This window comes from Cydia splendana, chromosome 4 (assembly GCF_910591565.1).
Source record: "Cydia splendana chromosome 4, ilCydSple1.2, whole genome shotgun sequence".
In the NCBI taxonomy this organism is placed as follows: domain Eukaryota; kingdom Metazoa; phylum Arthropoda; class Insecta; order Lepidoptera; family Tortricidae; genus Cydia; species Cydia splendana.
In genome coordinates this window covers 7,471,868-7,543,956 of record NC_085963.1, presented here as the reverse complement: position 1 = coordinate 7,543,956, position 72,089 = coordinate 7,471,868, and the positions used below count along the sequence as shown (strand labels likewise).

The 72,089-nt window shown below is 37.0% G+C and overlaps 3 protein-coding genes across 4 annotated transcripts in view; 1 reads left to right on the top strand and 2 right to left on the bottom strand.

The window, feature by feature from the left end:
- The first annotated feature begins 20,709 nt into the window (after positions 1-20,709).
- Positions 20,710-22,578, top strand: LOC134789759 (fork head domain-containing protein FD4-like). The gene has a single exon (XM_063760391.1). The coding sequence runs from the start codon at positions 20,990-20,992 to the stop codon at positions 21,734-21,736; it is 747 nt and encodes a 248-aa protein (XP_063616461.1). The 5' UTR covers positions 20,710-20,989; the 3' UTR covers positions 21,737-22,578.
- A 21,652-nt stretch (positions 22,579-44,230) lies between these two features.
- On the bottom strand, positions 44,231-45,587 carry LOC134789681 (vacuolar protein sorting-associated protein 16 homolog). Its single transcript, XM_063760278.1, has 3 exons — positions 45,386-45,587; positions 44,634-44,780; positions 44,231-44,284 (listed from the first exon to the last, which is right to left on the bottom strand). The coding sequence occupies exons 1-3, from the start codon at positions 45,554-45,556 to the stop codon at positions 44,231-44,233; spliced, it is 372 nt and encodes a 123-aa protein (XP_063616348.1). The 5' UTR covers positions 45,557-45,587.
- A 26,182-nt stretch (positions 45,588-71,769) lies between these two features.
- LOC134789779 (fork head domain-containing protein FD4-like) overlaps positions 71,770-72,089 on the bottom strand; it is a 5,378-nt gene continuing 5,058 nt past the window's right edge. For both annotated transcript variants that reach the window (XM_063760426.1, XM_063760425.1), the window contains exon 2: positions 71,770-71,985. The gene's annotated coding sequence lies outside the window, so the exon portion shown is untranslated. The remainder of the gene's footprint in view (positions 71,986-72,089) is intronic.

Genomic DNA, 72,089 nt, shown 5'->3' with positions numbered 1-72,089 from the left:
GTTGTATGGGCTAATAAAGTCAAATATAAATATTAAGGTCAGACTGTCGAGAGGTGCGCCGACTTAAGCATGCTTTTGTGCTTTGATTTGTTACTAGTTCGCCTAGTAGTCTAAATAGGATTATAGAATAAGAAAATATTCAAATTGATATTACATTCCAAGAACAAACATTGGTGGTAAAATAATGGCCTTTCCGGATTTAGAACACAGAGTGCCTCCAGTTTTGTTGGCTGGGCCACTGCCGACTAAGCTAAGAAAACTTTTGAAAAACCAAATCAAGCTTATGACGATTCCACCGAACTGTAAAATTTAAAAATAAATATTTGATGAAAGCATGGAAGATAGGCAAAAAAGTTACATTTTAATTGTTTGAAAAACCCCAGTAGTATGTGCGGGCTACGGCGCGCTTCATAAAAAATAAAATAATATTACAGCAGTAGGAAGCTTCTAACAGACTTCACACGCTATAAACAGAACAAAATAAAACACACCGACAATCGTAAGTTAATATTTAATTCAATTTATTCCCACCAAATTGAATTTGATCTACCCGTCTTCACAATAGTTTATACTACGTTAACAATGAAGGAATACCGATGTCCGGTAGCCGGCCAGGCGGCCACACAGCGCGCGGCCGGTCACGTCTCCAATGAGATCGGTGCCGCGATGACACCCTTGAAATGTTTTTAATGGCGTGATTCATAGAGCAAATTAAACATTTGACTTGCCGTGAATGCGACGCTGAGTGGATCCGTCACGCACGGACAGTGCAGCGCGGTAGGTACAGATAAGCGCAGCTCTCTATCGTAACTTTCAGTAGCTTTTCGTCGAGCTGATGCTGGAAATGGGTGAGAGTTATAGGTAGGTACTCTGACAAGCCCTTTTAGTCAGTAGAAGAAGACGGCTAATTTGATAAATGTAGGTATGACAAATTTATCTTCCATATATATTTTGAATTTCGCGCCTTTTTCTACTCACAATGTTGGCTTGCCAGAGTATATGTAGATCCAATTACAATTTATTTGTATCAACTTTTCCCTGTTCGTTCTCGCCAATGACTGCTTCAACTTATCATTAAGCTTTAGAGTTTAACAAAAACATAATTAAGCTTTAGAGTTTAACAAAAACATAAAGTTCGAAATAATAATTTTTCATAGGCCACTAGGCAAGGCCAAGCATTCAGACAAGGACTGCCATAGCCACAAACCTGGAAGTGCAGACGTTAGCCTAATTTTGGCTTAACACAGGGTAGAATGAAGAATACTTCACCTACAGAGGTGAGTCACTAGACCCATTTTAATATTGTAGATGATATGTGTCATTTCATTAGGTATACCTAGAAGGTCCCAGTGTCTGCTTGTCTCTCCGCCTGTACACATCGCGCACTCCGCGGTCGCATCTGGTTAATGCGCCGCTACCGTATTCGACTGTAGGTTTTTTACGCGGACGACACCGCGCGTGTCCGTGAGAACCGATTTACTCAGCTCTGCTTAGAAAGTTTTGTATCTAGAAATAACTTTTTTGGTGAGATATAGCGGGTTTTCCTATTTTTGAATTCGAATCGGTTAAAATTGTAGTTTCCATGGGTCAGGTGTCAGGTACCTTACTGTGGAAGATCATAATGGTTTACGCCGTTTACGAATTTTACGATGAAAAAATATCATACATATATGTAAAATTTTGCATATTTTCCCACAGTAGGTACAAGCTTTGCTTAGTTTGGGGCTAGGACGATCTATGTAACACTGTCCACAAATAAATACTTATTAAGTTATTATTTTTTTGACAGCTGGTGCAATCGCATCTTGAAATTGCTACATTGCTTCTTTTCATGACTTAGCACCACTTGCACCATCCCACTAACCCGGGCTTGACCGGTTAAACCGTCAACCCAGTGTCAAATTGTACTGGTAACCATGATAACTCCAGGTTTAACCCATTAACCCCGGGTTAGTAGGATGGTGCAAGTGGCCCTTAGTGTGTAACTGTAACACATGATAGAAGACAGCTAAAAGTTTGAATAAATCGGTAAAACTATTATTCTCAATCCTTAGTCACTGCGAGCTTGTCGAGATCTTACAGTTTGCTGTACATAATTCATGGCTTTAAGCTAATTTATGATTCACGTATTTTAGTCACTCGTGGGACATGTTTCGGAGAGCCTAGATCTCCATTTTCAAGCACTAACAGTGCCTGAATGAATGAGTGAGAAGTGAATACGTGAGCGAAACCGTAAATTAGCTTTATTTTTATTATTATTTATTTATTAACATAAAAATACACAGCTTATACAAGTACAGTGTCCCACAAAACAGTTTACACGGTTAAATTAAAGTCAGTATGTCTCATGATAGGTTAAATACGAATATTTCATAGCTGTTCAAAATTGGTGTTTATGATCGGTTTTTCAACTCATATTTCCAATATCCCTACCGAATTTTTGAAGCCACAATCGTTCTGAAACAGCCGCTCTGAAAAATTAGTCGATCGCCACGTAATTGCATGTAATACGAGGGTTGCACTGAAAATGTCGGGAATAGAGAAAACTGTCGCATCTAGACGGTCAATCTTTATTTTAATACATACTTAAACTCAAACTGACCACGCATATAAATTTTCTTTTGAAAGTAATCATTCTGTAATGCACACGGCTCATAATCCCAAAGTCCTTTTTGTATGGCGATTTTGGGGCCTTAGTGGTTTTGTATGAAATTCGTGGAGTAGCCAACGGAATTGAAGTTTTTTTTACATATATATATATATAAAAGATTTTTTTACTGTTGTCATATGAATATTTAGGAATGTCGAAATCTGCCGATATGCAACTTTTTTGGCAGTCTTTTTAATTAACAGCACAAATGCGATTTTAATTTTTGACGTCGCTTTGGAATGACATGCTTCTTTAAGATCACCCATGGGATAAAATGAAAGTGACTTTCATATTTAATTTTAACTGCAAACGAGCGTACGATGAACTCTAGTTCATAAAAAAATAACAGAAGCCCATTGTAACTTTTATTTGTTCGCTGAGGGCATATTGAAAACCGTTTAAAAATATGATCCGAAAAATCACTTGGCCAAAAATTCAAATAATGTTCGACATACAATTTTCAAATTGCCAGTAATTCTTAAATACAAATGACAACCAAATGGAATATACCTTAAAAGTTTTATAAAGAGTTACATTTTTATAAATTATATGCATGTTTCTATTATGTTATTTCTAAGTGTCCCATTCCCGAATATTTCAGTGCGACCCTCGTAGCATCGCGTGACTTTACGAAAACGTTCCAAGGAAGCTCGGCCCAAATTAAATTAGATTAAATTGATTTATTGGAAGAGCGTGTCCCGCGGTCCTGTTCTCTTATTCATAAGTGCATCGCAACGCAAGAACCAGCATACGTTTAACTACCGTTAATGCGTAGTAAAACGAATCAAGGGATCAAATTATTCTAGGGATGAGTTCAGAATTGGGTAGAAAATGTATTGTGAAAAGATAGGCTGGAGGCTACGCCACGGCTCCGCTCTGTTGCGCGTCACAGTGTAATTAATGCTATTAGATTCGGAATCTATCGTCTAAATGACCTACCGCGGGTACTGTATCATCCAAGAACGATCTTTAAACATTTGCAGATTGATAAGATATGGGAGCGTAATTATCGTGTTCAGATCTCATGCTTCACAACAAATTCGTAGGTACATATAGTCAGCTTCAATAGTAGCGAATTGTTTTGCATATCTTCTTGTACATAAAGCTTTTAGAAAATGGTAGATATTTTTGATGCAATACGCTTAGTCTATGGATACGGATGCTGCTGTACTTACATTCGAATAACTAAGTAAATAAATAAACAAAGTATCCGTCGAGGTTTGATGTAAGTAATTACATATTTTAGATATTTAGAGATCTTATATCCTAAGTGGATAAGAAATAAAGAGCATTTGGTTCCAATATGATACGGAACGAGCTACAGTGCAGGCATTGACGATGTTTCACATGCAAGGACGAGTTTTCAATGAATGCCAATAATGTTGATCAATATTAACATTGATATTCATTGAAGATAGGTATGTCGTTTATGATATAATTCGTTCCTTATATGGATCAGATAAATTTCGCTGCTTTGATTAGCCCACAATCAGTGCAATTTAGTTAGTAGGTAATGTCTGTAATCCGTCTCTTTTCCCTAACTTTCAAAAGTATATCTGGCATGCATGTAGCTTATGTAGGTAAGAAAAAAAAAATAGAAGAGGAAGCAGCTTGTCAAGTAAATGCTTCCCCACCTTTACTCACTTATGTGAAGGTAATTTTCTAGCTATACTTAATTGTTTTTAGAAAAATGGTTAAAGTTACTACAAAATATTTTCCATAAAATTTTCTACAATATTTGATGTCCAAATGTGTGGCCAAAATTTTGGCTAGATATGTTTTTCGGCGTACGACACTATATAAAGATGCTTTATTCAATGTGTAATTTTGTTGTACCTAAATTAAATTCTGTACGTATGTAGGTAAGTATAGTTACATATAATACATACCTCTAATTAATATGCAGCTGCTTGAATGAAAAAGCTGAAGTTAAATTAAACAAAATGTGAATATTTCGCTGCTTATATTGTTCGTGCTGGATAATACACATTCTGTGGGTAAGCATAAGCTTTTAAACATTCAATGTATGCTTTTACAACTCTTGAGAAACATTTTAGTCGGCTGTTTTAATTAATTTATACAAACAATGTAATTAAATCTGAGATGTCGCTGATAAAGTGCCTCCAATTATGTTAAGACATAGGTAGGCCGTTCTGGATAATAACTTTGGTACGGTTTGTTGACCAAATTGTGTATGTGGTTAAAATAGGCGAGACGTATTACATACCGTCTGGCTGGATTACTAACGGAAAGATCTGTTTATGATGTCAGGTTCAATGAAATGTCTTCACGTAGTTACTAAAATTGAATAGATTTATAATATGTATTAAATGCATTTATTAATAAACATTTTAATTAAATGTGTTTAAAATGTAAATCTTCTAATCCAATATAGGTAATTATTTTGTTAAATTTCTGGTCAAAACACGTTTTACTCGAGATTAAGGTAGCGAGCGGTATACATGTTAAGTGGCCGGTCGGTAGAGAAGCTACTTTGAATGAGGTTGTGTGGGAGTCCCCGAAATAAAATGTTGGTACAAAACTACCTCGTTACTAAATAGTTTAATCTACATTAATGGAGAAAAGCAGGAATGATATTCGTGTAATCTGACGATACAATCTGACAAACTGATGTTCATAACAGCTATCAGGCGGCTAGCTAAAGATAAATTAACGTCAAATTAATATGGCTATTCTAGCAGTGTCAGACCAGCAAAGCTATAACAAACTCGATCAACAAAAAATCCTATTAGTCGGACGAACGCGCCCAAACATTAGACAAAAACGAACCGATATCTTCTACATAAATACGCCCGCGTACACTACCAGCGGATAATTACCACACATTATAAAGGGTGAAATAAAGCGCATTCCAAACAAACGCTTCGGCTTCGGCCGTAGGCAACACGTAGATTCGGTAGTGCGTGTCACAGGTCGTGTCTAAACTCATCAATCTTGTCTCCATTTCATTGGAGAATAGAATGGTGCGAGGCGGTAAGAAGAAACAAAAACACTCGCGTGCACAATGAACGAGCCGCGCAAATGGAATAAGCCCCGAACGCCATTGTCGATCCACAAAAGAAAGGCAATCATTCGACATGAATAAATATCTTTGAATAATGGGACCTCGCTTATAATGAAATGTTTTATGCGGCGGAATTATCGCGTATAAATCGCTTTAAACGTCGTTACACTTTTATGTAAGTAAAAACATTACTTTTCCTTGATGGCGTGTATTATGGCTGCAACGGTAGCATACCTATATGTGCTTAATCATGTTTATGTCTGTGTAATTATTTACGCCTGATGTTTTGTATTCTTTTTTTACTATACACTTTTTAATTATATATTGTAGAATTTTAGATGTAGATAAATTTAAGAGATTGCGTTATAGACAAAACTAGCTACAGCTCTTCACACCAAAACCAAATGAGGAGTCAGTTACGTCGTCTGACTTTACTATAATGAAATAAATAATTTGCTGTAAGTAGTTATACCCAGGGTACAGGTAGCTTTTACTGTAGCTCGATTATAGCAACAATACGCCGTCCAAATAGACAAACGCGTGCTATAATATGGTCATTATTCTAATTGGAATGTTTGGGCAAGAGCGGCGCGTGGAATTAGGGCAAGCGCGGATCGTAGGCCTGTCATTACCGTGCCGCCAGACGAGCTTCTCTGAAATGAACTAGCCAGAGGCGCCATTCACAAAGCTTACCGGTTCTTTCCTTCAGATAGACTGGTATAAGTGGTTATGAATCGTGGATTTAAGTTACTCTAGGGACAACCTCGCAGTCGAGTAAACAATGTTTTGTGAATAGATATGCGGCTCTATTTACACTGCGCTTTAGGCCGTGTACGCACTTGCCAGCGCATTTTTGCAGCTTTTTCTTAACCTAACCTAAAAAGTAATTTTAAAGGGAAGGGCAATATTGCTGTTAAAGGATCTAGCAGGATAAGGAAGTGGCCCCAGAGATAAGCCACAGAGATAATCAGGCCAATTCGAACTTACACTGACATCAGAATGATATTTGAATCATGTTATTTAGTTGCATAGTGCATTTCGCTCGTACTTGTCCGTACATGTATTAGCGCGGGTGAGACATACGATAACTAAATAACATGATTCAAATGACATTCTGATTTCAGTATAGTACGTACGTGTAGTGTACGTTCGAATTGGCCTAAATGTCAGTTTGCATTTTTTTTCAATCTCGTTTTTTTCTTAACTAGGTACCTATTATAGTTTCATTTAAACAAATAAAACGTCAAGTGAATGTCCCCAACACAAAAAATGTGGCTCAATGTAATACGTTACCGTGTATAGGTAATATAAATACGTTATTGTTGCTTTTATGGTTAGGTTCTTATTTATGTAATGCACGTTACTGACGGCAAGGAAGCACAGACGAGAAATATATAGATTTCGCTGGTCTGTCCTCAACTTTAAAACAAATAAATAAAATAAACATAGAAGGACAATCGTAAACCGTATATTCCAATTTGCCTCTTAGCTTCTACTTGCCAATAAAAACAGTATTTATTTAAAAGCACCTTGGTTTTAATAATATAACGTAATAAAACTCTAGTAAAGCTAGGATGCAATATTCTCAAACGAAAATGGTCGTATATTTAATTTTGTATTCAATTGTTTTATGCTCGTAGAAAAATTAAAAGTTAACAGTTATTCAGACAAACAGGCGGCGTTATTAAAAACTGTAATAAAAGTGTGTTTTGTAGAGTTAGAACTTAGAAGGGATGGTAATTAGATGGTCCGAGAAGCGTTCAGTTTTAGATACTAAACTAACTACTAAGCTAAAAGGGCAAAAGCGTCATTTCAGCAGTTACCTACATATGTCTGTTTATTGGAGCTGAGTAACCAAGAGCCGGGGCTCATGGGTTCCGTACCCCGATTTTTATCTCAAACGGTGAGCCGACGTTTCCATCCGCGTAATTACAGAGTTTAAGTCCTAGAGTGAATTATTAGGCCCGCGATGCCGTAATCAACACAATAATTGTTATCCACCGCTGTTTGGAGAGCGTTTTTGTGGTCACTCTACTCGCGGCCACAAATTGAATTTCGTGCAATTGCCGGCTAACGGTCGCTCCTTTGTTGTGATTTAGCTTTGATCAGAATCAGATTTAGCTTTGTCTGTCGAAGTAGCGGTTCTTAATTAAATTGGCGCCTTCTATATCTACATGAACCGATTTAGATAACGCGATAAGATCCGCAAACATTTTATTTACTATAGAAATAATTTTCTTCTTGTTCACTGTTCAAGGAGCAAATTGCAATTAGTTTTGTTTTGTGTGACTACCTAAAGTAATGGTAAGAAAAGAACCATTGCTCAAGCGACTTAAACAAAGGATCATTAATGTATAACCCTTTTATTAATACTCGTAAAATATTGCAAATCTCTGATTAACTAATGCTTATTAATAGTTCAGTAATAGAAATCTATAAACTGTTTCTATTTATAAATGGCCTTTTCAAAGTCCACTGTCCGTCTTGACAGGAAGGTTGAAAAAATTACGAGTATTAATGATTCAATTCTTTTGAATATTTTATTCTTATGTCGTATTACAAAGGAAGTTGCTAGTTTGCTTCGATCGGTTGATATTTAGGTATAAATATTGTATGTTAGAAGTTACTCGAAATGTATGTTTGGCCTTTAAATATTATTAATAAGTGAGGAATAAATTTATCGTGTTATTGAAGTCTTATAACATTTGTCATAGTTTTCTAATACATATTTTGTATCAAGGTTAAATATTCTGTTAATTAAATAGGTATACATTTATGGACTAACATGATTAGGTTAAGACCGGGTGGGGTGAGAGAAACATAGTTTATTTACTCGGGGCAAGAGAAACAGTAGATATAAGGATTCCCTACAAGTGTTTTTCTCTCTTACCCCAAATTACCCTTTATAAATAAAACTTTTGTCTCAATAAATGAAACCGCACAATATTATCAAACAAAGATTAAATCACGTTTAAACATTTGTCGCAGAAAAATAATACAAGATCTGAATAAAGGAGAATTCGTAACAAAATGTGAAGTAAGCTCACACGACTACTGAACCATTTTACCCACTAACCCACAAGTTGTTCAAGTCAAACTAAAGCTTTTAAAGCAAAACAAGGAAACTACAGCGCAATTTATTTTCCTAGGGCGGCGCCCGCCCTCGCAAATTCATTACCAGCACAACCTGGCGCTTCCGTTTCCGTAGCTAAACACGTATTTTACTAATCAAAGTGTTGGATTGTTCAAACTCCGTTGCTTGTTTAGATTCTACACTCATGCACCTGGCAATACAATGCTTTCAATGGATGCTGTGCATGATTGAAGTATCATTTTTAAAGAGACTTTTGGTACAAGTTCGGTAGTGGAGCGTTATCGTGATTTCGCCTGGCTGACGTGACTTCGTTTGCTCAGGCGCTTTGAGGAAAACTAACATAAACATCGATGCTTGCTTTCTATTACTTACGTGTGCTATGCTACTATGTCTTTTTAAGCTTCCGTGCTTAGTGAAATTTATGCGAATGGAAGTCAGGAAGGGTGAGTTTAATACGTTGCATACTTAGGTTATACGTGGATGTACATACCTAGTTGTATTTTTATGAATTGAAGCGCCTTACTAAAATAATATATGTCTTTCCCATCACGGAACAATGGTGTTCCGGACCTTTGGGAGGCGTGCGCGGAGCCGAAGCCAACACGTAGAGACCCTTTTGACACTTTAATGAAATGTAAGGGGTACACCGAGCGGATGCTGCCCTTACCCGTGTCATGGGACGCACGCAGAAGCAGCACCCACCAGGGTGTAAGGGCTATTGAGAGTTGATGGAATCTAAAATGAACTAGGTTATTGGGTGAAAGCGATGGACTAAATACTGAGCTATGGGGTAAAAAACCGGACGCCTGCCTAATAAAACGGTATGCAATTTTATTTCCGGCAGACGGTGACTCGCCCTCACAAGATGGGCCCCCATAAAAAGCGACATCTAGGATGGCTCAAGGGCAACACCGGTGTGAGCGGCTCAGGGGTGTCGAGAGGTGTGCGCCGCTTTCTACCCAGTGGCTGTTAACAGCCACTGTGCCAACTCGCGTCTTATGCATATTTCACTTCTACCCCTGGAGCTTATAGCTCTAACGACTCCACTCTGGCCGGCCGGCTAAGGCAAGCCAGAGGCAGAGAATCCTGTCCCACCCACCCTCCTTGCGGGTAACAGAACTCCCCAGGAGCACTCGGGTACGTGAGGTCGCTAATCCCCAACAGCTCGCCACAAGCTGCCCTGCGTTGACTGATTGCACTGGTAAAACCAGCGGGCGATGGGGTCGTCACATCCCTACGCCTTATTATTAAAATAGTATAAATTATACTTTTATTAAGTATGTGTAAGATATGAATTTAATGTAGTCAATCCTTTTTTAAAGGTCCCGTAGCCAACTAGGAACATTAAAGTTCCGCCAAGTCCGTTTGTCTGTTTCTCTGTTCTTCCACGGTTTAGTTACCAGAAAACTGAAATATGAGCATAATCAACTACGCTAACAAAATATAAAAAAGCGGTCTTTTAATAATTATTTTTATCAAGTGAATATTTTAAGAAATTTAGTCGCTCCGACAGTCCAAAAATAAGTCCCGACTCTCTCTAACTAAAATAGGTATGGAAATATCAGTCGCAAAGAAATATACGGCCCACCTGACAAAAATACGTTTAGTATAAAAATTTACTATGTCGTGTAAGTAAGTTATACCAAGTTACCCTGTATATTAAATTATTATTGCCAAAGTTATACAGTATGTAAACTTACCAAAACCATTTACTCAAGCCCGTTAATGAATGGGTCACACTGAGCTACCTTTACTATGGCACCGATGGTGGTTTGATGAATGGTTTTAGTAAGTTTACATACTGTATATATGTAGTATCACTTTGCGAAAGCTTTCGCTACGACCCAGTGTCTCGCTCTCCAGTCACGACTGCTTGATATGTAATTCAATAACAATAATCGGATTCTCTTTAACATCGGTCCGCTAACTATAATAAACATTCAGTCAAAACATACTTCACAAATATAATCTTTAATTTAAAGAGAATAAGGTCTAGTTTCGTAATACGGGTAGGCATAAAGTTCGAAAAGCGGTTTGTCCGTAATAGGTTGGCGGGTTTGAGGCCACAAATTACGAGACGCTATTACTAGGTACGTGGTACGTGAGCCGTTCGATACTCCCATTGTCTTATTCGTATTTTAAGAAAGTTTGGATTTGGTGGACTAGTAAAAAACGGCGGTATTCGAACAATGATTATAAGATGTCATAGCGATGCCGCTGTGACATCTTATAAGCATTTTTCGAATACGGTTGTTTGACGCTACGGTGGAACACAACATGAAACTTTCCCACTCACCAACATTCGTAGGTATTTAAAATCCGCACATAGACCTAACTAAAACAATAACGTACTTACATATATTATTTCAACTCCAATATATTTCGTTTCTAAGTATTTATACGTATTTATCATCTTTTACTTACCATAGTTCTTCTAAACCAACATTGATTCTTCTTATGACGGCCTTTAACTCCAAGTACTTATGGACTTAAGTAAGGCATGAAAGGACAGTTCAATAAATAAGTACACGGTAGCATGATGTACGATTTTCTCGTGAGAAAACAAGATCAAGTCTTATAAGAATTGATTTTATCTGCTACATATAAATCTTGATTTGTTTTTAATATATGTAGGTATAATCTACAAATGTATAAAAATATACTTTCAAAATAATATGTCTGGTAGTGATACTGGTAATAAGTTAAAACCAAACATATGTAATAAAGTATGTAATGAACAGGCAATTGGTTCGCGATATCTGCCCCTGTTTATACTGAAGTTGTGATCTCGTCGATTGCCAGATCCCAGATAAGAAGCAATTAAGCGCGCCGGCGCACATACATAACCATTAACCACTTTTCCGAGCCCGGTTAATAAATAAAATCTCGTATTTGCGCTCGCCCACTGGCCAGTGATATATAAACGTTTGTTAATTAGGTTATCTCCCAGCGGCATCTTCAAAGGGCTCAGTTTAAAAGGCTCGTTGATATTAAAAATGCCGCTTATAACTTTTGTCATAAATCACCCTCTGGCTCGGCGAGGGCGCGAAAAAATGCGATCTACTTCCAACAAAAAATATGCAAGTAATGACTAACGCACTCTGAGAGCTTTTTTAAGTCACCCCGGACGGTGATGGAATTAATAATCTTGGCCAATAAGTAGTTAATAGCGGAGTGCTGTCACCGCTCCACCGAAAAACGGTAAAAGCTTCGTCATTGTTTTTCTTATTCCGTCTACTAGCGGAATATTGTGCACGTCAGAAATTACAATTCAATATTATAGATACCTACGGAAAATTTAATGCTTAACCTTTTCGACGCCGTGTCAAATACAAAAGCGGTCACTCGGACGCCACGTCACCGAAGTGTCAAAACTGAAATTGAACTTTATGCATATGCACGTAGGTCTGATGTTGCTCTGTGCTCTGTGACCGATTAATCGGTCTTTGGCGTTGAACCTGCGGTGCGGATATATCGGTCATTGGCGTCCAAAAGGTTCAATGCTGTGGGCAGTTACAAAAAGATGCACTAAATGTCTATAAAAATGTGAATGGCTATCTATTTGACCAATTTAGATGAGCAAAATCACGTAAGAATAAAATTATTCTTTTGTGATTATGAGATTATTTTTGCTGGATTAATGCAATACTAGCTCTTTGTTCTGCACAAATGCATCGTTGCGCTTATCAAATGTCACAATACAATAAATATGTACATGTTATAGTTAGTTATAAATATATGTTTTGTGTATCAAATATTGGTATAAGTTTCAATAACATAGAGTCATATATATGGACTAAGTAAATATTGTTTATAGTGTTTCCACGCCTTACGTGGCCTTTCATTACAACATAATAAAAATATTATTGCTGCTTGCTACTTGCAACAAAAAATACAAGACAATTTCCGAATGTGTATAATAGTTGGAATAGTGATAGAAAGTACCGATTATAAGCTAAACAAACACTTTAGTAAAATTAAATAACCCTATCCTTACATAAAAAATATGCTGAAAATATATGTACCTTCAAAAACAAAAAAAATAACATTTGTCGAGTAAATATTAGCTTGTTTGAAACGTAACCATACTTATTTGCTCAGCTAACGCTAAAATGTAGTTGCAGTGTGCAGTGGTCACGCTACACGACTTGTAATCGAGATACGTCAGGCAGATAGCGCTCATAACTTTGATATCAAATGAAATTGTACCTAACTGGTGTGTCATTATCATTATACTCATTATGTGCGTGGTGTCTTCATTTAGCCCAACGTTAGTGGTCTAGGACAGCGATCGGCAACCTTTTAGGAGCCAAGGGCCACATAGCAGTTAACGAAGTGGACGCGGGCCGCACTTTGTTAATATTTATGACTTTATCAGACATTGTCATTTGTTAATATTACATACAAAATAGCCTGGGAGGCTCGCGGGCAGCAAGAGGGAGGTTCGCGGGCCGCTGGTTGCCGACCGCTGGTCTAGGAGGTGGCGAACGAAAAAACACATCAGAAAATCTTGTATTTATAAATTAGAGTGTATGTGTGTAACTAGTGTTCACGTTTACATACGGTACAGAAACATGGAAAATCGCTTAACTTGGCCGGTTGAACGAGGATAGCATCAGTATACTTACCTACAATCAGTGTCATCAGTGTCAAATAATCATATGATATGGTTGGGAACAGAAATGAACAATTCGTCGATTACCCCTTTTTAAATTATTTGTCATTCCTTTGTACTCATTCGATTTCTAAATTATTATTGTAGAGATGCAGTTTTATTTTAAGTATGATGGCAAGTACGTTGTCGCTATTAACTTACCCCCATATAGTTACATAAAACTTTACGGGCCTGATTTAGTTAAATTTAAGTTTTATCCCTTTCCTACAAACACATAAGTCAAAAAGATAGATAATGACAAATAATTCAGGCCAGTAACGCGTTTATGAATAACGTCAGGGTTAAGTCAGTTTATACTTAAGTTTCGGCAGCTTTCTGAAATATTTGATAGAGTTGGAATCTACAGACAAAGTAAAATTTAATTTTATCAATAGTAATAAATAGTATAACAAATTAATTGATTTGAGCTCCTGGTGTATAATGTTGTTTAAACAAGAGCATGTACAAGGCGCATTAACATGCTACGTAACATCCATCTGGCGCAATTAATGCATGTTATGAATACAAATAGGGTTCAATGGCTTAGGCTTTTTGTGCTAACTATTGCAATAAACAATTAGTTTAAAATGTTCACGGCCTATATATTTATCAAGTACTTAGTCTACTTATTGTGTTATTAAAATACGACACATTTGAGGAAATAATCATAGGGTAGTAATTTATGGGAATAATATCAAAAAACTATGTTTTGACTATACATATTACTCTTTTTAGGATTCTGTAGGTAAAAGAAGGGTTCCTTTTGATGGTTGGTGTCTCAGTCTGTCTGTCACATCGCTCAATATCTCGGGAACTACTAACGCGATCGATTTAAAAATTGGAATAGGTATAACCAAGACTAACTCAGACGCATTGAAAGTGTTTCTTTTTAAGAGAGAAAATATAGCTTAGCTTAAACAAAATCCATAAAATGTTCAAATTTATTCCAAGCTAAAGATGCATGGTTGAAGGCCTATTTCCAGATTTAGAAGGAATGGACCCTTAGTAGATATTTTACGAACTGGCTACCCTTATGCTACGAAAAGTTTTGTATTACCATTAACATGTTACGATAGGCATGTAGGTAAGTTAAGCTTTAATGAGTTAGGCGGCTATCATATATTTGCTAGCAAAGCGTACACATATTAAAATATCAATATGGCGTTTAATGAGTGTTGGGATCGGCCCTCGTCGAAAGCAGAGCGTCGGTTTATGATTACCCGTCCCCTGTAATAATAAAATATCGACAAGCCGCCTTTATCGACTGCCTGCTCGATAAGCATCCGTGACGAATTCGCACCATCGGACTATGCATGCTGCTCCAACCAACCAACTGAAAAACGACTTATCACACATAATGACCAACCAAAAATAACACCTTCACACCAATTGAGAAAGTTCAAAATTAAACAATATCTAATTACCTTTGAACGTTTAACTTTTCCTCGTAAGAAAATGACCGAGATATTCGTATCGATATAAATTTATTTCCAATTATAATGCTCGTCGTCTCACAGTTTATTTCGGCTTTTTGGGAGCGAATAAAGGTGGTACAAGAAGACTAATAAACTTAAGACGATAGTAGACGACCGCTCCTCCATACAAACGTAATCCGTCCTTTCCTTCCTGGATATTGACTTTATAGAAAATATTTACTGACACTGATCGTGTGTTGGTGATAGGAGAGCTTCTCCAGTTTGAATCCCGCGCTAGAATCGAGTTATTCAATAACAAATAGAGCTATTAACCTAGATATGGAGATCACGCTACTCGTAAAAAATGCAAATAAATTAATTAGTAAGTACACGTAACATTTGCAAATACTTAATTAGAACAAACATTTTGTTAAGAACCATTAAAACACGTTGACTATAATATAACCTAATCACATCCCGCTCTACTTTCCACGCTGATTGCCCACCTGTCTCTCAAACGCTAATCCTAACATGATTTCTAAATCTTGGTTCTACTTCTACCTACTAATTGCTATTAATCGACCACCTGTTTCTTAAATGCTCATTTAAAGAATGATTCATAAAGTGCCATTATTGAGTGTGAATGCTTAATATAATGTTTTATTTGAAATTCACATTTAATTTGTTTCTGTATTAGAGCGTTTTCCAAAAAAATTTACATTTCATTCATGTCTTCAAAATATTGACTTCTTGGGCTCATTTTACTCAGAATCATTTGTACATTCACGCCTCATACATGAAAAAATGTGTTCCAAAGCAAGTGTGCTTTTTGTGTTACCCTTCTTCAGAGATTTACAGTTTTTAAGTACTGTACCGCTTCTATGGTTAAGGTGGTAAAATCCTCCACTTTCCCATGGTATTTGGTTAGAGGACAGTCAAATACCGTGTGGTGTACGGTCTGCTCGGCTGCTCCACACCGACATGTCGGGGTCGATGTTGCTCCACGTCCGTAGGAATTACCTTAGATATCCCTACACGTGATCCCCCGGTGGTGCTAAGAGCGCAACAACTTTGGCAGCTGCACTGTCTCTTCAAGGTCTCGCAGCTTACTCTACTTCAACAACTAATACTCAAATAATATAATAAACGTACCAAACATACCATTGTATTTCGTGCTCTTCTTAGATAGGTCTGGAAAAGTACCTACCTACTAACAGGCCAATTCGAACGTACAATGATATCGGAATGTTACTTGAATCATGTTATTTAGTGATCTGTGCATTTAGCTCCCTACTTGTTCGTACATTTATTGGAGCGACGATAGCTAAATAACATGATTCAAATATAATTCTGATGTCCGTGTTCTTTAGTTCGAATTGGCCTGTAAGATGATATATCTATGAAACCTCTTGGTATGGGATATCAACAGAGCTGGGCACCGTTAATCAAAAAGTTAACTTCGTTAATCGTTAATCCGTTAAATAAAAAGTTAACTTCGTTAAACGTTAAAACGTTACTTTTCAAAAGTTTTAACGGAAGTTAAAGTTAATCGTTAATCTTTAACTCGAAATCGTAAATATTCGCAATAAGAAATAAAACTAGGAGAAATAATCATAAATTTTGATTTTTATTAAAGACTAATCTACTAATTAACATGGTAATCATTACTAATTAATAATAGCATAGCCAATAAAAATATCATTCGCTAGCATCTGCCATAAGGTGCATGTTCCCCTTCATGAACATGAGCATATTAAAATTGTCGTCTGATAGCGACGCCCGCTTTGGAGAAAAAATATCTTTTCCCGCCGAAAACAGGCGTTTCACAGCAGCACTCGAAGGTATACTAGTGTTATATTTGAGGCAGCGCGCCGCCTTGGTGTGAGTAGGTACTTAGGTATTAACGATTAACGGACTTAAGAAAAGTTAACGGAAGTTAACAAGTCCGTTACAGGTTTTTAAAGTTAACTTAAAAGTTAATCCGTTACTCGAAATCTTAACTTCGTTAATTAACGATTAACGGATTAACGAGTTAATGCCCAGCTATGGATATCAACCAGCATTCCTCATCTTAAAAGTGCTTTCCCTGTAGATGCAACTAGGTAATCACTATTAAGATGAGGAATAAGAAGGAAGCCATTTAAAAATTTGACCTAAGTAGCTAGTTATTCGCATTGACCAATTAGTGTAGTAAATAAAGGTAGTGGACCCCGCAGTAATTCCTCAGCCAGAAAAAACTTTACAGTATGATAAAGTATCAATAAATAAAAAGTATTGTATAAATTTCCAAAGAATAATAATAATAGAATTAAAGTAAATACCTAAAGTCTTAAATCGTTAATATCTTTTTACGGAAAAATGCTCCGTTCAAACTTTCTTCACCAGACATATTCATGTAACGTATTGCAACAATATATGAAATATCAAAAAAATATCCCAGCAGAAATACCAGTATTAATAAAATAAAATTTTCACTGGAATGCCATTTTATTGCCGTTTTATACCTACAAAATGAAACTCTAAAAATTTTTCACTCTCAGTTTTTAATAGTTCTATAATACATACATTTCGATACGCATTTTTTTTGGATTTATTTTACCCACTGCGCCATATTATATTCTACGATCATATAAGAAGAAAAAAATGACAGAGCAATTTTCCGATGAAAATGAGCGTCAAAAAAAGGAAGTATCATAAAAAAATATTCTCATGTTTGACAAAACTTTTAGATTATTTTCTAGTATCACATACTGATACAAATAACTTATTTTGTAAAATAATTTTGGACTGAGGAATTACTCGGTTCAATATATAATCATATTTGTGTTATTACCTAACTTAGGAGTGTTTTTTTTTTGGATATTTATATGTTAGTCTCGGCTCATACTATACAATAACCAAGCTAAATTTCATCGACTGAGAAATTAATGCATGGGTCTCCATACAACAACTTGCTTCATTTACTACACTAAATTAAATATAGAACAATTAAAAATTATAAACCGATATATACAATGTCATATATGAAGAGAAAAATGACCAAAACCTCCAGTGTTCAGAGCTGAAAACGAACCAGCGTCCCCCGTGAACCAGACAGGTGCCTGAACTACTCGGCTATCCGGTCACGGTGGCATGGGTCGAAATTTCCAAGTATATGACAATTTCCTGAAGGCTTGTGTCTATAGTTTAAATTGTAGCGTGTCTACTAGAAAATACACAAATTAAAATATTTTCATAGAAAGTAATTTAATTCGTTCTAATATTAATTAGATTAATTACGGACAGATGTAAAATAGCAGCGGTGAAAAGGCACGAAAAATAGTATTATCAAGGCGTTTTTGGTTTATTTAGTTACCTTATATAATTAAACATTCTGCACCTTTTTGAAAAACGTAACATTTCTTGTGATTTGTGCAGTGTTTTCAACATCAGCAATGTCTAAATAAAATAGGCATTGTCTAATTTTTTTTTAATAGTCTTTTACAGTGTTCCACTGCAGGGCAAAGGCCTCTCCCCTTGATTTCCACGAATCCTGTTGTTGGGCTTTTTCCGGCCAGTTATTAATGAAAGTGTCTAAGTCATCCCGCCATCTCCGTCTGGGCCCTTCCAACTTAATATAAAGTCAATTGTTGGTTGTCAAGCAAAAATAAAATTAGAGTAAGTAGATTAACTTATCGGTCACGATTCGTTATTTTTTACCGGATACCGTTTCTCGAATTCGTGAATGACGGCAGGGTAAACGAACTTCGGCAAAAACTACTGTGACAAACTCTGGTGCGGCTCTATTAGTGCGTAAAACCGACATTTTGTTTGATCCGTTAGCACTGCTGTTGTTATTGATAAAGATTCTCCAATGCTTCATCAAGCTACCCAGTATCAGTGTGATCTGCAATTAAGCATACTTTTCATGGATCTCAGGCTCATGCTACGTAGGTATATGGCAGAGGTAAAAGCCAGAAAAAAGTATTGTGAATTGGGCGGGTTCGGTTTCTCGAATTGTATTATAGGTATCGACACTTTTTCCTACAGATAAAAATAAATGATTGTCTCTCACCGTTCAGAAACATTAGTTCCAATGCCTGCAACGGTAGTTTTTAAACTTACTAACAGCTATTCAATTAGTGTAGAACGATACCAATTCCATTCATGAAATACCTGCCTATTTAAGTCAGCCATTTGTATTCAGAAGTTTTTTTTAATGAATTTCCTCTTCGGTAATAATTTTTTTGAGGTTCCGTAGCCACAATAACAAAAACGGAACCCTTCCAGTTTTGTCATCATATTTGACTGTCCGACTGTCTGTCTGCATGTGCGTCTCTGCCCTTTGTCTGTGGCATGTAGGTATGTAAATGAGTGTTTACAGAAAAAATATTGTAAACCTAAATTCTTACAAGACTGGACGAGTGGACATTCTTGGGCTCATTCTACTCAGAATTGTGAGCATTCTCTATCCTACCATTAAAAACCATGTCCTAAAATGTCCATCCCATTACGTGACGTTTTAGTGTGAAGTTATTTTAACTTGTATCTAGTGCGTGGCGTAGTGGAAACTTAAATTTTCATACAAATATTTTGAAATAAATTTTAGCATTAGGATTGATAGTGATTTTGGAAAATTTATCAAATTTAATGAAACCAACCAATAAGTAGATACTAGCAGTATTAATCTGAGTAGGTATAAAGACCGTATCGTTAAGTATAGGGACAGATAAAACCTGGTCTAACTGTTGGCATGTGTATTATTTTGTATTACTATGTTCTTAGAGTATGATCTGAGGGTATTTTTAAGCTATATCTGAATTAAGAAGGTTTGAGATTTTGTTTATTTTAGGGACTATATGATGTTTTTAATACCGTATAGCAAATATAGTCCGGACAAGTCTATCGAGCTAGTTTGATACTATTTCACCGACTCTTTGGTACGATTTAAAGTAACAAAAGGTTAATAGGCTGCCAAAACATGTTACCTAAGTGTCTTCTTCATGATTGCTCAATTGGGCAGCTGCGGAATAAATGTGGTGATTTTTAATTTTTACATAAAAACGATTTTTCACCCCACGTTTTGGAATCCCTTCAATTTCTGATGCAAGCGAAATGACGGGAACAGCTAGAAGAATAAGCTAAAAATCAAAGCCTAACAGACATTCATGGCGTTGATCCATCGCTAGAGCGGGTCGATAGAAACGCTCCATGATAGTTATATTAGATGTCAAAGTCAGAGTTGTCTTAAGTAACATGCCATATTCTCTAAAAGGCCACCATGCACAGATTCAAAACTTTTTTTTAACGAAAAGAAATGGTTAGTCTATGTCCAGATGTTTCGCTATACGCATCATGTGTAATTGCTGTTTACATAGTACGATTTTTTTTTTATGTGATATTGTCTTGTTCGCAAACCGCAAATTTTCTTGTAGTATTTGTCAAGAGTCGTTATTGTTACTCGAGAGGATTGGGTAAATTTCGTCCAAACCATATGCTTTACGTCGAGCTCCCAGGACGAAATGTGTACCTTATTAAAGCACTAATTAAACACATGTGTAATTTTGAAATATAAATATAATACAAAAAAAACGGCTAAGTAAAGTTGTCCCCATACCTAATTAACGATACGGTCTTTAGGTGCAAAATCCTACCAAATGAAATAATAGAGCTTAATGCATTTCAACCTTTATTCGATGATTCGATAAAATTCAACGGCACCTTTTAATCTTCAGGGAGATATTATAATACTTACTCAAAATTTTAATTTGCTCATTCATCGTCGGATTGGTGTATAATTCAAATCTCTTTTTCTGTATCACCGTAATTTACATACGCTAAATAAAAAGCGGTGTCATCACAAAAGATATTTGGAGGCAATATAAACATAATATCAATTTAAATTCCTTGTTAGTGGAGCGAAAGCCGACATTATACCTGAAAGTGGAGGCGTGCGATTGGTCGTCAGATCAACCAATGAGGGCCGGGGTATGGGTACCGGTCGGGGCGCTCCGCCGCGCCGCGACAGCGGGCGGGTCGAGTGCGGACCGAGCTCTCCGCGCCTCAGTTCCTTTACACACCTCGCTACGAAGTGACGTGAGCGCACATTCGTGTTTTAGTTATTCTCAAATTTTGAAAATTTTCGAACTGTTCCAAGTCTGTGGTGGTGACAATGCCGCGACCTTCTCGAGAATCGTACGGGGACCAAAAGCCGCCCTACTCGTACATTTCATTGACGGCGATGGCGATATGGAGTTCCCCGGAGCGCATGCTGCCGCTTTCAGAGATCTACCGCTTCATCACGGACCGCTTTCCGTACTACCGGCGCAACACGCAGCGCTGGCAGAACTCGCTGCGGCACAACCTCTCCTTCAACGACTGCTTCGTGAAAGTGCCGCGCCGACCGGACCGGCCTGGCAAGGGAGCCTACTGGACATTGCACCCGCAGGCCTTCGACATGTTCGAAAACGGCTCGTTACTCAGGAGACGCAAACGTTTTAAGTTGCAAAAAGGAGAGAAAGACAACCTTAACGCGGAGCTTGCTGCACTGGCCAGTTTTAATCGTGCATTTTTGGCTCGTCAAGCGGGTGCGCCACCGCCGCCTCCAGCTTTGCCGAGTGCGAGTCTCTACACTCCTCCTCTGTGTCCTCAACTCAGTCCAGAGCCAGCAGAATTACCTGAAGTAGCAACAGTGACGATGTTACCTCCACAAAGACCACGACGAGCGTTCACGATAGAGGCGTTGCTGGAGCCGGAGCCGGCGCAGTCACCGCCACAGCTGGCGATGCCGCGCCTGGAGTTAGCGATGCCAGCGCCGTACATCCTGGCAGCGCAGCGCTACCACGCCGAGCTGCTGCAGGCAGCGGCGCACGCGCTGCGCCCCTGCTACCTGCCGCCGCCGCCGCTGCCCGTCGCGTGACACACCGCTCACTCGACCTGCCACAACATATCGTGCAATGCTAGATTGTAAGTACTCGAGATGCGAACAATATTTGTGCAGATTTCAAAGTGCTCGTCGATGAAAATTTCAAGTCAGAAACATACTTAAATACTCATACTCCGTATATTTAAAATAAAACACTACGATTCATCTACTTAGTTAAGTCAAATTTACCAAATAAGTTACATTTTGTGGCATTTACGTCTGGTATACTTATAACTCTTATAAGTATATTTGTTATAAACATAACCGTCGCTAACCCAAGGAGTCGCGCAGCAGTGAGGCCTAAATGGTTGTAATTGGCCGACCGAGCGCGGCGAGAAACCCGGCAACCGTGGCTAAACGAATAACCCGATTAAAAATATCTGTTGTTATTTTAGTGATCTCACATATAGAAATGTAGGTGTATAATTAGTTTATGTGTACATTAGAGTTAAGGAACACCTATTTATTTAATCAGTAGGTAGGTAGATTTGAAGACTTCGATGGTCCTGTTATAATACCTATATCCTAAAACACAATTTGACACTTCATATGAAGTTCTCGTACAATGTTTGCAACGAACAATTTTATAGTCATCATCTGGACAGAATAGATTAAATGTTGATGTACTGAACCTAAATATTATCTTAGTTTTCTTGTCTAAAAACGCAAGAATACCTACGAAGTGCTAAATTTCGTAAGAACTGTTATTTATTTTAGTTGTTTAAAGAAATAACTTTATTGTTTACCTGTTTTATAAAAAACAGTTAGATAAGTATTATATCTGTAAATATTGTTTAAATTGTTAAAAATTATGTATAGGAATATTAAATGAAAATTTTCTTATTAGTACAAATTTTGTTTCATTTTATTCAAAAATGAATTTCTTAAATTAGAAATCACAGTTTAGAATTATGTGGGAGATTTTAGTACTTATATCGTCGTGGGGGGCGGGCCAAAGGGATAAAAAGCGTTTCTGTAAAAAAGGTTCTAGTTCGGTGGTCCGTTTCACGCGTAACGCGGCGAAACGCGCGCGTTTTGTCGACTAATAACGACTGATATTGGCTCGAGCTGGTGCCGAGTCATCCACCCTCTTGTTAGACATACCCTCTTCTTCAGAAGTGGAACCAACGCTTTAATAGGCAGATAATTCTTTGAGCGAAGAGCGCTGCTCCTTCACCTTCAAGCACCGTTGACTCTTGACGGATTAAAAAAGAGATTTGAAATCAAATCGAGAATTGATTTCATAAGATTTGCTTAATTAAATTTATTGGAGAGAGCAAACACGATCTTTTACTTAATTGATACCTATTAGCAGCAAAAACGTTCCAGAACAACAACTAAACATTTAACTAACTAGCGCAACTACTTCCGTTGGTACATAATACCAACGATATAGAAATATTCGTAACTATATAGAAATCTAAATTTAAATATAGGTACAGTCAGCAACGAATTGATAGTGACGGCTAAAGTGGCCAAACATATCGAGACACATCCTTATTCCTATGGTAACAAGTAACAAAGGTATGTTACGATATATTTGCCCAAGTCACTATCTTTTTGATGCTGTCTGTACTTTGGTACTATCTAAATTATTTAAAAGAGTTTATCATTCACCTTAAAGAATAGGTAATAAATGAAAATAATACTAGGTAGCTTTGAACTGCAGTACAAATCGTGCAATATTTAATATTGTGACGTTGCGTCGTTCAAGGAATAGATTAATGTAGGAAAAGGAAGAGTACAACCAGAATTAAATTGACATTGGTATAATTAAAAATAAACTAATAAGTTTTTGGCAAAAATTTTAATCTCGGTACAAGCTTTTATCTCGGACTGCACTTTTCTTTCCACAGTCAGGTAACTATGTAATACTCATCGAGACAATTCTGAAAACTCCAAACTCAATTAGGTTGCGTTGTTTTATCACAGAGTTCCTATGGCCACCACCTGTCTCCATGAACAGATCAGCTCTATGGTACCATAATATTACATTGTCACCCGACTTCGTACATACATACATTACGTACATTTTTCAGCTTCATCGGATATCAGGAAGTGGTTGAAAAATGGTTTGCAAGTTTAAAAAAAAGTTAAGTTTCGTACGAACATGTCAAGTTAAATAAAAGCTTGTAATAATACATAGACCGTAAGTCCGTAGCTTACTGAGCATTCTCAACTAAAAAAGGTCTTTTAAATGTTAACTGAAGCACACTGGGAGCTCTTGGTTCTTGGTAGGATAATTATATGCGTGCAGGATAGGATTTCCAGCCAGGAATATCAATCAGGACACGTGTGGAAGCGTTAGGATCTGGATACACGTGCTCTCCTACACGCGCCGTGGGATAAGGAAGTTTGATCGGCACTCCAGACTTGGTTCCTGGATCAGGGTCTTGCCAAATAACTTATTATCAACATGAAGAATTATTTAAATTTCGTCCTTACCTTAGGAGTAAGAATTACGAAGAACTTTGGCCCTGTCTAAATGTGTGATTACTTATTTTACCAGTGAGTTATAATTATCTACATACATTTAAAATTAACTTAAACATTAGTATCGCCTAAAATAAGACCCATCCCATATAAGTGGCATTGATTGACAAGTTATTAACTTGGCTCCTTGTGGGACTTTCCACAGAACAATTACAATAACAAATAGTATAATGAAGATATTTGTACAGGTGGGGGGTGGGGCCGAGTTTTGCGTCATTCATTAGTATGTAAGTATGCGGCATACTAAATCGGTATTTTACCGAATTAACTTTACATACAAAAAGTAAAGGTAAAAATAAGTTTTTACAATCAACGACACAATGTGGAAAATTCTGGAACCAACTGTAACATAAGTTTTCATGTGAGCGGATGGATCTCAAAGAGGGCTAAGAAAGGCTGCAATACCCTATATATTCACGGGGGGGCGCATAGTTTATGAACTCATGACGTCATGACCTATTTAGTCTTAATTATTGAAAAATTCGTATATACATTGGTGGGTTATTTTGAACTAAATTTGAAATAATATAATATACGTATACTTAACTACTGAGTATAGACTTGCCAAGAAATATTTTACCAATCAATCATATGGTCGAAGAACTGCGTCTATTTGGGTACATGAATGATTTAAAAAAATTACCAAGGAAGAATTTAGGTATGGTTAATATTATAAATGATAATAAAATAAAGTTAACATATATGCAATATTTTACATTTAGAATAAAATAATGCTTCTAAGGATAAGAAGAATCTTTTTTTAGAGATATTTTATGGTCCTTGTACTTACAGTTAACACGCAAATGTACTTTTTTTTATAACGGGCAACAACAAGTTTATTTAAACTGAAATAACGAAATACAAAATACATAATTATATAAAGCGAGTTGGTTGGTAGTGGTGCGTTAGGGCTAGGGCTGCGGTAGGGCTGCCCCTTCGTCAAAGCCTACAATTTTTTTTGTGGATTGAAATCTGTGCCGTGTACCGCGCATGCACATGCTTGTGGCTCTCGGCCCGATTCTAACTTTACGATACGTCAATTAATAGATCTAGAAACGATATGGATTAGATATGTCAGTGTCAAATGTGACGTTTCTTCATACAAATACGTCACTTTTGACACTGACACATCTAATCCATATCGTTTCTAGATCTATTAATTGACGTAATCTTAAAGTTCGAATCCGGCAGTCTGATTATCGAAATTGTGATTTTTGATCTAAGCCAGCCCATTACGTCACTTAGGGATCTGTACTTTACAAAAACATTATCTACTAAGGTACTTACTATAAATTAATAAATTGTTCAGACCTAAAGTAGATACCATTGTATTGCAATTATTAAAATATATTGACTCTTTAAAATAAATTATATTACTAAGTTGTAGTAGTTTACATTAAGACTACAGAACGAAGTAATAAAACAAACATCTGCTGTTGAACAATGTTCTTTTATTAATAATTTTCCATGCACATAAATGACGTGTATGTATGTATACTTATCTATATGTACCTATGTATGTAGGTACGTAGGTACCTGCTTGTATGCTTGTATTTATTTCTTAGAAACTTAATAGGTACCTAGTTGTTTTTAAAGACCTATCAAAATATATGTCACTCGTCCATTTTTAGGGTTCCGTACCCAAAGGGTAAAACGGGACCCTATTACTAAGACTTCGCTGTCCGTCCGTCCGTCCGTCCGTCCGTCTGTCACCAGGCTGTATCTCACGAACCGTGATAGCTAGACAGTTGAAATTTTCACAGATGATGTATTTCTGTTGCCGCTATAACAACAAATACTAAAAACAGAATAAAATAAAGATTTAAATGGGGCTCCCATACAACAAACGTGATTTTTGACCAAAGTTAAGCAACGTCGGGAGTGGTCAGTACTTGGATGGGTGACCGTTTTTTTTTTTTGCTTTTTTTTCGTTTTTTTTTTGTATTATGGTACGGAACCCTTCGTGCGCGAGTCCGACTCGCACTTGCCCGGTTTTTTTGTTGTCTTTTCTAGTTAGGTAAGGTAAGGTGTGAATAATAATGAGTAAAAATCGTGAAAGTTTAAATCAGTGAATGAAATAAACTATCTATCAGTTTTTACACTCACCTATGTGTAGCTATAACAGTGAAGTAGGTATTACCTACTATTTCTAAAACAAAAGAATTTGTATAGTTATTATATTGGGTAGACGTTTTATATTTTCGAAAATATATACATATATGTAAATAAATATATGTAAATAAATATATGTAGGTAAGTCCTGTCAAATGAAGGGTACAATAGAGTCCCAAAATTAGTCTGTTCAGTAAAAAACCGGGCAAGTGCGAGTCGGACTCGCGCACGAAGGGTACCATAATGAAAAAAAAACGGAAAAAAAAATGCAAAAAAAAAAACGGTCACCCATCCAAGTACTGACCACGCCCGACGTTGCTTAACTTTGGTCAAAAATCACGTTTGTTGTATGGGTGCCCCATTTAAATCTTTATTTTATTCTGTTTTTAGTATTTGTTGTTATAGCGGCAACAGAAATACATCATCTGTGAAAATTTCAACTGTCTAGCTATCACGGTTCGTGAGATACAGCCTGGTGACAGACAGACGGACGGACGGACGGACGGACGGACGGACGGACGGACGGACGGACGGACGGACGGACGGACAGCGAAGTCTTAGTAATAGGGTCCCGTTTTACCCTTTGGGTACGGAACCCTAAAAAGCAAGTAAATATATAGACGAGCGGGACTTTTTAAGAATATAAGTATAACAACAACAACACCTATTCTTTCAATGGCCTGTCATTATCAGAGCGCCGCTTGTCTTTTGTTAGTTCATTACAATCACACAAAAGTTTTTTTGTGTGAACCCAAATCAAGTCTTATGCACTTAAGAGTCAACGGGAGTGGTCATTTCTCCATACAAACGTACTCCTCGTTTTCCTCCGTGGTTTTTGAAGCTAGAGCAATGATTTTTTCAACACAGATTAATATTGTCAATATCTGTGTCGGACCGTTTTGCTTTTTTTGATATTTTTGTTTTTTAAGGCGCTAGAGCCCTTCAAAAATGGCCAAAATGGCCTAATTGACTATGCCGCAATGAGAGGCGTGCCATTCAAAACTGATATCAATTAGCCAAAAAAGCAAAACGGTCCGACACAGATAATTTCATAATCATTTAGATTTCCAAATTTGGTTACGATTGGTTAAGTTTTGGAGAAGGAAACAGAGGAGTACGAAACCTCGATTTTTGAGATTTTTACGCAGGATTTTTCGCCTTGTCCTTATCGCGCTACTTTTAGGTGCCGCTTCCGTTAGCGAGACGGGTATATTTACCTAAAATATTTAAAACTCAGCTCCTATTTCGTCTTAATAAATATTTGTAGAGGCAGCTGTTTGAGAGGGCCAATTACACGCTCGGGAAGTAACAAAATGGTCTCTCTTGGCACTTCTGGTGCCGTTTTTGCCCAAACACCTTGGCACAGATAGCCGTAGTCTATAATTTTGAAATTAATATCTAACACATTGTGTCTATCCATCCGTCCCTCAATTTGCTGTTTTTATATCTTTTCCGACACCCTAACTGCTAATTATTTATACAGTGATATAGTTAATAGTATTTTAAGGCAATATCTGCTTTATTCGGTGTATATAAATCTGATATTTAATAAATAATAATAGAGAAATCTGTTTCATGGACTGTTTCTTGGAAGTTTCTGCTTTTTTAATAGCCCATTAATGAATTCTTAGATTCAGCATCACACGCTTTTCATGATGATTTCTTAGCCAAGTTTCTTAAGTAATATTTAAAAAATATAAGGGCCCGATTCGGATTTTGAAATAGACATCTATTAGACATCTTTTAGACATCACCAAAATACGATAACGATATGTTTAAGATCTAACCTGTCAAATTTGACATTTGCGCGATTCTGGAGATACTGTGGAACGATTTCCACAGGATATGACATAGAGATCCAATTCACATCTAATAGATATCTTACTCTATCTAACGTAAAAGTGACATTGGTTGCCCGAATTGCGCTGCAAAAGAGAACTAGTTGATATCTAAACTATAACGTATCTAGAATGGATCTAGTACATGTCGTCTCTTGTGAATATCTTGAAGTTCGAATACGGCAGCACATCTTGCCAAAACAGCCTTTGTCATAATTTATGTGTTATATTTTAGTTGATTTAGTGAACCCTTAATTTATCATCATCAAATGAAACGTATAAGTACTTAAAATTTTAAAGTTTTCACATGTGAGGTTAGGATATTTAGTTTTCATTCCAAAAATTCTTCATAGAATATTTTTTAGAATTTCCGTGTCTGCATCCTTACGTAGGCATATCTGTCTGCACTCGAGCTAAATGACTAGTGGGCAATGTAATCACGTTTATGCTGATGAAACTTGTAGTTGGGAAGTGAGTGAAGTGCCGAGCGAGAATAAACCACAGTTAAACGATTAATGCGTGATTGCGCTGCGCCCGGCCCGCTAGACCAGTAATTGAAAATTCATTTAGCTATTTATTCACACGCCTGCGTTTTCGACTTGCCTACTAGGCTGGTGAACATTTGAGCACTCACTCGAACCAATTGTATAAGCAGATAACGCTTGCAGTTTTAACAGTGGCTAAACCTTAAATTGTCATATAACTATATACTTAGTTGTGGAAGAGCGGTGTCTTTTAATACAGATATTATCAATACTCAGAAGAGGCACGAGCCTGGATTTAGGTAGATATACATATGTACCTATTTTAATTATTATTTTTTAAATATAAATTATTAGGTGTATTTATTCTATTGTTTATGTTGGTGCAGTAGTGACCAAACTTAATTGTACATTAACACCTAATGTGTAATGACTGACTACCGTCAAATTTTCCACAGATATCTCATATACTGGTAGGCTTTCTATTAAACAATAAGTGTGATGGCAAGCGCACTCTCCAGAAATGAAGTAACTAGGTACTGTACATTCTCAAAAGTTCCTTTGATAATTTTCCCATACTTATAAACTTGATAATTGTATTTGACATTTCTACAAAAGTAATTGAAAAGTAGGTAGAAAGGTATCTAAAATTTGACCAAGCGCATAACGAGCCAGTAAGTATCGAGGTCTAGTCGGATATTCATCAACGAAACGAAGGCAGTCGTGTCGGTACTGTCGGTATCACCTCGGAGTCTAGTCGGTGCAGCCGACAATCGTCGGTCGCTTGAATGGGCGACCTCTCGGCGTCCCGCCGTGTGGTTCCGGCGATTGTGTCGTGGGGACCGCCCCCTAAGGCACTTTACACTTGACTTACATGACTATAATGGATAACTTGAGAGTGAGCTTAATAGAATTTGACGGCTCTTAGATTTTCTATGAGGAAAAGTAGCTTGTACCGTTTTGATAGGATAATGTGAGGAAAGTGGATGTTACAAAGTAAAGGTGATGGCTAATCTGTTTTGCTTCTGATGCTGATGTATGTATGTAGGTACTCTAGGTGAAGTTGGCAGGAACAATATTATAATTGTAATGCTCGTTTCTTAGAGTTTGTTATGGTTATCACCAGCTTATACTTACCTATACGTCTCACTGCAGGCACATGTATTCTCTCAATTTACAAGAATGTTTAAGTCTACACGCTTCAACCCACTGTGGATTGGAGAGTCCATAAATATAATTTAAATAGAAATTTATTTTTTGATAAATGTATGAGGTCGATTCTATCTTATCAATTTGTTGTGGTTTTGATACGACCTTGACTATGGTCTTAGTGATTAGCGTGCAATTCATGCACTTCATTTCGCATGCACCAATCACCGTGAACAATCCATTAGGTCGTATCAAATTAAAATCAAAAACCTTATAAAGTTGTTAAATCTGGGGCGCCAGTTTCCAGCAAATAGTTTTTCTTTGCTGAAGTTGGAAAATACCAAATGAGATTCTTACGTAAGCTCCAGAAAAGTTATTGGTACGATCCAGGATTCAAATCCCACTATTTCGATCCCTTCGTTCTGGTAACCTAATCCCAAGAATCGTCGAAGGCACTAGTTTTTACGAATGAGGCTGCCATCTGCCCTGCTCTGCCCGGAAACCAGGGATTTCTTTGAAAGACATTACATTACCTACTACTTAAACAAGTTTGTAACAGACAGTTACAGTCTTGGCCAAATGCATTGGTGGCTGGTATCCGTACGCCATGTTCATTTCCCGTACCTACTCCTACGCTATTATTCAAAAACACTGTTAGCTAATAACCGGTACTTTACCATTAAAACAATGGAGCCGAGATGACACGCTCGATCAAGCGTTATTCCTTCTTAAACACTTCCGTCAACAAAACGTTGTATGTAGTAACGAAAGACCTTTTGTTTAATATTTTATGGATTATTTACGATAGATTAAATTTTAATTACTACCTTGGACAATACTTTAGTAGAATGAAACATTTAAAGGAAACAAGTATGGAACGTTGTGTACCTACCTAGTATTATTTGAGTGTGCAGCCAATAAATAATATTAAAGCGTATCGAAAGTCATGGCTTTTGTCTTATTAAAATACAATGACAAGCAAATCATAGCCGCTTATTCTATAACACAATAAAGATATATGTATCTGTAAATATGTCTTCGTATAAATTGTATTCGCCTGTTCAGAAAAGCTACTCGTCGCCATGGCGTTGTAGTGATCTTATTTTTTGCTAGGAATTTCATAAAATAATTGCAGTAAACCGTAGAAAAACTAGTTGATTATATTTGACACCTTTAAGCAATAAATATAGAGTCCAATTTATGTCATATCATTTGACGGCGCATACGTGAAATATGCACTGCAGTTGTCATTAGGTCACGTAAAGCAGGCCGCCAGGATGATGGTGTAAAATGACTGTTCTCGCTTTGAAGACGCCGCCGGTACCGTTTTGTATGAGCCACTTTTTGTTGCGTGCGTTTAGGACGCAACCTCTTTTTTGTGGATGTTTGTAATGCCGAGTGTGGGGGACTTGACACGTAGGGAACCATTGTTAATTCATTTTTGTTTGTTATTGTTGAATTCCGAGCTCGTAATACGATTTTGAAGTGATTCCATTTGTGATCGGTTTTGTACAAAAAACAATTCATTGTTTACGTGTTGTGTTTAATGTCTGTTTTTAGTAATTATGAATTCAATGCACGACCGAACTCAATTGCTCCTAATTGATCAATTCTTTATAAATTACTATTAATGTTGGAGTTAGTAGGGGGCAGGCTATCAATCATACAAATTGATTGTAATTTACTAACCGAAATAGATAAGATATATGTAGGTCTAATCAGGTTTTAAGTACCTAGAAGTTAGTAAAGATTGCTTACGAATTTAAATATTTGAAGGTTTGTTTTAGTTAGTGAATTTATTAATTTATGTATATTATATTTATAACAATTTTAGACATAGGTTGATATAGGAAAAACTTACTAAACATTACAAACAACAGCATAGATACTAATTGACACCATACGCCAGGCAGATGGCCACGGATAATGGACAAGCATCAAGCCAGAACATAATTCAGAAAGACTCGCTGAGCAGGTTTTTCTGGTTGCTCCTTTAGATAGCAAATAAACGAGCTCCTAGATGGCTGGGTGTTGGCAGAGATCGCACCCTGTCTTTATTTACCCATTACTGTGTGTTCAGGCCGGCGCCTGCGACTATTTGCTCAGAATTAGCTCCCAAGTGTCGGATGTCGGATCGACGAAGGGTTGCGACAAAAAACGCAACGAGCCGCCCGTTAAAACACTTCCATTAAAATCTACTTTGAACTTATTAGCGTTTTTGTAGTTTTTGTAGTTCATTCTCGTGAACGAAAGTAATTTTCGAAATGTCAGAAACAAGTGCAAATCTTTTAACGGAAATGATGCAATATTTACGTCATGTCAAACCGCATAACAGTTGCGGTCAGACTTTTACTTTTAATATAAGTAGTTTCTCACATTTATCTATTAGAACGGTGAATTAAAAATGATTTTTTTCATGATTTGCCCGTCCGAAAAGAAATAAGGGAATAAACAACATCAGTGCCTTCTTTATTGCGCACTGGAACTGATTTTGCATCATTATATTATGGCCGCAAGATTGATTCCCGCACAAAGGCTGTCAAGCTCGGAGGATGAATGCAAACGCGCCCGTATTGTTGTTATAACAAAATGAAGTCGTAATGAGAAGCAATCGCATTGTGAACGAAATGTCGCGGGATTGAATTAAATTTGCTCTAATATTGCGGCTGTAAAGTTTGACGAGCGTGGCTGACGGCTGTCATGGTGATGGTTGACGCGACGCGGAAGGTCGCCTTCGAGGCGCCTGTGTCGTCTAACTAAAATGACAGAAGAACTAAGTACACTCAAGAGCAATGAAAACGGATCCATATTAGGTATAGATTAAAAATCTGTGTACTAAAATATACTTAATACTTAATACTTATTACATTTTCTGGGCTTTTACTTCTTATACCTACCTATTCACATTGTGGTTCATGTTTGTTACTTTTAAATCTTTTAACTTGATATTGTTATTAAATAGAGATTTTCTGATTTGTAGACTAGGGAACCCACTAGGCTCTGCCGGCTTTGAATATTTCCAAAAAAATATGTACTTACAAAAAAGATATACTTAATTATCAATTACACCTAGGTAACTGTTCATAATATAATAAAATTAGTTAATGGTCGTTATAGACACGTAGAATTCATAAACTTATGATAAGGTCCTAACGGTATCCTGGATTGGATTAGGTACCTAATTCACTGACTAACAGTAGCAACACTAAAATTAAACATTACTATTTATAGTTGAATTATCGAGAAGATGGAATTGCATTTGTAGTGGTTGTATGCTGATAGTACAAGAAAATAGAAAATTCAAATATAGAATGCCTGTAAACAAACAATACTACTACATATGCAATTCCACGCTCTCGATGATTCAACTATACTGCTCAGTCAAAGTTATATTGGTATAAAATAGTACATTACTACAGAGGCCGGGACGAAAGGGGTTGCCGGCCGAAGACATATAGACGGCCGAGCGAAGCGAGGCCGGATAGGTCTGAGCGCGGGCAACCCCATTTCCCGCCGAGGTATGTATAGTGCTTTTCTCAAACATGCAATGAAATAAATAAAATAAAAAATCCACCAAACCCAAGTTTCATTTATAGAAAAAACTAAAAGTAAACTACACCCAAAATATAACCAACCCGTACCTATATCATTATCACGCGTATGTTTTACACGAGTCGTGTATTTTTACTACCCGTATATTTTCATGTATCTTTGATTTTTTCGCCTTGTATCCGTCTGACTGTCGTTTTCGTCACATAAGTTTACATAGTATTTCATGTTGATATCATGTTTCACATACATCGTTGCTTTATGCATGGTGTAAATAAGTATAATTTCCACAGTGTTGACGAATTTGTAGTTACATTCATTTAAAATATGCCACAAAACTGTTTCTAATAAACTGTAAGCCATTTTTCTTAGTTTCTCAAATAATAAAATTGCCATAAGCAACCATATACATACTTCGTCTTTGACTTGGCGGCAGAGGCAGCAAGTTATTAAAATCAATTCTGCTTACGCTGCCAATTCCAACACCTACGATTACAATTAATATTAATTTCATTATTTCGTCGGAACTCATATTAAAGTCAAAAAATCAACAACGCACCATAAATCCAATAAAACAGAATTAATATTTTTCAACTTTACCTCCATAACAATTTAAAAAATATAACTACGCGTGTTTGAGTAGACCTTTTTACCGCTAACGTTTCGATGAAATATTTTAAATGTTTTTATTTGTGTAGTTAAATTTATAATTTAAAATTATAAAATTATAGAATGTATTATTTATTAAGTTCATGTTGATTTTAAACAAATAAAACTGAAAATTATAGCAAACATTGTTTTTTGTTTTTTTTTTTTTATATGCGTAGTGGCAGAGTGTCATTACGAACCATAAAGCAAATACTGCCTCTAGTTTTTTTTAATGGATGAATGCCACGATGCTGTGTCACAAATATCTGTGAAATGAAAATTAAAAAAGAGGACTTTGCCGGCCTAGGCCTGCAAGATGTGTATGAAATTCCATTAACGACCTTTTGTCCTAGCCGCACCTGAAACGTCATACTTCGCAGCCTATTATAAGGAACATAACATCAATATTTCATTGCATGTTTGAGAAAAGTACATTATTCAAATATAAGATTAAATGAATTATTTACACCGTACGCCTATTAACAGGACAGGTTTTTCTGCATTTGTTTGTGTTTTTTTTTGAATAAAAACAATAAGGAAGACATTTTATTGTGTAAAAAACAGGTTAATAGTATGAAGGTATGTTATGTGAGTAAAAAGGTGGCTACAATAATTAATTAAATAAATTATTAAAAACAAGGTTTCATGTTTTGATGTTTGTATACATTTTAGTCCTGTCTGTACTTAGTTACGAGAAATGAATTTAAATAATGTTTCAACTTCAACATCGTTTAATTTGTAATAATAGTGGAATTAATGATTATAGTAGCTCGAATAGAAGTTAATGAAGGCGGTTAATCGGTTTTAAGACAACGTTGATTATCACAAGACATGGTAATGGTGCGTTAATATGTACTTGAATAGTAGACACAGATGAAAATGTATTTAGATAACCTACCTACTCGTATACATTTATGTATCCCGGTGTAAGGATGTTACATAATTTTAACGGTACTTCTAAGTACAAGCTTTGCTTAGTTTGGGGCTAGGTCGATCTGTGTAAGATTGTCCCCAAATATTTATTTATTTACTATTATTTTAAGTATTTAACATTAATGTGGATCTCATGGCAAAATTAAATGACTGTTATATTGAAGTCTTTTTTCTTTAGTGTAGGACATTTAGACAGTTTACCTAGGACATAAAACAACACAAAACAAAATATTTAATAAAACAAATTGATTATTCGCTAGTTGAATTCACATTATCGGGGAAACTGACTGGGAACGCGGTAAAGTTTGTTGTGTTAAGAGCGCGATGCGATGTTATCATTGCTGAGTAGGTATCTACTCATTTCATATGAAATACTTGTTCAAAACATCATTCTGTTTAGTATTACTTAAACAAACGTGACTAAAGTTTAGACCAAGATAAGTCTGCAACGATTTTGATAGCACACGCAGTGCAAGTGTTAATTATACGTCATAATTTCATAGAAGTTTGTCGTTTAAAATAACACTTGCACTGCGTGTGTTATCAAAATCGTCGCAGACTTATCTTGGTCCAATTCTATATATGTGACTGTCCCGTTAGCTAAAAGCTAGTTAGTTCCAGCATAACTTAACATTTCAACAAATCAAAAACCCACACAGCTCATCTGACAGGATAGTTCTCCGCTATGAGTAAACTGGGCGGCGAGAATACTACGATAAACAGGGCCGGAGAATTATTTAGAGAAGATTAATCACACTCAGCGAGGAGCGATCATTGCACCTAATTTTCTGTCTTTAGTCCAGCGTTTATGCCGCGGCGAACAGCTCTGGGGGACAGCGCATCATATCACGGAATAAATATCGTTAGCAGTACTTGACTTTGAACATCGAGAGCTTCAGTGTATATGTTTAAGGGCCACTTGCACCATTCACTAACCCGGGGTTAACCGGTTAAATCTGGAGTTACCATGGCTGCCAGTACAATTTGACACTGGGTTAACAGTTTAACCGGTTAACCCCGGGTTAGTGGTTTGGTGCAAGTGGCGCTAAGAGGACGAACATACAATAGTAGCGCTTGTTAGAATAAGGTATGTGGTTATTATTAGTGATATAGAAGTATAAACTATATTAAGTCGACCTTGAGAGTTAGGTCTTTAATGACTCACATAACAGACCGGCAAGGACGAATGCCGTAGGTTTTTGTAATACTCTACATTAAGTATTAATTAACTGTGCATCATTTTCAGCTCCGGAGCTATCAATACTTCAAACTGTCCATATGTAGGTAAATATGATAAGTGAGGGTAAACTAGAGATAAAATAAAACAAATATTGCTAAGTGACTTCTAAGCTAAGTATGTTTACGTTCGAATCGCCTATCAACTTTCCATAAAGTTAACGTGCTGCTAATGCTAATTCTACTGTGATCATATTCCATGCGTTATCGTCGGCGATGAAAAAACGCGAGATGCAGAGAAACGTGTGTAGTTAACGGTGAGACTTTGCCTTGTTTGTTATTAACAGCAATGAGCCGACCCTCCGTGGATGGGAGGACGAAAGTACGCAGAGTAGACGATCTTGTGTAGCTTTTGAATGGCAGCGAAAAATCTTGACGAGCTTACTAAGAACGGCTATCGACGATATTATTATATTTATTATACTCGTGCATAATACACATATTTATCGATGACCGGTCTGGCCTAGTGGGTCACTGACCCTGCCTGTGAAGCCGATGGTCCTGGGTTCGAATCCCAGTAAGGGCATTTATTTGTGTGATGACACAGATATTTGTTCCTGAGTCATGGTTGTTTTCTATGTGTTTAAGTATTTATATTATATATATATCGTTGTCTGAGTACCCTCAACACAAGCCTTCTTGAGCTTACTTGGGGGACTTGGTCAATCTGTGTAAGAATGTCCTATAATATTTATTTATTTATTAATTTTTTGTTACAAAGTTACGATAGAGCCTGAGAGTAACTTACCTACTGGTTCTGTTTTATTTTGTTTGTTTTTGTTTTGGTTCTGTTAGCGTAATCACTCTATAATTCTGTGTCTTTAGGCATTTAAATAAAAGTAAACAAACAATTTGTATATTTGTGGGTAGTTATAACATTTGTTGGTTAACCAATCAAATACAAAACCATCTGGATCAGTCACTGAACGACCTGACTTTAACCATCATTTGATCATCATGGCTTAAGGAGCTATTTAGGAGTACATTTTGTTTACTTTCATTTAAATACCTAAAGATACATAGTATAGTAAGAGGATTAGTATCACACTACCAAAACTACATAACTGTGTTAAATGACGGCAGGCCGAGTAAGTTAGTAAACAAGTTACGCTAATTTTCAACACAGTTTATCGAATATTTTACTGAGAGGAAAATTCTATTGCAATTCAATTACACTTAAATTTGGGCTCTTATGTTAATTCCTTTAGATTATTTAACCGTAACGTAACTTTGGCCAGCTGTCGTAAATACTGACCACTAACTAGTGCCGCTATAGCTTATCAATTTGCTGCCCGGATTATATAACGAGGCTGCAATTATCTCATATTGTAAGTGCAACCTATGGTTATTATGGGCAGTCTCGTTACTTTCCATGCTCCGTGCACCGACTGCCCGGCCGTGTTGCGGAGTGATTAGCCGCGCAGCCCTGTAATCACGCCTCTGTTGCCCGTGCGTCTGCGCCGGTCCCCCTTCCCCTCCCTGCCCGGGACGCACCCCCCTCGCCCCGCGCCTCCAGGCGAATACCTCCAGAGCAAACAGAAAAAAACCCAAATACAACGCGGCGTACTCTGTTAACGACCCGACCTGTTTTCGATGCCGTGTGGGAAGATTTAGCGAATTTGAATTTCGATTGCCAGCCGGGTCCAATGGTCCATCCATCACGAGAATTGATGGATTCGGGGCCAAAAAGACGCGAAAAAGTTAGCGAGATGAAAGCGAACCATTTTGCGAGCGGTATTAGTAAGCGAAGCTATTATGTGTTGCCAGCTCGACGTAATGTTCTTTTTCATAAATAACAGGCAGAAACAAAAAATACTGCCAAAGTTCTGGGTAAAGTGTGAAAATGAATCATTAAAGTATGTATTATAAAATTATGCCACTCAATTTTAAACTACTTTAATAATCATTATTACTACTCACACAAATACTCGGTTTACATTTACATGTAAAGTAAAACATTTATGCAATGAAATGATTTAAATGAATGCGACGCCGATGATGAACGAATTTAAATAGCTTAAAAGCTTGTGGCGCGGCGTAGACGCCGTAGCTAGTGCGTAGCGGCGTAGAATTTTGTAGACTGTATCCGTAGTCTATGCGAATTTAACAAGGCATTAGTTTTTGGTTTTCTACCTATGGTGATTTATATAAGCCAGATTTTCTTTTTTGTCTAAATGACCAAATATTTAAGCGCAAACATAAAGTTGTTATAAGATTTCTATTCAAAATTAAGGTCCTCCTTTTTCATAGATCTTTGGTGTATTACTGCTTGTTTACAAATAGACGTAAAAAGTACAGTACCTTATATTATTTACCTTAAAGTTATCTGTGAGGTATAAATCAGTTGGTGCCCGCGCGTCTGCCGCGCCCGCCCGGTTGTCTGCGCGTGACCCACTGTTTGTATTTCCCGGCCCCTGGAGAAACAAAAACGATTTACTAGGAGCGTTCTGGCTAGATAAGACTTTTCTTACCCAAGGGCTGATTATTTTATTGAAGATTCACCAGCAAATGAAGATTTTATCAAAGGCTTTCCTTAGTCCAACTTCAATGCTGTTTTGGAATAGAAGCTGCCGTATTCGAACTTCAAGATATTCACAAGAGACGACACGTACTAGATCCATTCTAGATACACGGAGAAAATTTTAAGTAGCCCGCATACGGAAAATACATGGAAAAATGATACAGCATGACGTTTATAGCCGGCACAATGTTGCGTACGTAGTTAAGCGTAAGTAGCCGCGCTACTGATAAAAGTAATTGGTACGGCTACGTAATTTACCACTGGCACGTTTTCCTACGTACAATAAGTAGGTAGGGTGTTTGCTACTTACAATAAGTAGCTGTCGATACGCCCAAAATTATCCATGAAAGCACGGTGTATATTACGTATGTGTAGGTTTGGTTAGGGTCAGGTCCAGTAAATAATTGTATTGCCTACGTATTTACGTATGCCGGACAGGTACTGTAGTTGCTTAGGTAAAGTATATAATGGTGCGGCCTACGTATGTACGTATGGCGACAGGTAACCTACTTAATCAGGTAAAGTTTATAATGGTGTGGTCTACGTATGTACGTATGCCGGACAGGTACTGTAGTTGCTTAGGTAAAGTATATAATGGTGCGGCCTACGTATGTACGTATGCCGGACAGGTAACGTACTTGATCAGGTAAAGTTTATAATGGTGTGGTCTACGTATGTACGTATGCCGGACAGGTACTGTAGTTGCTCAGGTAAAGTACATAATGGTGCGGCCTACGTATATACGTATGCCGGACAGGTACTGTACTTGCTCAGGTAAAGTACATAATGGTGCGGCCTACGTATGTACGTATGCCGGACAGGTAATGTACTTGCTCAGGTAAAGTATATAATGGTGCAGCCTACGTATGTACGTACGCCGGACAGGTACTGTACTTGCTTAGGTATAGTATATAACGGTGCGGCCTATGTATGTACGTATGCCGAACAGGTAACGTACTTGTTCAGGTAAAGTATATAATGGTGCAGCCTACGTATTTACGTATGCCGGACAGGTACCGTACTTGATCAGGTAAAGTATATAATGGTGCGGCCTACGTACATACGTATGCCGGACAGGTACTGTAGTTGCTCAGGTAAAGTACATAATGGTGCGGCCTACGTATGTGCGTATGCCGGACAGGTAACGTACTTGTTCAGGTAAAGTATATAATGGTGCTACCTACGTATTTACGTATGGCGGACAGGTACCGTACTTGATCAGGTAAAGTATATAATGGTGCGGCCTACGTATATACGTATGCCGGACAGGTACTGTAGTTGCTCAGGTAAAGTACATAATGGTGCGGCCTACGTATGTACGTATGCCGGACAGGTAATGTACTTGCTCAGGTGAAGTATATAATGGTGCGGCCTACGTATGTACGTATGCCGGACAGGTACTGTAATTGCTCAGGTAAAGTACAGAATGGTGCGGCCCACGTATGTACGTATGCCGGACAGGTACTATACTTGCGCAGGTAAAGTATATAACGGTGCGGCCTATGTATGTACGTATGCCGGACCGGTAACGTACTTGTTCAGGTAACGTATATAATGGTGCAGCCTACGTATTTACGTATGCCAGTCAGGTACCGTACTTGATCAGGTAAAGTATATAATGGTGCGGCCTATGTATGTACGTATGCCGGACAGGTAACGTACTTGCTCAGGTAAAGTATATAATGGTGCATCCTACGTATTTACGTATGCCGGACAGGTACCGTACTTGATCAGGTAAAGTATATAATGGTGCGGCCTACGTATGTACGTATGCCGGACAGGTACTGTACTTGCTCAGGTAAAGTATATAACGGTGCGGCCTACGTATGTACGTGTGCCGGACAGGTACCGTACTTGTTCAGGTAAAGTATATAATTGTGCGGCCTACATATGTACGTATGCCGGACAGGTATCGTACTTGATCAGGTAAAGTATATAATGGTGCGGTCTACGTATGTACGTATGCCGGACAGGTACCGTACTTGTTCAGGTAAAGTATATAATGGTGCGGCCTACATATGTACGTATGCCGGACAGGTACCGTACTTGATCAGGTAAAGTATATAATGGTGCGGCCTAAGTATGTACGTATGCCGGACAGGTAACTTACTGGCTCAGATCCAGTGTGTAATAGAATATTATATACTTTACCTGATCAAGTACGGTACCTGTCCGGCATACGTACATATGTCGGCCGCACCATTATATACTTTACCTGAACAAGTACGGTACCTGTCGATACATACATACATAGGCCGCACCGTTATATTCTTTGCCTGAGCAAGTACAGTACCTGTCACAGTGTATGTACATACGTAAAACACAATTATTAAGAGTTTGTGCGAAAAAACATGAGTCGTGGTAGGTAAAGGAACTAACTTTAAGGTTGATACTATCGTCATGTCAAAACTCATTTTTTTTCGCTCATCAGACTCTAGCCTCCTGAGTCCCTGAGGCCTTTATAAAGGCTTTAATCCAAATCGAATTTTAGATTAAAATAAAATAGGTACCTACAAGGTTCCAAATTCAAAACTGCAAAAATTACAAGCGGGACTCGGGAGGCTAGAACCCAAATCAGTACGACAACTGACCAGCATAAATATTATCTAGTGTAAGTATTAAGTATAATAGGCAATATTACGCAAAACTGCGTGGGGGGCGCCACTAGAACAAACAGTAAACAAACCTCCTCGATGCATCAATGTCATATTTGTTCGTAACAAATAATCCGTGAAAACTGGTCTAAAAACTGTTTACGGCATAGTATATTATAAGCTACTCTTATATGGTTTTCAGTTTGTGCTAGTGCTGCACTCTGGCGGCAGAACATTGCAGTAATACTCCCTATACCATTATAATTATACAAAGCTACTATGTAATAGACCTATTAGGATACACGATAATAGTACAATAAATATTATACGGTACGGTACCTGGCCGACTTATCAACATACGTAGGATGACATTTTATTTACTGATCATGAGCCATTATCGCACCTGTTCAGCCATGGCTTGGAGCTTTACAAATATTAAGTACCTATTTAAGCAAACCTATTCAAGTACGATACAATTTTTTTAGGTAAAGGACTGCTAATTGAAGTGAGCTATTAGAAAAAAATATGCATTTGAGTGTTTCCAATGTTTATGTCAATAGAAATATTACAAACAAACTAACATAAACTAATCAGTTTGAAACTGTATTATTTTACAACATTTTATGACAGATTATTGTTGACCATTATTTTAATACCTACAAACAAAAGTACTATATTAATACTATGCTTAAGATCAAGGGTTATTCCCACTAGTTACCACCACGTTGTTACCAGTGGTAACTACTGGGATTTTTTTCCCCACCTTTTACCACCAAACTAAGATAGTGGTAACTACTGGGTATTTTTTTAATCTCGAATGTAAACGCTGCATACGCTGTCGTCAACGAAACTGTTTACCGTTTCGAAAAACTTGTAACTGCCATAGACTGTGTCTTTAAAATATACCAATCAACCGGAGCTTGCTATCCCAAAGAATGTAATGATCTGTGGGTTTTTATCCAATTGGGATTCTACAACATAAGAACACCATTTGATAGACGCTCACAGGTAGTGATCACTCTGTTGACTGATCTGGGACTCTAGTGACTAAAACAATAATGACATTCACTTGTTACTTCTGTAATTGTAAATTGTGTTACTATTATTTTTGATTTAAGACATGTTTTAAGGGTGTACATATGTTCCAAAAGAATAATAGACAAATACAAAAAAATACTGAGTGTACGAATAGTAACAAAAAATAGTAAAATAACAAACGGCTGCATAGTCCACTTCTATTTCATGTATTGTTCTCTCTTCTCGATTATGTAGCTAATGACATGTGTTTCTGATGACACTTGCTTGAAAAATCCGTCGCATATTTCCGCGCGAGAAAACTTCAGAGCCCGCCTTTCCGTTTTCGAGCCGGCGATACGTTTATGACATATGCCAGAAGCATAAGACAAACGTTCCTTACAGTCTCTGTGTCGTCATCTGAAACAATTGGCAATGGTTATTTTAAAAAGTAACAAAAGATCATAAAATCGTATAAAGGCCATAGTCGGCTTTCCATAGTAAATCGGCCCTTGCGTTAAACAGACTGTTTTTTTGAAGTGAAAACTTCTGTAGCGGCGCTAGGCACTTTTTGAGGTGGGAAAAAAAAGATAAACTCAAGACAGCGTAAGGCGATCACGTGACCGTAAGGCGATCATGTGACCGAAAGGTTTAGATGGCCACTCATTTAGATGGCACTTAAATCAATAAAGAAAAACTCAATGTTAATAATTCAATAAAGCGACATCTTGATGATATCGCTAATAAAAGTGAACTCTAGTACTGGTGAATAAAACTCAAAATATCATGACCAAATATATTAAGATGCGAGGTCTGCAAGGTAACTTTACAATTGCTATTCGAATTTTAAACAATTAACGCTATAAATTTGAATTTCCAATTTTAAACAAGCTCACCAACAACCTGCGACCAGCAATTTCGTAACTAAAGTTTTTCAATAGAAAGGAGGATGGATCAATTATACATAGTGCTGCAGACATTTTGGAATAGTCATTGAGTTTTCACTTCTGTCGGCATTCCCGGAGTGCAACCTGTTGTTTTTTTTTATGGCTACCTCTTCTAGTGAAGAATATTTATGCTAAGTATCAACATCCTATTTGTGACATTGTGACAGTTTTTCACTTTAAATGTTTTTTTATTGTCATAAAAAATATAAAACTAGGACAAAATTAAAAGTTCAATATTTTTTTTGCGATTGTTAAGTAGTGACACCCCTAGATTTTTTTCGGATCGTAGGTTATGACCGACTGGTCTACTATTTGCCAGAACATCAAAATTTTCCGGGTGGTACTTCCTGTCAAAAATCAGCAATATGTGTCGTCAGCAGCAAACCGACTTACTATAATTAAACATCAAAATTCCATTTCATAACAAATAAAATGATAAAAATTCATGTCGCGGGGCGAGGTAATGAGAGTCGAGGCGGGGCGGTGCGTGGCCGTTCTGTATGATAATACTATTACTTATTCTGTGATACCGGATAGTAACTTTGCTTGATTTTGGGGTAAACAAATTGAATCTAAAAACAGTCACAGTCATAAATAATAAATGCTTAGCTCATTCTCTTTCAGTACTGCCAGGTATACATAGAAACAAGAGAAGCCACGCACAGAACAAGTTGTGTATAGGAATAAACCTGTCTCTAGTCCCCACCATTTAACTTTCTAGTATGTTTAAAATATTCATAGTACGGATTATTGTAATAAGGATAATTGTACGTTGACAGACAGACGGACGGACCGACAATATAGTTATCCTATAAGGGTTTAGTTGTTTCCTTTTGTTTTGGGGTACCCTAAAAACAAGTTGAACATAAAAAGAAATGTTATATTACACTTTTTATTTTAATAAATATAACAAATTGAACAACTTACATGGCAGATCTGGTACGGGCCTGACTTTGGGCTCGGAGATGTTGCTCAGCGGTTGGTGTTAGAGCCAGTCCTATTTGGGAACAGCTGTGCTTTGCTGACCTGTTCACAAACAGTATAAACAATATATTAGGGAATATAGTAGTAGAGTAGGGGAGGAAAAATGCATCGGCACATATAATACGAGTATAACTGTGCATTATATAAGTACCATTCATTCTAGTACATTCTTAGTTAAGTAAAGAGTAATAAAATCGAGTCATTTTATTTTATATAGTTATTTCTACATAAACACAGTAGTCCATTTAGGTAAATTCAGTGTGTTTAGCTAAGTAATTTTTTTTGTTCATAGAAATATCTAATTTAAAATTAAAGTTGTAAAGGCCAGCCACACTTACCCCACACCCACACATAAATATATCCTTATGTATAAGTAGAATATGATAGGTACCTTAGTGTCCCTAATTTCTTGCCCCATATTGAATGTCTTCTGGTAGGCGCCAAACATGTCATAAACGAGCACATCTCCGCTCTCCTGCACACACAGCAGCTGCTCCCCGTCCGACCAGCCCATGTGGACCAGGACTCCGCTGTTCCACTGCAAATATCACAGATGATGGTATGTTTCAAACTACAAAGCCTGGGTCAAATCCTGGTAAAGGCATTTTTCATTTGTGTAATATGCTAATTGATTCAGATGTTTAAGCGTGAAGACAGACAGACTGAGAGTAGGTACCTCTTTAGCATTTCTAATATTATTTAGGGATTAAGAATCAGGGATATAAGAATACAGAGGTTAACAGGACACTTGAAAATGTGTGGTTAACAACATTTTTAACTTACTGTTAACAAGATTTTTAAAAGGGAATATACTAATAAAATATATGAAAATAAAAAGAAGTTATAAAGAGAATACCCCTTCTAGAACCTCCGCCTGCGGCATTGAGCCCATAACGCTGGCTGCGTTACCTCTCTGTATTGCCAGCGATATGCGCTGGGAGAGGTAAGCGCCAGCTCTATGGTCTCCCGAAGCGTCGACCAGCCGTGTCGACAGGTCCCCCATGAAAGTTTTCATGTCCGCCGACCAAGGACCCATTGTTTCCACTGCAAGCGCCGCAAACTCATAATCTTGCAGTAAAGATGAGTATTTGCGGCGCTTGAGTAGTTGAGGGAGGGAATTAAGATATTAAAGAAATTACTTACCAAAATCTTTGATATAACATTCCCTACACAGTTGTAAATTGTTATGACAGGTTTGGCAGTGGTTGCAATCCTGCCAAACTGCTTCCGGTCCCGCACCACAGCAATAGGCACTCCGTACAGGGCTCCACTGATGATCATGTTGTCTAGGCCCTCATCCATGGACCAGTTCATGTTGTAAATTTCTAAACGCCTGTAAAATATTACTTAAAGAATTGAAATTGTAACAAAAAATAAACAAAATGGTTTCAGTCATGTCTCATGTAAAATACATTTGTAGTTATTTTTTATATGTTTCACTATTCTTCTCTTTCCGAATAGACTCTAAGCTAAATTTCATTTCTAAAATGGCACCTATGGGATGGTGCTAAGGATATGGCAGTACTCCCTTTCTAATAGTATATTCCCTTTCTAATATATACTTATAGTAAGTGTATGGTGACAAGAAAGATGCCAGCTCAGTTGAGACTTTTTACAATTTAATCATTTCTAACAATGTTTAAGCTAATTGTTAATAGCAAGGTATCAACCAAACAAGGTAGATAACCACCTGTCTGCTTATTATATTTTGGGCACCTGCTGCATTAGTATAATTTTATTAATTCAGTGTTTTTAAGTATGAAAAATTATGAAGATATAATCTAGAATGATTCCTATCCATCCGCTTTTACATATAAACGCTCACGCCCCGCCCGGAAAACGCGCCTGTGTGACGAAGCCATTAATCAGTCAGTTTTTTAGGGTTCCGTACCCAAAGGGTAAAAAACGGGATTCTGTTACTAAGACTTCGCTGTCCGTCCGTCTGTCACCAGGCTATATCTCATGAACCGCGATAGCTAGACAGTAGAAATTTTTACAAATGATGTATCTCAGTCGCCGCTATAACAACAAATACTAAAAATAAAATAAAATAAATATTTAAGGGATTTTTTTGCTCTATATTTTTTTTTGATGGTGCGGAACCCTCCGTGCGCGAGTCCGACTCGCATTTGGCCGGTTTTTAATCATTTGCAAATTTGCAAACCACATTTCACGTCAAAATGGCCGCGACACATTATTCCCCAGACAAGCCTACCATTTAAACTTTTAAATGGATAATAGATTTGACGAACATCTTTAATGAAAATGAATGATTTTAGTATAGAACAAAATTAAATAATTATTCTGCTAACAACTATTATTTTAATTTAATTACGTATCACCAACCCATACCTATCCTATATATGTTCAGGCAATTACATTACATATCATCAACTGGGATGGAAGCCGGCTCCAAAGGTGGTCAGGGGCAGAGCCCCCGCTCTTGTTGATGCTTCAATTTGATGTTCCGAGGTTCCTGGCACTTAATACACAGACACAGAACCGTCACAGATAGTCTTTTCACAATTAAACAATTTTTAATACACCGCCATAGCAAAAACGTGCCGACGCTCGTTTGTTTTCTCTCGCGACTGGTATCAGTGGTTTGACCTTTTCTTCCAGTGTTGCCAAATCGGGATTTGAAAAAATACCAGACTTATGTCTAGATTCTAGATTATGCCAGAAATATGCTAGATAATTTTGAAATGTGCTAAAAAAATGCTAAAACTTTATATAGGTAATTAAAAAATGTAGTTATCTGCCTCTTTAAGAGTGATAGAGAGGCAGACAACGAAATTTCGATTTTAGTGTTTCTCGGTAGGCCCTTTGACTCGACCTGGGGGTAAGCTACCGCGAACAATTTCTATCGTTCGATCGTCTATTTGCCTCTCTATCGCTCTTGCGTATTATTCTAGCAAAAGAAAGGCAAATACACCGGGCCTGAGCGCTTTCCAATCCCCAATCCCACGACTCATGGGTGGGATACGATTTATTCTAATCCGCTAGATTTGACGTGAAATGCGTTATGTTGGCAACACTCGCCAAGGACACGCTTTCTAATAACGCATCTTTATTTAAGTACGCCAGCTACGTAAAAATACGTACCTTGACGTACCTACCTACACCAAGACCAACCGCAAAACGCGTTCGACGTATTGCCTGTCTGTCGCACTTGTAAATTCGTACGTAAGTGTGACAGGGAGGCAACACATCGAACGTGGTTCACGGTGCGAAAATAGAAAGATATAGTTCGTAAATTTTATATTTCGCGTAACGGATTTTTAATTATCTTTAGATGGTTAAGGTTTGGACAGGACAATTTAGATTCATTGTTTAGTTATTTTAATCATAGAATGACTGAATTGTATAGTCCTGGGAGAATATTAATTTATCGATTGACGAATCCATGATTTTATCGAGAGGCCGCAGTGGGATTAGGCAATATATATAATTATATGTCACCGTAAAATTGTAAACACTCGTCAGTCGTCAGTTTATAATATCGCTAGTTAAATTATAAACGGACGGTAGGGAGATTATAATCTAACCTAACCTAACCTACGTTAGATTACAAACTAACGGGTTCACAATCCTACGGTGTCATATCCAAGAAAAACGCCACAAATGGGGTTGGCCGGTCAAAGTATTAAGCAGATGGCGCCAGCATAGCTTGCCCTGTAGGGAAAGCAATAACCGGCCGAACTTCATAACCGGTTTCGGTTACGGTTATGCCCGAAAAATAACCGAATATCGGTTAGAATCGGTTACGGTTATTTTCAACAAAAAATGATAAATTTACAATGAAGTCATTAAAAAATTACGAAAATAAAGGTACAGTATTAGGGAATGTGAGTATAAGTCTTCGTTTTTAATAAAACACACAAAATACTGTAAAAGTAAAATAATTATGACCTTGGACGTGATACAATATTCAATAAAAATATTTCATAAATAAGGTAAAGGGCCCCAAGTTCGTGTTAGTACGTTATTTCGTTAGTTTTGTTTCTGGCGCAAATAATAAGGAATTCAAATATTTTTTATTCAAATTATACATATGAAAAAAATCTGTATTATTCAATCTCTTCAATAAAATAATAACCAATATTTTAGTGATTAAACTGAGAGTAATACGACGGTCGAAACTGTCAGACGGCCGCGAACAGCTGTGTTGTATGCGTGCACTTTTTTTAGGCGTAAGGTGCGTGCTCTCACTTGTTAAGCTTATAGGAAGGAAAAGCTAAACCCATTCGAATAAAAGTTTTTGGGAGTGTTTCTGTGGGTTCCTTAGTAATTGATTTGATAAGAAAAAAGACTGAATATATGCATAGAAATACCTTAAAATTGCAATAAATCGACTCACGAAATAGCGGTCATTTTATTTTTCGTGTGTCTCCTATTTCGTGCCACTAACGAATCAAGGATTTTCTAGATACATTATGAGTGCTTGTTTTTAAATATAACATCGAAGAAAATTAAAAAAATAAATTAGAAAACAATTAATGTATTTCATCAAGTTTCGTTTGAGCGAAATTCGGTATACGTTTTTTTCACTAGAATTCTCATAAAACGAGTTTGAATGTGACCCGAGTTAAACATTTTAAGGTATATTCCACGTATATTCTCATATTAACTACTACAGTAGAGTCCGGTTAATACGACTCCGCATATAACAACCAACCGCTTATAGCGACGTAAGTATAGGCACTTGTTTGGTTTTAGTACTAGCTACTATGAAAGTACTACCGTTTATTACGACTCCGCTTATAACGACCGACCGCTTTTAACGACGGAAATTGACACAAAATCCGTCCGTCAAGTCCTGTTACAACGACGAGCGACGTAAATTGTTGGTAAGAAGCTTACTTCGTCCCGCGCACCCAGCTTCCCTCCCCCCTTTGCCTATACTCAGCAAGATGAAATAGTCATTGACGTTTCGGCTTGTAAGAATTGTCTCAATTGAGTAGGCATAATGTAAGTTGTTTGTTGAAACAAAAGTAAAAGTTGACTCAAAATTGAAATGTTTGACAAAAAACTTATTTTTTTTTTTCATTGTCGATGTATGATTGTCGTCTTCATTAGATCCCTAAAAATTACGACTTTTTATTTTACGGGGTCGAGTAATTTGCGGATGATGAGTGAGTACGCGTACCTACCTACAAAAGTGGCTTCTTCTAAACACACAAGTCTCTGCATTTAAGACAAAGTGTTGTAATACTAACGTAAATAAATATTTTAGTTGAAATGTTTTTCTTCTTTGATTGTCACTTAAAGTATTAATAAATAGAAAATGATGTAATTATTTTAATTAAAAAAATATATTAAAATTGGCAGTTCCTTTAGTGCGACATCCGGTTAGTACGACGTAATATCAGCGGTCCTTTGGGAGTCGTTATAACCGGACTGTACTGTAGTACAATTTTATTTATAATTCAATTTATTTGATTTATTTTTGTCTATGTTTATATTTAACGTATAAGATAGTAATTTTTTTTTGTAAATAATTATTATTTGTATCTCCGTTTTAAAACTCTCGGGTCTTTCGAGCCCGGTCATTTACAAAGGCGTGCGTGGGGATATGGATCCAACACGTAGAGGCCGTTTGGAGAAATTTGATGTCATGTAGAACGCCTGCTGGAACCCATTCACGGGTACATAAATAAATACCCGTGAACCGGTTTCAGTTTAATTATTATTATTATATATTTTTAATTTTTTTAATTTATATAGTTCGGCTTTTAATCAAGTATTAAAGTACCCATATGGTTTACAAAGTCTTAATTCAACCATTAAAGTCGACGAGTACAAAAAACTTTAAGCTAGCTCTCAATTTAACATTATTTTTAAATATTACTTTTAATTTGACCTTACAATTACTCGTAAGTAGGTAAGACCGTTAAATATTTAAAATGATTATCAACAAATTATCACCAATTACTCAAAGAAAACTTTATTCCGAAACAGGGGACACGAATTCACGAACTTAGGAGCTGACCTAAATTTGTATCACGAAATGGGAGCCAAATAAGAGGTTCACGAAATAATTCGAAACAAAGAACTAATAATATAACTTACTCAAAAGCTTTCAAGGTATTGATATGCTTAGTAATATTAAAAAAATATATACAAACTCTCAAGAGCCTTAACCTGCCGAAACAGGGGCCCTTTACCTTAAAGGAAGTAAATTTGGTATATTTTCATTATTAAAGTACACGAATGACAAAAAATATAGTCACAGGCGTCACAACCAAAAAAGGCAGGATTTTGTAGTCATTAGATGATAAAAACATAGAATTTAAGTCATAAATAGTCTTTCCACTTGCAAACACAAATCCCATTCTTATCGAACCGATATATGCTGCCTCCTTTGCCCAATTTTTTCATCGAGATCGCAACGTTCCGGTAACATTAGTTTTTTTTGCCATTAAAAATTTTGCGAGCCCGACACTTATAAAAATTGTCCATGAAAATATGGCGGCCCTTTTCTAAATATGGCTGGAGAAGTTTAGCCACTACCTTGTCTGTATGGCCTTGCCCTCCAATTTCAATATCATTTTTCCCTCTGTACATATGAGATTGGAGGACAAGGCCACCAGTAGTGGCTAACACATACATTTTGATGCCATATTTGTGGCGTTTACCTTTAATATATTGGCGAATGCCACTCCGGCCTCTAGACAAAATTAAAGATTCGTCTATGCAGAGATTCTCCCCTGGGGTATATATTTGGGGGTATAGCTTGCGTGCTAGCATCAGGTGACTGGGTCCTTACGTACTGGCATGGGCTACGTAACATACGTAGCTGCTACATGTATAACAGTAGACCGCACACGTATAATGAATCGGCATATTTACTCATTATGGCACTGTCTACGTATTATACGTAGCTTGCGTGTTAGCGTCAGGTGACTGGTCCTTACGTACTGGCATGGGCTACGTAAGATACGTAGCTGCTACATGTATAACAGCAGACCGCACACGTATAATGAATATGCATATTTACTCATCATGGCACTGCCTACGTATTTTACGTAGCTTGCGTGCTAGCATCAGGTGACTGGGTCCTTACGTACTGGCATGGGCTACGTAAGATACGTAGCTGCTACATGTATAACAGTAGACCGCACACGTATAATGAATCGGCATATTTACTCATCATGGCACTGTCTACGTATTATACGTAGCTTGCGTGTTAGCGTCAGGTGACTGGTCCTTACGTACTGGCATGGGCTACGTAAGATACGTAGCTGTTACATGTATAACAGTAGACCGCACACGTATAATGAATATGCATATTTACTCATCATGGCACTATCTACGTATTTTACGTAGCTTGCGTGCTAGCATCAAAAGCATGGATTAATCGGTTTTTAGAAGAGTATTCTAGACTGTGGTCTCAAAGTAACACCCGAAACGAAAAAGAGACAAAAATATGTGTAACTTTCCCCGTAATGAACTATAGCCAAACATGTTTTGCCAAAGAAAGGCTATGATGTGAATCTATTCAAATGTGTAGTAATTATTGTTTTAGTGTCTACTTTAATCGTATGTTTTAAAGTTTGAAGTTGTGTAGCACCCGAAACGTCCGCCTGTCTGTCCCCGGCTTTTCTCCGTGGTGGTTAGTGCTAGAAAGCTGAAATTGGGCATGGATACATAAATCAATCACGGCGACAAAGTAGTAACACAAAAATGACAAAAAAATTTTTTTTAGGGTAGCTCCTGTACAACATATTTTTTATTTATTTTCGCCTTTAATCCTGTGATGTGGGGTGTCGTTGGATAGATTTCTCAAAATGAATAGGTGTCACCATCAACCATTTTTTGATTAAGGGAATATTTTCGGAAATATTCGAATTGAAAGAAAAATAATTATGATATCTACGAGAAACACTTTTTATTGTTAAGACTAATGTATTTTATAATAATTCAGCATTTAATACTTATGTTTTTAATCGAATTTATTAAAAAGACAATATTTTCAATAAAATGAGCCGTGATTTCGTATAAATCTGTCTTAATTTCGTACTCGTAACACCCGAAACGAACCATGAGTAACACCCGAAACAGGTAATTTATTATATTAAAATTAAATAAAAAGTGATACTAAGTGTTACTTTAGTGTTTCAGTAGACTATAAGGACTATTATTACTTGACATAAATAAAACTGGAGGTTACTTGAGAAAATTCGCTAATTTATGCATTTTGGTACTGATGGTCAGAAGTTATAGGCCAATTCGCGTAACACCCGAAGCAGCTACTTTTTAGTGAGTCTCTCGTTATTGCTCTTAAACTTTAAATTATGTGTGTTCAGGAAAAGAAAATATTATCAAAGTAGTAGATGAATCAATAGTTTAACCTCCTAGTTCCTGTTACAATATCGAATAAAACCTTATTTTATGAGTTCAAGTGTAACACCCGAAACGGTGGAATGACCCATTTACTGGTATACTCTTGGGTCGTCCCATTAGTTTTTTGTCAAGTTCTTAAATTAGTCCCATTCTGCTTTCGTCACCCATTCTACATTCGTCAAGTTCATCGGTGGTCTTTTTCATATTTGGTTATACTTGGTTGTTTGCCTTTTTCTTATTTCGGCTTATTCCGGTATTCGTCATCATCTTCTTTGGGCATGTTCGATGTTAGTCAATTTCTTTTTTTAGTCTCATTCGTTATTCGTAATATCGTCTTTGGTCTTATTCTAATTTCGTATTTTTATTATTTAGGATCTTTTGAAATTTGGACACATTCTCTATTTGTCACGTTAAATATTCGTCCCGTTCGATATTCGTCCCATTCGATATTCGTCCCATTTACTATTTGTCTTGTTTTTTGTTTTGATTCCATAAACAATAATCCTTATACTTAAATATTAATTAAATGTATCCTAAACAATACACATGTAGGGCAGATTAATCCAAAACGGGGACACGGGGCTTACTACGTCGTGCCGTGCCTGGTCTTAGACCAGGGCACAGTAGTATGGCTACTTAGATAGTTTCAGACTGATTAAAGCTTTGGTAACTGCTGTCAACCTTCTTCAGGGCGACTTCTATGACGCTCACGGGAGGGAAGGGATGATGAAATTGATAACCACACTGGGAAAAAGACAATCAACAAATATGGCCAAAGATGACAAAGACTACCAGCGAAAGTGACGAATGAAGAATATGACAGAATACAGAATAAGACAAATTAAGAACTTGTCAATAACCGAATGGGACCAATATCGAACGTGTCGAAGAAAAATGTCGAATAATGAATGAGACTGAATACGAGATAGACTAACATCGAACATGCCCAAACAAGATAATGAAGAATACCGGAATGGGTCGGAATAAGAAAAAGGCAAACAACAAATATGACCAATGATGAGAAAGCCCACCGACAAAAGTGACGAATGTAGAATGGGTGACGAAAGCAGAATAGGACTAATTTAAGAACTTGGCAAAAACCTAATGGGACGACCCAAGACGATACCCATTTACTCATCATGGCACTGTCTAAGTATTTTACGTAGCTTGCGTACTAGCATCAGGTGACTGGCTCCTTACGTGCTAGTATGGGCTACGTAAGAGACGTAGCTGCTACATGTATAACAGTAGACTGCACACGTATAATGAATATGCATATTTACTAATCATGGCACTGTCTACGTATAATACGTAGCTTGCGTGCTAGCGTCAGGTGACTGGGTCCTTACGTACTGGCATGGGCTACATAAGATACGCAGCTGCTACATGTATAACAGTAGACCGCAGACGTATAATGAATATGCATATTTACTAATCATGGCACTGTCTACGTATTATACGTAGCTTGCGTGCTAGCATCAGGTGACTGGGTCCTTACGTACTGGCATGAGCTACGTAAGATAAGAAGCTGCTACATGTATAACAGTAGACTGCACACGTATAATGAATATGCATATTTACTCATCATGGCACTGTCTACGTATTTTACGTAGCTTGCGTGCTAGCAGCAGGTGACTGGGTCCTTACGTACTGGCATGGGCTACGTAACATACGTAGCTGCTACATGTATAACAGTAGACCGCACACTTATAATGAATCGGTATATTTACTCATCATGGCACTGTCTACGTATTTTACGTAACTTGCGTGCTGGCGTCAGGTGTCTAGGTCCTTACGTACTGGCATGGGCTACGTAAGATAGGTAGCTGCTACATGTATAACAGTAGACCGCACACGTATAATGAATCGGCATATTCACTCATCATGGCACTGTCTACGTATTTAACGTAGCTTGCGTGCTAGCATCAGGTGACTGGGTCCTTACGTACTGGCATGAGCTACGTAAGATACGTAGCTGCTACATGTATAACAGTAGACTGCACACGTATAATGAATATGCATATTTACTCATCATGGCACTGTCTACTTATTTTACGTAGCTTGCGTGCTAGCATCAGGTGACTGGGTCCTTACGTACTGGCATGGGCTACGTAAGATACGTAGCTGCTACATGTATAACAGTAGACCGCACACGTATAATGAATCGGCATATTCACTCATCATGGCACTGTCTACGTATTTTACGTAGCTTGCGTGCTAGCATCAGGTGCCTGGGTCCTTACGTACTGGCATGAGCTACGTAAGATACGTAGCTGCTACATGTATAACAGTAGACTGCACACGTATAATGAATATGCATATTTACTCATCATGGCACTGTCTACGTATTTTACGTAGCTTGCGTGCTAGCATCAGGTGACTGGGTCCTTACGTACTGGCATGGGCTACGTAAGATACGTAGCTGCTACATGTATAACAGTAGACCGCACACGTATAATGAATCGGCATATTCACTCATCATGGCACTGTCTACGTATTTTATGTAGCTTGCGTGCTAGCATCAGGTGACTGGGTCCTTACGTACTGGCATGAGCTACGTAAGATACGTAGCTGCTACATGTATAACAGTAGACTGCACACGTATAATGAATATGCATATTTACTCACCATGGCACTGTCTACGTATTTTACTTAGCTTGCGTGCTAGCATCAGGTGACTGGGTCCTTACGTACTGGCATGGGCTACGTAACATACGTAGCTGCTACATGTCTAACAGTAGACCGCACACGTATAATGAATCGGCATATTTTCTCATCATGGCTCTGTCTACGTATATTACGTAGCTTGCGTGCTAGCATCCGGTGACTGGGTCCTTGTGTAATGGCATGGGCTACGTAACATACGTAGCTGCTACATGTTCAACAGTAGACCGCACACGTATAATGAATCGGCATATTTACTCATCATGGCACTGTCTACGTATTTTACGTAGCTTGCGTGCTTGCATCAGGTGACTGGGTCCTTACGTACTGGCATGAGCTACGTAAGATAAGTAGCTGCTACATGTATAACAGTAGACTGCACACGTATAATGAATATGCATATTTACTAATCATGGCACTGTCTACGTATTTTACGTAGCTTGCGTGCTAGCATCAGGTGACTGGGTCCTTACGTACTGGCATGGGCTACGTAAGACATGTAGCTGCTACATATATAACAGTAGACCGCACACGTATAATGAATCGGCATATTCACTCATCATGGCACTGTCTACGTATTTTACGTAGCTTGCGTGCTAGCATCAGTTGACTGGGTCCTTACGTACTGGCATGAGCTACGTAAGATACGTAGCTGCTACATGTATAACAGTAGACTGCACACGTATAATGAATATGCATATTTACTCATCATGGCACTGTCTACGTATTTTACTTAGCTTGCGTGCTAGCATCAGGTGACTGGGTCCTTACGTACTGGCATGGGCTACGTAACATACGTAGCTGCTACATGTATAACAGTAGACCGCACACGTATAATGAATCGGCATATTTACTCATCATGGCTCTGTCTACGTATATTACGTAGCTTGCGTGCTAGCATCCGGTGACTGGGTCCTTATGTAATGGCATGGGCTACGTAACATACGTAGCTGCTACATGTATAACAGTAGACCGCACACGTATAATGAATATGCAGATTTACTGATCATGGCACTGTCTACGTATTTTACGTAGCTTGCGTGCTAGCATCAGGTGACTGGGTCCTTACGTACTGGCATGGGCTACGTAAGATACGTAGCTGCTACATGTATAACAGTAGACCGCACACGTATAATGAATCGGTATATTTACTCATCATGGCACTGTCTACGTATTTTACGTAGCTTGCGTGCTAGCGTCAGGTGACTGGGTCCTTACATACTGGCATGGGCTACGTAAGATACGTAGCTGCTACATGTATAACAGTAGACCGCACACGTATAATGAATCGGCATATTTACTCATCATGGGACTGTATAGTAGGTCGTATTTGTATTACAACTCTCGTAACTCGCCTACGTATTCGTAAAGATACGGATATCGTGTAAGTAAAGCCTTTAAATAAGTAGGAGGTGTACGTTTAAACAACTGGATATGATAACCAACACATGTATGAATAAAGATGTTTTCTACTTATGTTCATGTTCTGTTGAAAACTACTTATTATAAAGGTATAAGCTACTTATAAGTAGGAGGTTGAACTGCATAATGTACCCGAATATGTATGGGTAATGGTGGCAGCTACTTACATTCAAGTTCCTTAAACAACTACGTATTGTACGGGTATAACATACTTATTACGTAGGCGCTGACATTATACGTACAATATTGCAATGCCCGTACGCAACATTGTGTATCTCCTAAACGCGTAAGTAGCTTGCACCATTAAGCAGTATGCGGCAGCTGTATTAAGTATGCTGCACCCGTAGTAAGTAGCAAATTGCAAGCTACTTACAATTTTTAGCTTCATAAGTAGCAAATTTTTCTCAGTGTACGTTATAGCTTAGATATCAACTAGTTCTCTTTTGCAGCGCAATTCGGGCAACCAATGTCACTTTTACATTAGATAGAGTAAGATATCTATTAGATGTGAATTGGATCTCTAAGTCATATCCTGTGGAAATCGTTCAACAGTATCTCCAGAATCGCGCAAATGTCAAATTTGACAGGTTAGATCTTAAACATATCGTTATCGTATCTTGGTGATGTCTAATAGATGTCTATTTCAAAATCCGAATCGGGCCCACACTATATAAAATTTTAGTTATCGTTGGAAATGTTGTTCCTACTGTGCTTTATCTAAGAGAACTTATACCGATATTGACTCATGAGGTTTATAAGAAATACTAATATTATAGTCTTTGAAGAGGGTATCATCCGGGTTTTTTTTTTAATATTGCTATAAGTGTTTGTCCAGATGTAGAATTTAATTTAATAGCCTGAACAGAACCCACCCGCCTGATTTACGACGATCTCACATCTGCTAAGATTTCACGCTTACCTTTCCCAATTTTCCGTCGATTCTTCCTTGTATCGCCATAAAACTTGTTTTCAAAAACCGACATTTACCGGTCGACTCCACACTTCGACATTGGTCATGCTGTCTGCGCGCATTCTTCTTAAAGAACCTGAATTGTACATGCGAAACATACTCTTACGGCTTAAGAGTTTTGGGTCATAATGCGTTGTTGGTGGTTAAAATCAAGCGTACAAGCAGGTGGGTATGCGACGCGATGTGTGTCACACTCATATGTAACTAAGCGTAGAACAAATTCTTTAGAGGTGCTTATTAAAATATTTGTTGTTCCCGGGTTATTTATTTGTATACTTGAGGAGTCTTTGCGGCGTGCCGACAAATGTTACGTTGAATGGCGGAGCTGGGCTGGGCTATTCAGCGCGGACTGTGACCAATCCCTGTTTGTGAGATAATAACATTGCAAAATTTACATTACTTGTCAGTTCACACTGGTCCTTTGTTTTCATAAATCAGGTTGTTGTCGTAGAAATTCAAACATTGATATTTTTCAACTGTTAAATGACGTATGAACGTTACTTATCCTCGTTTCCTACTTGCGAATTAATATTTACTCGATCTTGGACCGATTAGACATTCAGAAATATGTATCTAGTTGATATTTGTTTATGATAATTAAGTATAACAAAAAAATATGTTGTCGGCTAAAGTCGCAAACCTCTTATATCCGCCATAGGAGTTAATGAGGTTTGCAACTTTAGAGAGAGAGAGAGAGAAATTTTATTATAACTTTAGATATTGTTGGCTAAAGTTGCAAACCTCTTAACTCCTTTGGAGGAGATAAGAGGTTTGCGACTTTAGCCGATTGTGTCTATTTCATCATTTATTTATAATTTGTTGATATAACTACGTAAGTACGTAAAGTAAAAAAAAACACAAATATTTATTTCTACAAAGAAGATTTTGTTTAAAACATTCACGGTACTTTTCGAATCTATCGAACGACTTTATTCCTGACCCACTCGGCGCGATTTGGGAAATGAATTAGAGATTAACTAGATACGATATAGTAAAGAAATGTGACGTTCCACGGCAAAAGGAACCTTATGACGGCTGGCGCTTACGTAGCATAGCGCCGCATTAATATTGGAGCGACGTTAATAATAGCATCGCTCGCGCATTTTCTGAATCGCGGCACGCTGCCATAAGATACCTTTTGCCGTGGAACGTCACATATCTTTACTATTTCATATCTAGTGAATCTCTAATTCATTTCCCGAATCGAGCCGACTGTGTAAGTAACTTTTTCACATGTAATTGCTACATCGTTGGCATTACATTGATTTAAAAAATGTGACACTTACTGTGAAAAGGTCCAATGGTGGGTCACAAATCAACCTTAAACCTACTAGAATAGTTTTAATAAAATGTATATTTATTAATAAAATTGAGAATTATACATAATACTATAAAAATATAATCCTATTATTGCACCAAATGCACAAGTAGAATGAATTAATTAAATCGCTCACGAGGTGCGGCGGGCTCCCGGCTCATAGAACAAATCGACTCAATTATTACTAACCCGAGGAGGAAATTAAATTGGGCTTCGGCTCGATGCTCTCAAACGATGAGACTGTTAAAACATTATGAACCATACAATTTTTATCTCCCTCTCGGATCTTAAACGGACCCGAGGAGCACGGTTCCCGCAGACGATTCGGCGCAGAGAGAATGAGACACCGTACGGGCCAAAACGAGACGCCGCATTCGACCGAACGTCTGAGGTCGAATATAAATGTGGAATGTTTATGGTTCTACCGTTTTATTTTATTCTTGTGGCGGCAAAGCATTAAAATATTGTTTCAATTGAAAGCGGCAGATCTGACGGTAGGTATCTAATGAAGAGTGGATTAATAAAGGCTGACAGATGATTGGGTCAGATTTGCAATCTTGTCGGAACCGAGAGCGCACTACTCGTCTTACGGGCTCACGATACCATCTAGCGAACAGCGCAAATGTGCAAAAGCGAGGGATCATAATGGCCCCATTAATATACCAGCCTCACTACTTATTTGCACTTTACAAGTAGTCAATGTGAAATGCTGATGAAAGTGCGGTGATAACTGGACACATCAAGTACATTAAATTTTACCCTGTTGTTTATGTTACCAGCTGTTTGAAATAAACGTTAAATGCTGACTGAGCACTTCTCTCTCTTCTTCTTCCTGGCGTTATCCCGGCATTTTTGCCACGGCTCATAGGAGCCTGGGGTCCGCTTGACAACTTATCCCATGATTTGACGTAGGCACTAGTTTTTACGAAAGCGACTGCCATCTGACCTTCCAACCCAGAGGGGAAACTAGGCCTTGTTGGGATTAGTCCGGTTTCCTCATGATGTTTTTCTTCACCGAAAAGCGACTGACAAATATCAAATGATATTTCGTACCGACATAAGTTCCGAAAAACTCATTGGTACGAGCCGGGGTTTGAACCCGCGACCTCCGGATGGAAAGTCGCACGCTCTTACCGCTAGGCCACCAGCGCTTCAACTGCTGAGCACTAATTTAAATAAGTACAGATGACATTGTTACATAGGTACGTGTACCTAATGGCATAGGAGTGAAAACTAATTGCTAAAGTTACTGAGATAAAGAGGTCTATCTACTTACAAGCCAATATTTTGTTTTTGGCGATTCATTCCTGGATCTGGTACATCATTATTAAGCTTATTATTACTGTTATCATCTAAGTAATTTAACGCAGCCACATTTTGCTTAGTTTACAGAACTTCTACGCTCATCTTCAAGATTCATCACATCATCATACCATGGGCAAGTGGAGGATTTTACCACCTTAACCACAGAAGCGGTACAGTACTTAAAAACTGTAAATCTCTGAAGTAGAGTAACACAAAAAGCCATACGAAAAAAAAATAGGTAGGTACAACGTGCTCACGAGGAACCCGAAAAATTTTAACCACACGCATTTCTGAGTGCAAAAGATGGAAAATCTGTTACACGAGTTAAGGTCAATTTCGCAAAAAAGAAATGTTATTTGACATACTTCTTTGCTTTCATTCTTCTTCTTATGGTGCCATATCCTATCGGATGTCGGCGATCATCATGCGAAAGTTTTCTCTGTTCTTTGCCGTTTTAGAAAGAGTGGCGGCGTCTTTGGTACCGGTCCGATCCCTAATTTTTTTACTCCATGTTGGTCTAGGTTGGTGTTGCTTTCATTACGTCACCGAAATTAATTTAAAAAATTCGGCCGGACTCGTGCCGTTGCCGAATGCCTGAAGGACCGTCAACATACCTAGCATCTGATTATTCCTCGTAGAGAAGCGAAACATAAAGTATGTCGAAATTTGTGGACCGGTACTTCAAGGTGGTGGTTTGTTATATTTATTTACGTATTTTTTGGAGGGTTTAATTGCATGCAAATAACACTAACGGGTACTAATTGACTAGAGTTAGACCAAACTAAGTTTGCAGTGAGTGAGAGAAGCGAAACATAAAGTATGTCGAAATTTGTGGACCGGTACTTCAAGGTGGTGGTTTGTTATATTTATTTACGTATTTTTTGGAGGGTTTAATTGCATGCAAATAACACTAACGGGTACTAATTGACTAGAGTTAGACCAAACTAAGTTTGCAGTGATTTTGTAAGGAACTGTTATTTTAAAACGTTAAACTTCTATGAAATTATGAAGTTTAAATATCACTTGCACAGTCTGGGCTATCAAAATCGCTACCTACTTAGCTTGGTCTAGTCTAAATCTAGCACGTTATTATTTTTAATTAATATAGATTTTCGCAAAGTACGATTGACGCCTGATTTTGTATGTACTTATGTCACTTTATTGCACATAAACAGGTTTACATAAAACGGACAAAAACAAAACAAAAATAAAAATGTGTGATTTTATTATTTTTAGCAAATTTACTTATTTAATTTAGAAATTTAGACGGTAGTTGCATCTCTTACAAATTGAAAATATGTTCTTAATTTTCAGTCATTAAAGTCACTTAATTCATTTAGGTAATTTAGTAATCCATAGAGAATAAAATGTATACTAACGTAAACAGTTGGACATGGAGGAGACAGTGAAACTTATAAAATATATTGATATATATCTTGAGGGATCTTCAGTATAATTTTCAGTACAGGATTCCTGCATTCAAACGCTTTGATATATCGTCTCGTGCCTCTGGCTCTTAAGGAGACAGCTCTTACTACAGTGGACCTTAACTTTCAGCCAGAAAATTATATGTGAATATGTCTTTACCGTCTGGACGCCCTAGGTACCGCTGGAGAGATGAAGTGCAGAAAGACCTTAGCGAACTCGGCGTCGTAGACTGGACAGTAACGGCTTTGGACAGAGTATCATGGCGGTCTGGAGGCCAAGATCCACTTCGGGTTGTTATGCCACAGCAGTAAGTACCTAAGTATGCCTTTACCCATTTACCTATCATTAAATTTTGATGCTGTTTTCTTTAAGAAACTATTGTATTCAGTTCCTAGGGCTCCATCGCAAAATGTACTAATCCATAGTTTATAATCAGCTACAAGCTGCTTTTCACAGATTAGTCCTGAATTATTCTTAGCGGTGGTTAGATTGTTTCCTAATCTAAGGCAGCACATTAACCAATCTCGAGTCACTAGTTCGAGGGTGCAGCGCGTCGCGCAAATGACCGGTGTGTGTAGATACAAAGGCTTTGTGTCCACCGCGAGGCTTTCATCGCGTCGGCGGTCCGGCGGTATTGTCGCGCGATTCGCCGCGGTCGCGGCGCCGTCCCGCGACTGTTGTGACACTCGCACAACGCATCACACGCGCCGACATAGACGCCGACTGTTTGCATTGTACTACGTGCCGTGACATATCGTTTGTCGGCCGCCCGCCGACATAGCTGACGTATGACTTCAAATGTTTTATGGACTGAGCTTTGTTGCTATTGAATAGCTATTATGCAGGTAAATCAGATGCAAAGGGCCGTGTTTACAGTTGCGCAAGACCTAAGTCTTGCAATTTAGAGAGTTTATAAATTCTAAGTTTATAATGGAACTGAGAGCTTAATGTCTATATCTACACCGACACTACGACATACGACAAGGGTGCAACAAAATATATCATGAATTAGCCGGACACGCAGAGTGCATTTTGTACTAAGTGTTTCTGAGCGAAGGTCAAAAGGAAAGTGGCGTAAATGGTTCATGTACCTAATACTTAATATATTACTGATATTACAGTCAGAACACGGTAAGTTTTCATGCCAAGTGGTACGTCAAGTATGGCGCTTCTAGGGATATGTACCTAACTAAATATGCATTTTTACTGCCAAGTTTGTGCAAAGTTACCGTGGTCATAGTCTATATTACCCGGCTTGTGTCCAGTCGCCTTCTGCCTTACTAGCTTGGATACCTACATGTGTATGACCGTGTGTCTTAATGGTAAGTAGGTATACTGTACAGACTACTGTTCGAAGGTGTAAGTCATATTGCACAGTCAATTTCAAAGATGGAAACTTGGCTTCTTGTGTTACCTATCCTATACCTAGACACACAATTATGAAACCTTACTAGATGACATATTGAATTATCTACGTTATTTAGAAATACTATCGCCGTTCTTGAATAGCTTGGGAAATTGCCTACAGTGAGTACGAACCACCTCGTAGTATTTAAATGTCTCCATAAATATTGAAATGCTAAGAGGTACAGTCGGTGTGAATATTCGATGATAAAAAATATGAATAATCATACTGTAAGGGCCCGTTACTTCTAAAGCCTACTTGCACCATTCCACTAACCCGGGGTTTACCGGTTAAGGCTGAAGTTACCTTGGTTACCAGTACAATTTGACACTGGGTTAACGGTTTCATTTTTTTGAACACAATGCAAGTTTACAGTTTCAGACCAAATCACGTACAAAACGGTTTAACCGCTTAACCCCGGGTTAGTGGCATGGTGCAAGTGGGCCTAAGACGTTTGACGGTTAAACGAGTATAAATAGTTAAATACTGGCACGCTATTTATTTTAAATTGGAACTCGCTCGAACTCCATCGAAAGATTCTTAGCACTCCCATACAAATTTTAAACTCACATTCAAACCATGTTAAACTATTTGTGTAATACTTATCTACCAAATTTTATGCAAACCGCACATAATTTTAGTCATTTTGGTTCCGTTGTATAACGAAACATGTCAACATACAAACTTTACATTAATAATTTAAATAGGATTTCAAAATTAAATAAAAATTATGTACAATATGTTGTAAATGTTCACTGACTGTACTTTTCATAAGCCGTCAGATCTCTTTATAAATGAGACAATGTTTCCATAAACATGTACAATTTATGTAACAAAGACTGTAAAATATGCAATATGTAACTAAACAGTAAACACCTCTATAACATAAGCTAATACATACCTACTAGTATAACTATTCGATTATTTGTTCCCAAGTTAAGGAATTTTTCTGCGTTATGTATAAGTATTTTGTTTATCTAAATATATAATATAAATATGACGCATAACATATCTTCGTCTAGTTAGTGCCTGCGTATTAAAAGCTTTTAGGACTGAATTGATCTGTGTAAAATTATTCTCAAATAATTATTTTGTCCCTATCATGGTAATTATACTTCGTATTTACCCAGACAATTTTTGCTATGGTTATTAATATTTCAAAGTCTGGTTTCAATAGTTTGCACATAATGCTATTTGTACGTACTACGTACGTATTGTTGCATACGTAATGCAAGATTTAATTAAAATAAATTCTTATTTCAAGCTGCTTTTCAGCTTAATCTAATAAATATCGTTATCAGTACTTAATTCAAATATAAGTCTGAAGGCATATTATGATATTAAATTATTGGCTATTGATGATAAAAAATACGCGTTTAACAATCTACATAATTTGCTACCAAATACATATTATAGGTACTTACAGTACAGATGTAGGTACGTAACTGTAACTTGTATGTGAACTGTGGCAGCTGGCGTGCTGTTCTTAAACGATTAATAGCGATTGCCAACACATTATAGTTCGTTTTTTTAGCATTAGAAAAAAAGTAAACAATCTTGACGTGTCTTTAAATTAAAAAACACGTTTTAAAAATAAGTCAAAGCAAATATGTTACAATTATGAATCTAATACGATCATTTATATTCTTCTGCTTTCATAAGTCTTTACTGTTTTTTTAAAAGCATTTTTCAATTAAAAGACATGTCAAGAACGCTTACCTTCTTTCTAATGCTAAAAAAAACGAACAAGTTATTGATACAATTTCATGAGACAATGTTTCACAAATAAATATATGATGTATGATTTATTTATTCAATCAATCGAGACACGATGCTCATACGTCTTTGAGTTTCAATCTTCACACCTAACAAACATAAACAAATAATAAGTGAGAAGTAATTATTATTATTTAACTAATAATAGGTACTATTTGTAAGAGTTATTGTACCGTTTGTGCTCAAATAAACATTAAACCAATTGGTGGCGTTAATCAACATTTCTGTCAATTGTCTGCAATTTTATTACATAACGTAACTGCGATAGATAATTACCTACTTCAATAATGTGAGATTAACAATCGCGATCAATCGTCTCGGGGCCGCTGTAGGTATCTATCACTCTGCGAAGGAAACGGTGTTGAAAAATGTAAATTTGTAAAATTAAACCAGGTCTTTAAAGACCATTATGAATGATTCCATCTACGGAACCATTAAAAAGGAGTTAATTTTAAATCACGAACATGAAAACACGTACTGTAACATACATAAAATTGGTAAAGGGGTAGGTGTGACCAATTCGGTAATGTCCCGTTACTTTCATAAAGCACATAATGGCTAACGCGATTAAAATCGCATTACTTACACATGCTTACATGGCTATATTATGTATTATGTGAACTACGTTTAAAAATATATGTGTGAAAAACTTACATATGTAGGTACTTAAGCATAAGCTTCAGCGTGAAAAAGAATGGCATGGTTTATTCAAACCTTTCCTATAAGTACGTCAATTATTTTATTTATATTTAGAAGTTTTTTAGTTTCAGTTGTTTTACATATTGTCGGGCCATGTCCTATTGTTAATTAGTGGTGTGTTATTGAATTTTAGTATTTACGTATTATACGTATATTTTAGTATTTACCATCTACATATACATATATGTGACACTTTCCACAAAAATAACGTTACTTTCATGTTTAATTGTGGGAAGTTTATGTGAATGCAATGATTTATATGTTATTATGTGTCCATTGAATAAACAAATACCCTGATCGATACGTACCTATACGATGATATAGAGCAGCGGTCGGCAACCTTTTAGCAGCCAAGGGCCACATATAGTAGTTAACGGAGGTGACGCGGGCCGTACTTTGTTAATATTTATGACTTTATGAGACATTGTCGTTTGTCACTATTACATACAAAATAGCCAAGGCGCCTCTCGGGCCGCAAGTGACAGATTCGCGAGCCGCATGCGGCCCGCGGGCCGCAGGTTGCTGACCGCTGATATAGAGGATAAATAAGTAAGTACATTATTATTATACAGCTAAAATATTATCCGAAAAGTAGGTAGCCGCATCTACTATATACTTTAAGAACCTACTTTATTTCTGCTTAAAATGCTCAAGAAAACGGTCGGAGACAGTTTGATTAGCCTTTAACTCACATGACAGTCACGGTGCCAGTATATTGGTATACAGTATAACTAGAGTTAGACCAAGAAAAGTCTGCAGCGATTTTGATAGCCCACGCAGTGCAAGTGTAATTTTAAACTTCAAACTTCTATGAAATTATGACGTATACATAACACTTGCACTGCGAGGGCTATCAAAATCGCTGCAGACTTTTCTTGGTCTAACTCTACTACAAAAGTGATCATAAAAATATTATGCAAGTAGTAATTATTCGTCTTCTTCTAAATTACCAACATGTCAAGTTGCTTGTACTTAACAAAAACACCATAGCTCATTGAAATCGTTCCATATACGAGTATAGTGCCTTACATTAAATAAGGGTCGACTCTCTCTATGTCCTCCTCCTTGCTTCGTACTCCTCAGTGCTGAGGGTCGTGACCTCCCAGTGGAGCACATGATCTCTCTATGTAGGTATGTTAATAGTGAGAAAATACTCTTTTTGTCCAATTCAATAACTTTGTAACGTTGTAAGCACTCCTAGTAATTGTGAAATATATGAAAATATAGAAATTATCGGATCTTTTTTGGATTTTGAGATTCCTACTTATGACTTAAGTCACGGCAAAGGTCACTAAGAAGCCTTACTTTGTTAAAATATGTGTCCTATTTGGTCTACATAGACCGTATAAGACTTGAGATACAGCTGCCCAAAATTACTTGATATGATACAAGATTAAACATATAATGCATAGGTACTTACGGTCCGATTCAAACTTTAAGATACGTCAATTAATAGATCTCGAAACGATATGGATTAGATATGTCAGTGTCAAAATGACGTATCTTCAAACAGAAACGTCACTTACCTACCTCCCGCCGCCTTACTATAAAACAGTGTATAATTAAGTATACAATGTGTCTAGTATCAAATGAAAGCTGATTAAAAATAGGTACATACAGGGTGGAAAGATAAGTCGGGCCCTGGAGGGAAACTACCTTAAATCCTTAAGCTGGTTCATTTTACTTAAAGGAGACATTCCTTTATTTTTAAAAAGAAACAAAACTGCATTTAAGTATTTATCTTTTTTTCTTTAATTTGGCTTGTCTAAAAAAATCTTGAGTACTAAATATTAGATTATATGGATATTTTGTACGACAGACGAGTGTAAGACCTAATGTTTCTTGGAGAAATGGTATCATTAACATTAACTGTATCTACTAGTAGAATAAAATTGCGAGTTTTAATTTTTTGGAATTTTTAGTCGGTTTGAGTCCCGGGCGAGGCAAGCGAGTTTTAGAAAATCTTTGAATGCGGTTTTGTTTCTTTTTAAAAATAAAGGAATGTCTCCTTTAAGTAAAATGAGCTAGCTTACGGATTTAAGGTAGTTTCCCTCCAGGGCCCGACTTATTTTTCCACACTGTATATTAATTTAATTTTGCCACTGATCACGTGATCACAAATCTCAAGTGTCAACTCATGGTATGGCTACTGAAAGCAAAATTCACAGTTAATTTTAAATTAATATTATGTAATGCAGAAGGATAATAAAAACGCCCGAATAAAATTTTTCTAAGGTTATGGTTTTCCCACAATTTTCGTTGCCTTATTGACAGCTATTATGTATATTGCACACAGCAGCTGTGCATGAAAATAATCAATATTAGTATGAAAATTAATATTTTTTATTGTATAATATTTAAAACTTTCGCGTTTTGAACACATATTAAATCACATTTATAGACCCGTCTATAAATGCGAGTTAATATATTTTTCACCTCAGCAGCTCGAACAAGGGTACTTTGCTTCTTAAAAACAGTGAGCAAAATGCGATTTTGCTCACTGAGTGTGTCTTACTCAGTGAGCAAGCACTGAGTGAGACAAAATTACATTCAAGTTACCTTTATAGTCAAATGTCATGTCAACATGCGGGGTCTAATACAAGTTCGATATACTGGGGTTCTATTATCTCTGTCCCTTTTTAAAATTTTGTGTACTACACGAGATCAAAGTTATTTACATCTCGTGCGCTTTTGAATCCCTTACTACGCTCAAGATTCTAAATTAGATTCGATCTATTATAGAATCTTTCGCTTGCACGGGACTCAAAATAAGCACTCGAAGAAATATCAAACTTTGATCTCTTGTTGTACAAATAACTATTTTTATTATGTTTTACAGGTCGATTATCGATATTATGCGATAATGTTTAGTGTTTGTTGTGCAAGAATCGATAATTAACAAATGAACATTATTATATGTATTACCTAATGGCCTATTCATACAGCTGCTGGTGAACAGGTGGTGGTTTTTATGACTACATTAATAGTTTGAGCCATCGAACTACAATAATCATTCTGTTTAATTATTGGTATTCTTGTTTTATTCTAGTTTACGCCTAACCTAATCCCTTTTTTTTATCACGTGGAAAAGATTTGTACTTACCTACTATAGTTCGTTTTTAGGGTTCCGTACCCAAAAGGTAAAACGGGACCCTATTACTAAGACTTCGCTGTCCGTCCGTCCATCCGTCCGTTCGTCCGTCCGTCCGTCCGTCCGTCTGTCTGTCACCAGGCTGTATCTCACGAACCGTGATAGCTAGACAGTTGAAATTTTCACAGATGATGTATTTCTGTTGCCGCTATAACAACAAATACTAAAAACAGAATAAAATAAAGATTTAAATGGGGCTCCCATACAACAAACGTGATTTTTGACCAAAGTAAGCAACGTCGGGCGTGGTCAGTACTTGGATGGGTGACCGTTTTTTTTTTGCATTTTTTTTTCCTTTTTTTTTTCATTATGGTACGGAACCCTTCATGCGCGAGTCCGACTCGCACTTGCCCGGTTTTTTAGCATTAGAAGGAAGGTAAGCGATCTTGACATATCTTTTAATTGAATAAAGCTTTTTATAAAATCAATAACTGTTACTTATGAAAGCAGAAGAATATAAATGATCGTATTAAATTCATAATTCTTACATATTTGCCGTGACTTATTTTTAAAAAGTGTTTTTCAATTAAAAGACACGTCAAGATTGTTTACCTTTTTTCTAATGCTAAAAAAACGAACTATAATGCGAATTAGCATGTTGTTGAATGTTGTACTTACACACATTTATTCTGTAACTATATTTTATTAATATTTTTTGAACTAGCCAATTTGAGTTTCCCACTGCTGGGCAATGGCCTCTCCCCTTGATTTCCAGGTCTTCCGGTTAAGGTGCTTCCTCCGCCCAGTTGTTAAGGAATGTGTCCAGGTTATCCCACCATCTCCGTTTGGGCCTGTCCATCTACCGACATGCACTTGGTGCTGTATGAAATTAATTACTTACATTATTTGAAGTCTATTGCAATGTAGGATGGATCAGTTGGCTAATTGTTTTCAGATGTGTGTACAATATGATACACCATAGAAAACACTAATAGGTAATAAGACTAATAAGTTAATTATTTTGTCTTACAAACTACACAAGGAAGGAAGTTAGAAATCAAACCAATATAAAACAATAAACACAATATTTCTATATTATTTTTTCGATTTACTTCAGGTTACATTTTCTAAAATAAATTATTATAACAAGTACGTTTATCTAAACAAGCTGTACAGTATTTACAATTAATAATTTATCTACATTCTAGCACGAATATCACAGTTAAACAATCTCGCTACTACTTTAGGAATGTTTACGTTTCTAGTTTAGTTGGGTCATAAATTAAATAGTGCTCGGACAAAAAAATCTTTCCAGTTTCTGAAATTTCACAGCATAGACATTGGAGCTTTATTTTGATCTTTAAAAAATAACCGCTGCATCGGCTTATTCATAGAAGTTAGGCCAAAATAATATTGGTATCATATTGCTGGGGTATTTTTTCAGAGACTACCTAGTAAAAATTCAAGACGGACAAGCTCCAAACAACACCACGTTACACGCGTGTTTTTTTATTATTTTCCCATTTTAACTTTTTACTGTCCAAACCGCTATTTATGACTTCTAAAGGGGCCCACTGATTAACAGTCCGCCGGACGGTATCGGCCTGTCAGTTGTTCGGAACTGTCAAAATTTTGTTCTAACTGACAGGCCGATACCGTCCGGCGGACTGTTAATCAGTGGGCCCCAATCCTACTTTCCTGGCGGCTATCACATGCACTAAATTAAAGTACAATAAGCACGATAAAAGCATTTTAGGCATATTCTTATTTGATAGCGCCATCTAGTTTTGAGATTAATAAATCTTTTATAAAGTTTAAAGACCCAAAATGCTTTAATTTAAATCTATTTCTGTGACTATAACTGCGATCAGACAATTACACAAGGGTATTGAATTATAAATAGCAGAAGGGTAGCAGTTTTAAAACGCAAATAACTAAAATGTAAAAATAATATGTAACGTCATCTACAACATTGACGATTCTTGCGGTGTTGTTTGAGGGTTGGCAGTCTTCTTTATTAAATAGACTCTGACTATATTGTGATAGCTAGACCCTTCTCTCACGGCCTGGCCACGACATTGGTCTAAGCCCCTTAGATCAATGTCGTGGCCAGGCCGTCAGAGCGCGCGACCGCAGTTCGTAAGTAGGTAATAGTTTAAATTAGTTAGAGTTAGACCAAGAAAAGTCTGCAGCGATTTTGATAGCCCACGCAGTGCAAGTGTTATTTATACGTCATAATTTCATAGACGTTTGGTCTAACTCTAACTATTTCACCTACGCTATACGACATTGCAATGAACACCTTTTGTTATTATGGTAATAGCGCAATGCTAACTTTAGAAACAGAAAAAAACAAATTAGAACATATAGAAGTCTTTCTAGCATGGACATACACCTTCAAATAAATTGACAAGGCAATTAATAATAAATCTTCTTAGAGTGAGGGATAGTCGAGTTCAATGGTATTCATTAATTGGTAGTAAAACGCGGACCTGAAAATAAGAAAACTCACATCAGTTCAATTCAAAACTTTTAATAATTTCATTATGTTTTTGTAATGTTTTGTTTTAGAGGTGTGCAAGGTTATTGCTAATTGCGATAGCGAAACTTATTAGGTATACATTTTTATGGTTAATAACTGTTGAATGAAAAAGTTTATGGGACAAACAAAGAAGGCTTGTAAAATTTGTATCCAAATCTAAAATCTAAAAGTAAAAATCAAGAATTGTTATCGCAAAAAGTTAAAACATTTACAATTTCCTCTATTTTAGTGCAGGGGTTCTGTTATGTGTAAGGAGCATCTGTTATTTTAATATATGAGAATGTAAATCATAAATAATAGTAATCATAGTACCTACGTTACTACATAAAGTATATAAACTGTCACCCGCCTTTTAAGGCTCAGTGTGCGCAACCTCTTAAAAACTGTAAGCTGTTTTTATTAATTATCACTACACTATGCAGAAATTATTTACTAAAGATTTTTGACAATTCAGTTTTATGAGACGCAGTTTTCATTTTGTTGTTGATAACATTCATATACGTCTGTCAAATCTGTCACGCACGTGCCGAAGACACATTTGTGTATAAGAAACTTACCACGTTATGCTTATCCTGTTAGTGGTCATTAGACTCGATGCCAATATTGCCATCAGCCTCCCAGTCTAATTGATTAAAGTGTATAAAGTTCTAAGTCCATTGCGCTAATTAATCTTCTTTATTGATTTATTTAGATATTTCCAATATGAAACAGACTCTAGGTTTTTCCTAAGTCTAGAGTTATCCTGAGATCGTTTTTAAATTAAATTTGTTGATCTACCTGTAGACAAAGAAAATTTTAATTAATGCAATAGCTAATTTAGTGATTAATGTATTAAATTGTACTCTTACTATGGTTAGTAATTTCACTTTAGATAACAAATT

Coding starts and splice junctions, on each gene's coding strand:
- LOC134789681 (XM_063760278.1), bottom strand. CDS start 45,556: ATGAACTGGTCCATGGATGAGGGCCTAGACAACATGATCATCAGTGGA. Junction 44,781..45,385: donor ATGTTATATCAAAGATTTTG/GTAAGTAATTTC, acceptor TGATATTTGCAG/TGGAACAGCGGAGTCCTGGT. Junction 44,285..44,633: donor AAGAAATTAGGGACACTAAG/GTACCTATCATA, acceptor GTTTGTGAACAG/GTCAGCAAAGCACAGCTGTT.
- LOC134789759 (XM_063760391.1), top strand. CDS start 20,990: ATGCCGCGACCTTCTCGAGAATCGTACGGGGACCAAAAGCCGCCCTAC.